The 71,626-nt window shown below is 41.5% G+C and overlaps 4 protein-coding genes, 2 long non-coding RNA genes and 1 pseudogene across 10 annotated transcripts; 6 read left to right on the forward strand and 1 right to left on the reverse strand.

Annotated features, from left to right (window-relative positions):
* Positions 1-3,745: 3,745 nt before the first annotated feature.
* Positions 3,746-4,669, forward strand: LOC111967017 (gastric inhibitory polypeptide). Its single transcript, XM_023991922.2, has 4 exons — positions 3,746-3,888; positions 4,005-4,142; positions 4,271-4,369; positions 4,485-4,669. The coding sequence occupies exons 1-4, from the start codon at positions 3,755-3,757 to the stop codon at positions 4,492-4,494; spliced, it is 381 nt and encodes a 126-aa protein (XP_023847690.2). The 5' UTR covers positions 3,746-3,754; the 3' UTR covers positions 4,495-4,669.
* A 6,121-nt stretch (positions 4,670-10,790) lies between these two features.
* Positions 10,791-22,344, forward strand: LOC111967662 (uncharacterized). 2 transcript variants are annotated; one of them, XR_011480329.1, is made up of 6 exons: positions 10,791-11,133; positions 11,274-11,324; positions 11,440-11,578; positions 11,936-12,008; positions 12,180-12,321; positions 21,943-22,344. It is a non-coding gene; the product is annotated as an uncharacterized lncRNA (long non-coding RNA). The 2 variants fall into 2 exon arrangements; XR_011480328.1 differs by having other exon boundaries at positions 10,792-11,324.
* Positions 22,345-22,373: 29 nt separating this feature from the next.
* On the reverse strand, positions 22,374-33,379 carry LOC111967661 (calcium-binding and coiled-coil domain-containing protein 2). 4 transcript variants are annotated; one of them, XM_023992882.3, is made up of 20 exons: positions 33,248-33,379; positions 32,587-32,762; positions 29,375-29,477; positions 28,249-28,409; positions 27,926-28,051; positions 27,699-27,821; positions 26,954-27,079; positions 26,738-26,860; positions 26,224-26,339; positions 25,981-26,050; positions 25,814-25,876; positions 25,584-25,706; positions 25,054-25,169; positions 24,851-24,920; positions 24,534-24,704; positions 24,261-24,449; positions 23,997-24,092; positions 23,713-23,884; positions 23,556-23,581; positions 22,374-23,124 (listed from the first exon to the last, which is right to left on the reverse strand). In XM_023992882.3, the coding sequence occupies exons 2-20, from the start codon at positions 32,752-32,754 to the stop codon at positions 22,960-22,962; spliced, it is 2,307 nt and encodes a 768-aa protein (XP_023848650.1). In that variant the 5' UTR covers positions 32,755-32,762; positions 33,248-33,379; the 3' UTR covers positions 22,374-22,959. The 4 variants fall into 4 exon arrangements, with proteins under 4 accessions (XP_023848650.1, XP_023848651.1, XP_023848652.1 ...); XM_023992883.2 differs by lacking the exons at positions 25,981-26,050; positions 26,224-26,339; XM_023992884.2 differs by lacking the exons at positions 25,814-25,876; positions 25,981-26,050; positions 26,224-26,339.
* A 7,221-nt stretch (positions 33,380-40,600) lies between these two features.
* LOC111968213 (tubulin polyglutamylase ttll6-like) lies at positions 40,601-44,728 on the forward strand (annotated as a pseudogene).
* A 9,298-nt stretch (positions 44,729-54,026) lies between these two features.
* On the forward strand, positions 54,027-56,503 carry LOC111967664 (homeobox protein Hox-B6b). Its single transcript, XM_023992888.2, has 2 exons — positions 54,027-55,118; positions 55,689-56,503. The coding sequence occupies exons 1-2, from the start codon at positions 54,692-54,694 to the stop codon at positions 55,940-55,942; spliced, it is 681 nt and encodes a 226-aa protein (XP_023848656.1). The 5' UTR covers positions 54,027-54,691; the 3' UTR covers positions 55,943-56,503.
* A 413-nt stretch (positions 56,504-56,916) lies between these two features.
* On the forward strand, positions 56,917-59,159 carry LOC111967663 (homeobox protein Hox-B5b-like). Its single transcript, XM_023992887.2, has 2 exons — positions 56,917-57,665; positions 58,190-59,159. The coding sequence occupies exons 1-2, from the start codon at positions 57,074-57,076 to the stop codon at positions 58,435-58,437; spliced, it is 840 nt and encodes a 279-aa protein (XP_023848655.1). The 5' UTR covers positions 56,917-57,073; the 3' UTR covers positions 58,438-59,159.
* Positions 59,160-66,170: 7,011 nt separating this feature from the next.
* Positions 66,171-68,336, forward strand: LOC111967063 (uncharacterized). The gene is made up of 4 exons (XR_002877731.2): positions 66,171-66,254; positions 66,920-66,963; positions 67,968-68,062; positions 68,223-68,336. It is a non-coding gene; the product is annotated as an uncharacterized lncRNA (long non-coding RNA).
* The last annotated feature ends 3,290 nt before the right edge of the window (positions 68,337-71,626 follow it).

Below are 71,626 nucleotides of genomic sequence, written 5' to 3' on the forward strand. Positions count from 1 at the left end.
ATCCTAACTAAACTACTGAAAGAGCTACTTCCTGTGCTTGCCCCTGCAATGTTGAACATAATAAATGTCTCCCTATCCTCCGGATGTGTACCAAACTCACTAAAAGTGGCAGTAATAAAGCCTCTTGAAAAAGCTAATTATCGGCCTATATCGAATCTCCCATTCCTCTCCAAAATGTTTGAAAAAGCTGTTGCGCAGCAACTCACTGCCTTCCCGAAGACAAATAATGTATACGAAACGCTTCAGTCTGGTTTTAGACCCTATCATAGCACTGAGATTGCACTTGTGAAAGTGGTAAATTGCCCTTTAATGGAGTCAGACCAAGGCTCTGTATCTGTCCTCGTGCTCCTACACCTTACTGCTGCTTTTGACACCATCGATCACCACATTCTTTTGGAGAGATTGGAAACACAGTTAATCTTGATGGTTGTACAGTCGTCTCAAATAAAACTGTGAAGGACCTCAGCGTTACTCTGGACCCTGATCTCTCTTTTGACAAACATATCAATAATATTTCAAAGACAGCTTTTTTCCATCTTCGTAACATTGAAAAAAATCTGAAACTTTTTGTCAAAAAATGATACAGAAAAACTAATCCATGCTTTTGTCACTTCTAGATTAGACTACTGCAATGCTCTACTCTCCGGATACCCAGATAAAGCACTAAATAAACTTCAGTTAGAGCTAAACACGGCTGCTAGAATCTTGACTAGAACCCCAAAATTGTATCATATTAGTGCTAGCCTCTCTACACTGGCTTCCTGTTAAGGCTAGGGCTGATTTCAAGGTTTTACTGCTGACCTACAAAGCATTACATGGGCTTGCTCCTACCTATCCCCCCCGATTTGGTCCTGCTGTACATACCTACACGTACGCTATGGTCACAAGACACAGGCCTCCTTATTGAAGCAGCGCCTCTTCAACCTCAGGAGGCTGAAGAAATTCGGCTTGTCGCCAAAAGCACTCACAAACTTCTACAGATGTACAATCGAGAGCATCCTGTCGGGCTGTATCACCGCCTGGTACGGCAACTGCTCCGCCCAGAACCGTAAGGCTCTCCAGAGGGTAGTGAGGTCTGCAGAACGGCATCACCAGGGCAAACTACCTGCCCTCCAGGACACCTACACCACCCGATGTCACAGGAAGGCCATAAAGATCATCAAGGACAACAACCACCCAAGCCACTGCCTGTTCACCCCGCTATCATCCAGAAGGCGAGGTCAGTACAGGTGCATCAAAGCAGGGACCGAGAGACTGAAAAACAGCTTCTATCTCAAGGCCATCAGACTGTTAAACAGCCACCACTAACATTTAGCGGCCGCTGCAACATACTGACTCAACTCCAGCCACTTTAAAAATGGGAATTGATGGAATTATGTAAAAATGTACCACTAGCCACTTTAAGCAATGCCACTTAATACAATGTTACATACCCTACATTACCCATCTCATATGTATATACTGTACTCTATTCATCTACTGCATCTTGCCATCTTTATGCAATACATGTACCACTAGCCACTTTAAACTATGCCACTTTATGTTTACATACCCTACAGTACTCATCTCATATGTATATACCGTTCTCCTATACCATCTACTGCATCTGCCATGCCGTTCTGTACCACCACTCATCCATATATCTTTATGTACATATTCTTTATCCCTTCACACTTGTGTGTGTGTGTAAGGTAGTAGCGTGGAATTGTTAGGTTAGATTACTGTTGGTTATTACTGCATTGTCGGAACTAGAAGCACAAGCATTTCGCTACACTCGCATTAACATCTGCTAACCATGTGTATGTGACTAATAAAATTTGATTTGATTTGATTTGTCCCTAAAATGTCTAAGCAAACAGCTGGAGGCAGGGCTTTCTCCTATAGAACTTAATTTTTATGGAATGGTCTGCCTATCCACGTGAGAGACGCAGACTCGGTCTCGACCATTAAGTCTTTACTGAAGACTCCTCTCTTCTATTACGGGGGCTGAGTCACTGGCTTACTGGTGCTCTTCCATGCCTTGAGTGGGTTGAGTCACTGGCGTGATCTTCCTGTCCGGTTTTGCGCCCCCTCGGGCTCGTGCTGTGGAGGAGATCTTCGTGGGATATACTCAGCCTTGTCTCAGGGTAGTAAGTTGGTGGTCTGTTGATATCCTGTGTGGGGTCTGTGCTTTGGCAAAGTGGGTGGGGTTATATCCTGCCTGGTTGGCCCTGTCCGGGGGTATCGTTGGATGGGCCACAGTGTCCACCGACCCTCCCCCGTCTCAGCCTCCAATATCTATGCTGCAATAGTCTATGTGCTGGGGAGCTAGGGTCAGTCTGTTATATCTGGTGTAATTTTCCTGTCTTGTTTGGTGTCCTGTGGGAATTTAAGTATGTCCCCTCTATATCTCTCTCTCTCCCTCTTTCCTCCCTTGCCTTAGGACCTGAGCCCTAGGACCATGCCTCAAGACTATATGGCCTGATGACTCCTGGCTGTCCCCAGTCCACCTGGTTGTGCTGCTGCTCCAGTTTCAACTGTTCTACCTGCGGCTATGGAATCCTGACCTGTTCACCGGACATGCTACCTTGTCCCAGACCTGCCGTTTTTGACTCTCTCTCTCGCTCTCTCTGCCACACCTGCTGTCTCGACCTTTGAATGCTTGGCTGTGAAAAGCCAACTGATATTTACTCCTGAGGTACTGACCTGTTGCACCCTCTACAACCACTGTGATTATTATTTGACACTGCTGGTCATCTATGAACTTTCAAACATATTGAAGAACAATCTGGCCTTAATGGCCATGTACTCTTATAATCTCCACCCAGCACAGCCAGAAGAGGACTGGCCACCCCTCAGAGCCTGGTTCCTCTCTAGTTTTCTTCCTAGGTTCCTGCCTTTCTAGGGAGTTTTTCCTAGCCACCATGCTTCTACATGTTTGGGGGTTTTAGGCTGGGTTTCTGTATAGCACTTTGTGACATCTGCTGATGTAAGAAGGGCTTTATAAATACATTTGATTGATTGATAGCATATTAAAACCATTACAACACCATCTGTTATATTTACGACAAATCATGTTTTTCCATCTCAAGGACCATTTTAGATTTAAATATAGCTGCATGCAACTCAAAATGTGTTACATCACTGAAAACATTAACCTTTTACTTAACTTCCATATCTTCTAGTTTGAGCATTAAGCTGTTCACTTCTCAATTGTTTCCCATCCAGCCTCATTCAGATTAGCCTAATAGCCCAGAAAGGTTTACACTGGTCATATCAAGGGTAGTTACCGCTCATCTAGAGAGCAATTTTAACCACCCTATTATCTTACTCAGCAGAGAAAAACCGACTTAATAGTTCTGAATTTATTAGAAAGCTTGCTTATCGGAAGTATGTGTATGTTATTGTCATTAATTGCCCTAATTTAGTGGAACCTAGGTGTTATTCTGGTCACGACACAAATCACCTCTGAGAAACTGTATAAAAGGACAAATGTCTTGTAGCAACTCACAAAAAGCTTGCATTTCTCAGTGAAGAATCTCCATTCTCAAGGCAAGATACTTTTCAAAATATACCCTGTTCCTGTTCAAACTATCAATTTCTACTCTATACATAAATGCTTGTTTCTAGCTTACTGTATGTGTAATACATGTTTACCTTAATAAGTAGCAGTTATTTAGAAATCAATCACAAACAAAAAATGTATATTCTGCATTGTAAGTGTAACACATTTTCCTCAATTCCAGATGTGTTTTTTTTCTCTTCCTGACTTTCTATGCCTCTCTCTTCTCTTCTTTCCTCTACCTTGTTTAGTTTTGTCACCATGAAGGTAGCATTGTTTGTACTGGTGCTCCTCTGCGTGGCTGGAATACTGCATGCTGAGGCCTCGGACCAGTCTGGAGAGAACAGGTAAGATTCCCATCCTACATTTGAGATGTCTGCTCATTTGATGTTGATGTGGTGTCCCCTGCATTATCTAATATCTCCATTCCTCTCTCATGTTTGTGTTTATGTCTGGTTGTCAGTCTCACAGAAAATGGACAGGGTTTGGGTAGAAGATATGCTGAGTCAACCATTGCCAGTGACATGAGCAAAATCATGGACTCCATGGTTCAGAAGAATTTTGTCAACTTCCTGCTCAACCAGAAGGAGAAAAAGAGCATGTAAGTAAAATTGACCATAGAGTTTGAAATGACTATAATTGCTACAGTTCAGATCTTGATATATTGTAGAAACTGAGAGCAAATTCAGTCACTAACAACGACTATAATAGAATCAAAAACTATCACAGGTCTAATGTCACTCCGGAGGAAGATCCAGGGGCTCGCTTGTACAACAATCTCCTGAAAAAGCTTGCACTGTGCATCCGCAGCAAGGGACACAGATCCATGTGAGTTCATTCTGTGAAGATATTAACTTCAAAATGAACTTCAATATGAATTGTTGCCAAATGATTTATTGTGTCATCTTATTATAAGATTTTCCAATTTGTTTCCTCACTACAGGACCCAGTGATGTTTTAAAGAATATCAGCAAATTACCAACATAGGCGAGAGAATGATGCAAAGAGAAGCCTCAAGTCAACCACCACATTATGACAATTTAGAGAAAAAATGATGCTTTCTATTTTGTTATGAATCCAGAATGTCTTACCTTTTTCATAAATCATTTCTAAGGGGAAATTAAATTATTGAACTATTAAACAAAGATTGGCCTCACTGGGTAGTCATTTCATCTAGCATTTGGCATGAGAAACATTTCACGAAAGTAACAAATGAAATGGCAAAAAATCGTACACAGTAAAATTTCACAAATGTCACACCTTAAAAAAAGGCTCCTACTGGTCATACTGAAAGAATATCACGGTCCTTTGCATTTCTTGTGAAGAAGAAGCTTCATAGACCACTAAATAGGCAACAACTAGAACCGAGTTTGCTACATGGCTTTATTATAATAATTTTTGTCCAACCGGGGTGTTAGAACAAAAATGGGCCTCCGCTCATTAGTCTCTTGCCGAGGCAGTAAGTGACAGTATTCAACTCTAGATGAATGGCAATGTCTCTCAACGGGCAGAGCGCACCTTTTCGGTTGGAAGAGAAGACGCGGGCAAATGAATGGAGGTAGGACGAAAGAAGATGGAAGAAAGTGGAACATATTATTAATAAATATGGAGTGGGGGATTGCACAAGCCTTCTGCAAGATCTGCTGAAGGAAAGAGAACGTGAAGACAGTGAGGGTGAATTAATTGTGGTGGCAGGTGCAGTGATGACCGCCGGGAAGGAGCTCAGTGTGGAGAGATAAGCGGTGTAGTGAGGAAGGTTGGCGCCAAGTGGAAAAAGGGGGATAATTGCTATAGTAGATCAGACATGGAACCTGACAAGAGTATGGATGTAGTATCTACATCGGGCCTCATCCCGAGGATGAAAATGATGATTCTGGCCCAGTGGGAGTGATATTTGTGGAGAATGGATCCTTGTATTTTAGCTGATCCATATGTGGTATCAGGTTGTGTGGAGAAAATGTTGGGGACTGTTGAGTTGGTGAGAATAACTCGGAGTGGAATAGCGATGATTTATTGTGTTTCTTCAGTCCAAAGAGAGCGGGCACTCCGGATCACACGATTGGGGACAAGAAATGTGACTTACTTTGCTCTCCGGAGCAGGGAGCCGTTGAAAGGAGTGATAGCGGGGTGGCGTTAAGTGTTGAGGATCAGTTGAAATTCAAGATTCCCGGTGTCTGTGACGCCCGCCGTTTGTTGCGGTGGAGAGAGTGGGGGAAACGGAGAAGACATTGACGCCCGCCGTTTGTTGCGGTGGAGAGAGTGGGGGAAACGGAGAAGACATTGTCTGTCCTGCTGAGTTTTGATGTAGTCTTTGCCCGACAAGGTCAAGTTAGGAAGTGTAAATTATCCCGTGAGAGCTTGTGTTCTGAAAATACTTACTTTATGGGCATGTTGTAGGAGGGGGATTCCAGTTGGATTAATTAACACTCCAAACAGCCTACCCGACCGCTCTGTGGTGTTCGCATGGTCCTAAAGCACACCACTACGGTGTTTAGTTTCACATTCCAATGATAAAAATGGGGGGGGGGGGGGGSAAAAATGCAATTTCAGAATGTGGGGGGAACACTTTTCCCCAGTGAAAGTTGCGCCCCTTGTGTTAGTTGTCGGGGTTCCCATGGGGCTGGAAATTGGACGTGTCCGGTGAGAGAAAAGAAGGTTGAGGTTGTCAGGGTTAGAGTAGTACAGAAAGTGTCATATGCCGAAGCAGTGAAGAGAGTGGTAGAGGAAGATGGTTACAGGGTGAGGGATACTGAGATGATTCCTGTGAGTAGGCAGAAACCAAGAGAGCATGATGGGAAGAATATGTGCTTCAGTAAGGTGGGCTTTTTAGCATTTATAGCCATGGTTGTCACTTGTACTGCAGAAATTGATTGGATATCACAGAAAATAGAGGTTGTGGTGGCAGCGACTGAGAAGTACTTGGGATTGGGAGGATTTACTGCAGAACAGTTGCAGTAGGTGTTGCGTGGTAGTGTTCTGTCCTCCCAGAGCCATTGGTCTGGAGTAGGATTGGATAGGGTTAAATAGTGGAATGGGGTGGTGTCTTTTTAATATATATTTATTTAGAAAGGGCTAATAGTAGGCAGGGCAATTTTTATTTTCCTTTTCCCCAATTTTGTATTACCTTATCAATAATTTTATGTAGGTAGGCCGTGAACGGCCTCACACACCAGTACAGTAGGTAGCGGTGTATCCACCTAAAAGTTGGATGTTATCCACCAACTAAATCCCAAAGAAGAAGAAGAAGAAGCCATGGATGCCCTGGTGACAGTTAGTACAGAGATAGCCAAGGCCCTGACAATAAAAGAGGAGTGTTGTGTATTTTGACATTGAGACAGCTTACGATACCATGTGGAGGGAAGGGTTGTTGATCAAGTTGAGTGCATTGGGGGACGTCTGTATAACTGGATCATGGACTTGTTCGATAGAGTCATACGGGTGAGGGTGGGGTCAGAATTGTCAATGCGGTTTGAAGTGGACAGTGGTACTCCACAGCGAAGTGTCATTACTCCTGTGCTGTTCACCTTGATGATATATTACATATTTAAGGAGGTGGGACAGGGAATGGGTGTGGCATTGTATGCTGATGATGGGGCTGTATGGAAGAGAGGTGGGAATGTGAAATATGTGATGAGGAAGATGCTAGATACTGTGGGAGTTGTGGACGATTGGTCTCTAACATGGGGGTTTAGGATGTGTGTGGCCATGTCCTGCTTTATGGTGTTTTCTAGGAGGAAGGTTAAATATGTTAGGCTGCAAATGTAGGGTCAGGATATAGATAGGGTGTCTGGATTTAAGTATTTAGGTATGTGGTTTGATAAGAGGCGTATGTGGAAGAGACATGTTGAGTATATTCTAATTAAGTGTAGGAAGGTGCTGAACCGCATGAAAGCAATGCGCAGGTTATGGTTGGGGGTTGGATAGACAAACACTGTTGTATATGTACCAGGCATTGATCATGTCATGTTTGGATTATGGGTGCTTTGTATATGGATCGGCAGCCAAAACAGTACTACAGCGGCTGGATAGGATACAGTCAAGGGCCCTGAAATTGTGTGTGGGTGCCTTCAGGACGACATCTGTTGAGGCTTTGCAGATGGATAGTGGGGAACTGCCACTAAGGATAAGGCAGGACAAACATCATTAGCATACTGGACGAGGTTGAAAGGGAGTTCAGAAGGACATCCTGCGGTCACGGCAACCTGGGAATGCTGGGAGCGAGGAGGGGATAAGCAGAGGGCATACGGTGGTAGAATATTGACTGGGGGAGAGAGATAGGGTTGGCAATTGCATTGGGGAATGTTCCTGCTTGGCTGTTTCGAAAACCAAGTGAAGATGTGGACATGATTGAGGGCAGGAGAGAATGGGGTGTAGACTTGAGATGGTGTATGGAGAGATGTATAGATAATTAGCTTTATTTGTTTTTGAGGATATAAACAGATGGTTCAAAGGATCCAGTCAGTGGAAGGGTGGGGGCTGGGATGTATATCCCATGTTTCAATGTTAGAGTATGTAAGTGGTTAACTGATTGTGTCAATGTATGCAGCAGAGTTGATGGCCATGATTATAGGTTTGAGGCTAATCTGAAAACAAGGCTCCCTAAATTTTATCAGCATATCGAATGCGCGACCCGGGCTGGCAAAACCCTGGATCATTGTTATTCTAACTACCGCAACGCATATAAAGCCCTCCCCGCCCTCCTTTCGGAAAATCTGACCACGACTCCATTTTGTTGCTCCCAGCCTATAGACAGAAACTAAAACAGGAAGCGCCCGTGATCAGGTCTGTTCAACGCTGGTCCGAACGCTGGTCAGGTCTGTTCATCATAGCGTCAGACAATAACATTGATGAATACGCTGATTCGGTGCGCGAGTTTATTAGCAAGTGCATAGGTGATGTTGTACCCACAGCGTCTATTAAAACATTCCCCAACCAGAAACCGTGGATTGATGGCAGCATTCGCGCAAAACTGAAAGCACGAACCACTGCTTTTAATCAGGGCAAGGTGACCGGAAACATGACCGAATACAAACCGTGTATCTATTCCCTCCGCAAGGCAATCAAACAAGCTAAGCGTCAGTATAGAGACAAAGTAGAGTCGCAATTCAACAGCTCAGACACAAGAGGTATGTGGCAGGGTCTACAGTCAATCACGGACTACAAAAGGAAAACCAGCCCCGTCACGGACCACGATGTCTTGCTCCCAGACAAACTAAACAACTTCTTTGCTCGCTTTGAGGACAACACAGTGCCACTGACACGGCCCGCTACCAAAACCTGCGGGATCTCCTTCACTACAGCCAACGTGAGTAAAACATTTAAATGTGTTAACCCTTGCAAGGCTGCCAGCCCAGACGGCATCCCCAGCCGCGTCCTCAGAGCATGCGCAGAACAGCTGGCTGGTGTGTTTACGGACATATTCAATCAATCCTTATCCCAGTCTGCTGTTCCCACATGCTTCAAGAGGGCCACCATTGTTCCTGTTCCCAAGAAAGCGAAGGTAACTGAGCTAAATGACTATTGCCCCGTAGCACTCACTTCCGTCATCATGAAGTGCTTTGAGAGACTAGTCAAGGACCATATCACCTCCACCCTACCTGACACCCTAGACCCACTCCAATTTGCTTACCGCCCTAATAGGCCCACAGACGACGCAATCGCAATCACACTGCACACTGCCCTAACCCATCTGGATAAGAGGAATACCTATGTAAGAATGCTGTTCATTGACTACAGCTCAGCCTTTAACACCATAGTACCCTCCAAACTCGTCATTAAGCTCGAGACCCAGGGTCTCGACCCCGCCCTTTTGCAACTGGGTCCTGGACTTCCTGACGGGCCGCCCCCAGGTGGTGAGGGTAGGTAACAACATCTCCACTCCGCTGATCCTCAACACTGGGGCCACACAAGGGTGCGTTCTCAGCCCTCTCCTGTACTCCCTGTTCACCCATGACTGCGTGGCCATGCACGCTTCCAACTCAATCATCAAGTTTGCAGACGACACAACAGTAGTGGGCTTGATTACCAACAACGACGAGACGGCCTACAGGGAGGAGGTGAGGGCCCTCGGAGTGTGATGTCAGGAAAATAACCTCACACTCAACGTCAACAAAACAAAGGAGATGATCGTYGACTTCAGGAGAGGGAGCACCCCCCTATCCACATCGATGGGACAGCAGTGGAGAAGGTGGAAAGTTTTAAGTTCCTCGGCGTACACATCACGGACAAACTGAATTGGTCCACCCACACAGACAGCGTGGTGAAGAAGGCGCAGCAGCGCCTCTTCAACCTCAGGAGGCTGAAGAAATTTGGCTTGTCACCAAAAACACTCACAAACTTTTACCATTGCACAATCGAGAGCATCCTGTCGGGCTGCATCACCGCCTGGTACGGCAACTGCTCCGCCCACAACCGTAAGGCTCTCCAGAGGGTAGTGAGGTCTGCACAATGCATCACCGGGGGCAAACTACCTGCCCTCCAGGACACCTACACTACCCGATGTCACAGGAAGGCCAAAAAGATCATCAAGGACAACAACCACCCGAGCCACTGCCTGTTCACCCCGCTATCACCCAGAAGGCGAGGTCAGTACAGGTGCATCAAAGCGGGGACCGAGAGACTGAAAAACAGCTTCTATCTCAAAGCCATCAGACTGTTAAACAGCCATCACTAACATTGAGTGGCTGCTGCCAACATACTGACTCATCTCTAGCCACTTTAATAATGAAAAAAATGATGTAATAAATGTACCACTAGGAAGTCAAGTCCTTGTTCTGGGCTAAAGGGCTCAATCTTAGGCAAAGGGAGTGGGATGCTGGTAGTAAGGGGAGGCAATTTTATAGCATGCATCAGTCAGTAAATGAAGAGGTGGGGAGTATGGGATGTGGGAGAGAGAAAGTTGTGTGGAGTAGACTACGGTTTGGGCACCCAGGTTTGAATGCCATGTTGTGGATGATAGGTAGACATGAAACAGGTCTGTGTGATGAGTGTTTAGTGGAGGAAACGGTGGAGCATGTGTTGATGTTTTGGGAATTGTATGACATAGATGGGGAGAGATTGTGTGAAAGGGTTGGGGTTTGGGTGGTGTAATTCGGGGGAGGGAAGTGTTGTCTAGGGCTCCATTTCTCCTTCTTAGAGGAACAGGACTAATTAAGAGAATTTCATGTAGTTAGACCGTGACTTCCCTCACACTCCAGTACAATAGGTGGCAGTGTATGCACCTTGAAAGTTGGATGCGTTTTGCAAACGCAATCCCAAAGAAGGAGAAATTACTTCCGGGTAAGGAAGCAAGTGTAGTCAGTTAGCTTTCAAATGTCACAAAGAGTGTGATATTAGTCGATTTCAGAGATGTGTGCATGGAAAGTATTATTTAATAGCTTCGGAATGCCGACACTCATCACATGGCTGCAATAGCCAAAAAAAGCATTTTGCGAACTAGCATGTTACTTTGACCGTTCAACTGGAAACTAGCTAGCATAACAGTAGTAGTGTCATCTTTTTGCTAGCTAACTTTAGTCCTTTTTTTGACACAAACAAGATGCATAGGAGAGGAGTAGGTGCGGGAGCTATCGCAAAAAAAGAAGCTTGCAGAGGTAATTTGTTTGCCGTCATGTCGTCTATAGATGAATGTGCCCATCTACAAAATGTAAATAATCAAGTCATGACATTGCAGTCATGTTCATTAGCAGCAAGAAATACAAACATCTTAGCCAAAACACTCTATTTTCTGTAGGTCAAGTATAAAGAGAGGGGAACAGTTCTAGCTGAGGATCAAATTGTTCAGGTATGCCCAATAAGTCGTGTGGGTGTGCAAGTGTGTACTTTGGAATGCTATTTAATCCATGTAGGTAATCAACTTGCTGCCATTGTAGAAAGATCTAACCATCATGGTCTTTCAGATGCCAAAACAGCTGAAGACCTTCAAATCTAACCTTGAGGAATTTGCCAGCAAGCACAAACAAGAGATCCGTAAGAGTTCCCAGTTCCGGGTTCAGTTCCAGGAGATGTGTGCCACCATTGGAGTCGACCCACTGGCCTGTGAGGATCACAACTGTGTTGTTTTTTTTGCTCTAGCAGCCCATTAGCTAAGGGTATTGAATGTTCCTTAGTAATTTTTTATGCATGCTCCATGAGTTTCATGCGTTGTATATAGTCAATGAATTGAAACGCAACCAGTTGAGGGTTTTCTGTGTCATTGACGGCTGGCAAAGGCTTTTGGTCAGAGATGCTTGGTGTGGGTGACTTCTATTACGAGCTGGGTGTGCAGATCATTGGAAGTATGTCTGGCCCTGAAACACATAAATGGAGGTGATGCTTCTTTGGAACATAGTCAAAGGCATAGCAAAGCACTGCATTTGTAATGTGCCTTTCATTTATGTTTTATCTCTGTTTTAGGACTTATTACTCTGGATGAGCTCCGTCACAGAGTGTTGAAGGGAAGGGGGAAATTTGCTCAGGATGTGAGCCAGTGAGTACCATAAGACAAATATTTGAAATGATACATTCAATTGTGTCTCCTAAGAAATGCAGAAAGTCAACATTTATGATCATATTTAATACAATAATGCACACAATTATTCATACACTTTTGTGCAATTTCGTTATGAAGTTGAAATTGTATCTCTATTCTCCACTCCAGAGATGACTTGGTGCGGGCCATAAAGAAGCTGAAAGCCATGGGGAACGGCTTTGGGATGATTCCTGTTGGAAGCTCTTACCTTGTGCAGTCAGTGCCAGCAGAGCTCAACATGGACCACACTGTGGTACTTCAGCTGGCTGAGGTAATCCTTAATTTAACCTCTTGAATCTGTATCGTGTGGCTACCTAATCAGAAGAAGGGCTACGTTTCAGTGAGTTAGATCAGAGAGTCTCTCAAGTGGGAGCGATAGCGTGTCTGTCATGTGCTGGTAAGTTTAGGAGGAGGCTGTGTTGTAGTCTTGGTCTTGTCTCTGTGTCGGATATATTTTTACTCGGTCTTGACTCTCTCTCGTACAATGAGGACTCGTAATTTCTTGCCAGAGACCAGCGGAGGGAGAAATTCCTAATTATCAGCTCCCATTGTCAGCCCATAAAACTGCTTCGCCAGGCCAAATATCCACACTCCTTTCATGACACATAAATATCTTATTTGCTCGTAACATTACTGTTCTTTACTATCGTTGAAAAATATCATTAAACTTTGTCAGAATTTCCTTGATTTGGTGGTAGAGAAGAGTGGGGGACATGGTGAGCGTCCAAATTTCACACAATCAGTAAGGGGAGACTTGGGGAAGTTGTAACATATTTCATCCTATTATCTATTATAGATCTGTCAGTGTTAGTGGCAGGTAGCCTAGTGATAAGAGCGTTGGGCCAGTAACCGAAAGGTCGCTGGTTCAGAATCTGCTGTTCTGCCCTTGACCAAGGCATTTAACCCCCAAAAACAGATGCTCCCCGGGAGCTGATGACATGGACGTCGGTTAAAGCAGACCCCTGCACCTCTGAGGGATTGGGTTAAATGAGGAAGACACATTTAGGTTGAATGTATTCAGTTATGCAACTGATTAGGTATCCCTTTTCTTTGTCTATTTGCCCTCGGCATGCATTTTTTCACCACTCAGTTTCTAAAGAATCCATATGTACTTCTGAAATATGAACACATTTTAACTCTTATTATGGTGGCGATTTGACACCTTTGGGTCTTGGTCTTGACTCGGTCTCGATTTGCTCTGGTTTATGTGGTCTCGAACACAACACTGGGAGGAGGATATTTTACAGAAGGAAATTGTTAGCTACACACTAATTAGGATTGACAAAGGACCATAGAACCATGGTTCTTGATTTTTTTGTTTTCGCTCCCCACCTATGGAGCCAGATACTTGCCATAAGGTTGAACGTACGTATTGTTAGAATTGTAAGAAAAGCCATGCGTAAAAGTGAACGTACATGTGAAATTTCATCTGTGAACATAAAAACACCATGTTACGATTACGGACTAACATTTTAGGCTTGAACAAATATTGTGTTGCAATTCTGACGTACAATAATAGCTTTCAGAGTTTTGGCAGTTTTATCTCGCCAACAAAAAAAACGTACACCAAACGGCCTGTGAGGAGTGCTACCCGAACAAGCATAACACATGTTTTCAAGTTAAAAGTCTCCATTCTCTATGACTCGTCAGTTGAGTTTACTTCACATTTAGGTAGCTAATGTAATGGATTTTTTTGCCAGAGCAAGTCTAGATAGCACTAGCTGTACTTTGCCTACAACAGTGAAGTTTCAGTCCGCTAGGTGTATCTCTACAGCATGGACATATCTCTGGGTGACGTGGACATCCTCATGCATGCACCTTATCAAAATATGACTAAGTTCCGGATGTTCTAGATGACCAATTCTCATAGCTTTTAGCCGTACCCTTATCTTACTCCTTTGTTCTTCTGGTGATGTAGAGGTGAATCCAGGCCCTGCAGTGCCTAGCTCTACTCCTATTCCCCAGGCGCTCTCTTTTGATGACTTCTGTAACCGTAATAGCCTTGGTTTCATGCATGTTAACAATAGAAGCCTCCTCCCTAAGTTTGTTTTATTCACTGCTTTAGCACACTCTGCCAACCCGGATGTTCTAGCCGTGTCTGAATCCTGGCTTAGGAAGACCACCAAAAATTCTGAAATCTCCATTCCTAACTACAACATTTTCAGACAAGATAAACGGCCAAAGGGGGCGGTGTTGCAATCTACTGCAAAGAAAGCCTGCAGAGTTCTGTCCTACTATTCAGGTCTGTACCCAAGCAATTTGAACTTCTACTTTTAAAAATCCACCTCTCTAAAAACAAGTCTCTCACAGTTGCCGCCTGCTATAGACCACCCTCTGCCCCCAGCTGTGCTCTGGACACCATATGTGAACTGATTGCCCCCCATCTATCTTCAGAGCTCGTGCTGCTAGGTGACCTAAACTGGAACATGCTTAACACCCCAGCCATCCTACAATCTAAGCTTGATGCCCTGAATATCACACAAATTATCAATGAACCTACCAGGTACCACCCCAAAGCCGTAAACACGGGCACCCTTATAGATATCATCCTAACCAACTTGCCCTCTAAATACACCTCTGCTGTTTTCAACCAAGATCTCAGCGATCACTGCCTCATTGCCTACATCCGTAATGGGTCAGCGGTCAAACGACCTCCACTCATCACTGTCAAACGCTCCCTGAAACACTTCAGCGAGCAGGCTTTTCTAATCGACCTGGCCGGGGTATCCTGGAAGGATATTGATCTCATCCCGTCAGTAGAGGATGCCTGGTTATTTTTTTTGAATGCCTTCCTCACCATCTTAAATAAGCATGCCCCATTCAAGAATTTTAGAATCAGGAACAGATATAGCCCTTGGTTCTCTCCAGACCTGACTGCCCTTAACCAACACAAAAACATCCTATGGCGTTCTGCATTAGCATCGAACAGCCCCCGTGATATGCAACTTTTCAGGGAAGCTAGAAACCAATATACACAGGCAACTAGAAAAGCCAAGGCTAGCTTCCTTCAACACAAACTCAAAAGAGTTCTGGGACACTGTAAAGTCCATGGAGAATAAGAACACCTCCTCCCAGCTGCACACTGCGCTGAGGACAGGAAACACTGTCACCACCGATAAATCCACTATAATTGAGAATTTCACTAAGCATTTTTCTACGGCTGGCTATGCTTTCCACCTGGCTACCCCTACCCCGGTCAACAGCACTGCACCCCCCACAGCAACTCGCCCAAGCCTTCCCCATTTCTCCTTCTCCCAAATCCAGTCAGCTGATGTTCTGAAAGAGCTGAAAAATCTGGACCCCTACAAATCAGCCGGGCTAGACAATCTGGACCCTTTCTTTCTAAAATTATCTGCCGAAATTTTTGCAACCCCTATTACTAGCCTGTTCAAACTCTCTTTCGTGTCGTCTGAGATTCCCAAAGATTGGAAAGCAGCTGCGGTCATCCCCCTCTTCAAAGGGGGGGGGGACACTCTTGACCCAAACTGCTACAGACCTATATCTATCCTTCCCTGCCGTTCTAAGGTCTTCGAAATCCAAGTCAACAAACAGATTACCGACCATTTCGAATCCCACCATACCTTCTCCGCTATGCAATCTCATTTCAGAGCTGGTCATGGGTGCACCTCAGCCACGCTCAAGGTCCTAAACGATATCCTAACCGCCATCGATAAGAAACAATACTGTGCAGCCGTATTCATTGACCGACTCTGTCAATCACCACATCCTCATCGGCAGACTCGATAGCCTTGGTTTCTCAAATGATTGCCTCGCCTGGTTCACCAACTACTTCTCTGATAGAGTTCAGTGTGTCAAATCGGAGGTCCTGTTGTCCGGGCCGCTGGCAGTCTCTATGGGGGTGCCACAGGGTTCAATTCTTGGACCGACTCTCTTCTCTGTATACATCAATGATGTCGCTCTTGCTGCTTGTGAGTCTCTGATCCACCTCTACGCAGACGTCACCATTCGGTATACTTCTGGCCCTTCTTTGGACACTGTGTTAACAACCCTCCAGACGAGCTTCAATGCCATACAACTCTCCTTCCGTGGCCTCCAATTGCTCTTAAATACAAGTAAAACTAAATGCATGCTTTTCAACCGATCGCTGCCTGCACCTGCCCGCCCGTCCAACATCACTACTCTGAACGGTTCTGACTTAGAATATGTGGACAACTACAAAATACCTAGGTGTCTGGTTAGACTGTAAACTCTCCTTCCATACTCACATCAAACATCTCCAATCCAAAGTTAAATCTAGAATTGGCTTCCTATATCGCAACAAAGCATCCTTCACTCATGCTGCCAAACATACCCTTGTAAAACTGACCATCCTACCGATCCTCGACTTCGGCGATGTCATTTACAAAATAGCCTCCAATACCCTACTCAATAAATTGGATGCAGTCTATCACAGTGCCATCCGTTTTGTCACCAAAGCCCCATATACTACCCACCACTGTGACCTGTACGCTCTCGTTGGCTGGCCCTCGCTTCATACTCGTCGCCAACCACTGGCTCCAGGTCATCTACAAGACCCTGCTAGGTAAAGTCCCCCCTTATCTCAGCTCGCTGGTCACCATAGCAGCACCCACCTGTAGCATGCGCTCCAGCAGGTATATCGCTCTGGTCACCCCCAAAACCAATTCTTCCTTTGGCCGCCTCTCCTTCCAGTTCTCTGCTGCCAATGACTGGAATGAACTACAAAAATCTCTGAAACTGGAAACGCTTATCTCCCTCACTAGCTTTAAGCACCAGCTGTCAGAGCAGCTCATAGATTACTGCACCTGTACATAGCCCATCTATAATTTAGCCCAAACAACTACCTCTCCCCCTACTGTGTTTATTTATTTATTTTGCTCCTTTGCAAACCATTATTTCTATCTCTACTTTGCACATTCGTCCACTGCAAATCTACCATTCCAGTGTTTTACTTGCTATATTGTATTTACTTCGCCACCATGGCCTTTTTTTTGCCTTTACCTCCCTTATCTCACCTCATTTGCTCACATTGTATATAGACTTATTTTTCTACTGTATTATTGACTGTATGTTTGTTTTACTCCATGTGTAACGCTGTGTTGTATGTGTCGAACTGCTTTGCTTTATCTTGGCCAGGTCGCAATTGTAAATGAGAACTTGTTCTCAACTTGCCTACCTGGTTAAATAAAGGTGAAAAAATTTATAAATGTGTGCCACGTTTTCATCGGTCTGTGCATTGAGTCTGGAGCAGGATACTTGTTATTTGGCCATTGGCCCAGTTGTACTGCAAGGACTTCTGATTGGTCAACCCCAGGCTAGGGTGTGGGGTTATAAGTGGCATCCTGCTTCTTTGTTCTGTGGAGAAAAGCTGAGGACAGGGGGAATGAACATCTACCATCTACAGTTGAAGTCAGAAGTTTACATACACTTAGTTTGGAGTCATTAAAACTAGTTTTTAAACCACTCCACACATTTCTTGTTAACAAACTATAGTTTTGGCAAGTCGGTTAGGACATCTACTTTGTGTACGACTCAAGTCCATTTTCCAACAATTGTTTACAGAAAGATTATTTCACTTATAATTCACTGTATCACAATTCCAGTGGGTCAGAAGTTTACATACACTAAGTTGACAGTGCCTTTAAACAGATTGGAAAATTCCAGAAATTATTTCATGGCTTTAGAAACTTCTGACAGGCTCATTGACATAATTTGAGTCAATTTGAGGTGTACCTGTGGATGTATTTCAAGGCCTATTTTCAAACTCAGTGCCTCTTTGCTTGACATCATGGGAAAATCAAAAGAAATCAGCCAACACCTCAGAAAAATAATTGTTGACCGTCACAAGTCTGGTTCATCCTTGGGAGCAATTTTCCAATGCCTGAAGCTACCATGTTCATCTGTATAAACAATAGTATGCAAGTATTAACACCATGGGACCACGCAGCCATCAGGAAGGAGACGCGTTCTGTCTCCTAGAGATGAACGTACTTTGGTGCGAAAAGTGCAAATCAATCCCAGAACAACAGCAAAGGCCATTGTGAAGATATAGATACAAAAGTATCCCAACTGTGAAGCACGGGGGTGGCAGCATCATGTTGTGGGGGTGGTTTGCTGCAGGAGGGACTGGTGCACTTCACAAAATAGATGGCATCATGAGGGGGGGAAAAATATGCGGATATATTGAAGCAACATCTCAAGACATCAGTCATGAAGTTAAAGCTTGGTCACAAATGGGTCTTCCAAATGGACAATGACATCAAGCATACTGCCAAGTTGTGGCAAAATGGCTTAAGGACAACAAAGTCAAGGGTATTGAAGTGGACATCACAAAGCCCTGACCTCAATCCTATAGAATATTTGTGTGCAGAACTGATCAAGCATGTGGAAACCTGACTCGGGTACACCAGCTCTGCCAGGAGGAACGGGGCCAAAATTCACCCAACTTATTGTGGGAAGCTTGTGGAAGGCTACCGGAACGTTTGTTAAACAATTTAAAGGCAATGCTACCAAATACTAATTGAGTGTATGTAAGCTTCTGACCCACTGGGAATGTGATGAAAGAAATGAAAGCTGAAATAAATCAAATCAAATTCAAATCAAATTGTATTTATTTGTCACATACACATGGTTAGCAGATGTTAATGCGAGTGTAGCGAAATGCTTGTGCTTTTAGTTCCGACAAGTGCAGTAATAACCAAACAAGTAGATCTAACCTAACAATTCCACAACTACTACCTTATACACACAAGTGTAAAGGGATAAAGAATATGTACAAAAGATATATGAATGAGTGAACGGCTTAGGCAAGATGCAGTAGATGGTATAGAGTACAGTATATACATATGAGATGAGTAATGTAGGTATATAAACATAAAGTGGCATAGTTTAAAGTGGCTAGTGATACATGTATCACATAAAGATGGCAAGATGCAGTAGATGATATGAGTACAATATATACATATGAGATGAGTAATGTAGGGTATGTAAACATTATATTAAGTGGCATTGTTTAAAGTGGCTAGTGATAAATTTTACATAATTTCCATCAATTCCCATTATTAAAGTGGCTGGAGTTGAGTCAGTATGTTGGCAGCGCCACTAAATGTTAGTGTGCTGTTTAACACTCTGATGGCCTTGAGATAAAAGCTGTTTTTCAGTCTCTCGGGCCCTGCTTTGATGCACCTGTACTGACCACGCCTTCTGGATGATAGCGGGTGAACAGGCAGTGGCTCGGGTGGTTGTTTTCCTTGATGATCTTTATGGCCTTCCTGTGACATCGGGTGGTGTAGGTGTCCTGGAGGGCAGGTAGTTTGCCCCCGGTGATGCTGTGCAGACCTCACTACCCTCTGGAGAGCCTTACGGTTGTGGCGGAGCAGTTGCCGTACCAGGCGGTTATACAGCCCGACAGGATGCTCTCGATTGTGCATCTGTAGAGTTTGTGAGTGCTTTTGGTGACAAGCCGAATTTCTTCAGCCTCCTGAGGTTGAAGAGGCGCTGCTGCGCCTTCTTCACAACGCTGTCTGTGTGGGTGGACCAATTCAGTTTGTCCGTGATGTGTACACCGAGGAACTTAGGCCGTCTCGTCGTTGTTGTAATCAAGCCTACCACTGTAGTGTCGTCCGCAAACTTGTGATTGAGTTGGAGGCGTGCATGGCAACGCAGTCGTGGGTGAACAGGGTGTACAGGAGAGGGCTGAGAACGCACCCTTGTGGGCCCAGTGTTGAGGATCAGCGGGGTGGAGATGTTGTTACCTACCCTCACCACCTGGGGCGGCCCGTCAGGACGTCCAGGACCCAGTTGCACAGGCGGGGTCGAGACCCAGGGTCTCGAGCTTGATGACGAGTTTGGAGGGTACTATGGTGTTAAATGCTGAGCTGTAGTCGATGAACAGCATTCTCACATAGGTATTCCTCTTGTCCAGATGGGTTAGGGCAGTGTCTAGTGTGGTTGCGATTGCGTCGTCTGTGGACCTATTGGGTCGGTAAGCAAATTGGAGTGGGTCTAGGGTGTCGGGGAGGTGGAGGTGATATGGTCCTTGACTAGTCTCTCAAAGCACTTCATGATGACGGAAGTGAGTGCTACGGGGCGGTAGTCATTTAGCCAGTTACCTTAGCTTTCTTTTGGAACAAGAACAATGGTGGCCCTCTTGAAGCATGTGGGAACAGCAGACTGGGATAAGGATTGATTGAATATGTCCTTAAACACACCAGCCAGCTGTTCTGCGCATGCTCTGAGGACGCGGCTGGGAATGCCGTCTGGGCCTGCAGCCTTGCGAGGGTTAACCCGTTTAAATGTTTTACTCACCTCGGCTGCAGTGAAGGAGAGCCCGCAGGTTTTGGTAGCGGGCCGTGTCAGTGGCACTGTATTGTCCTCAAAGCGAGCAAAAAAGTTATTTCGTCTGTCTGGGAGCAAGACATCCTGGTCCGTGACGGGGCTGGTTTTCTTTTTGTAATCCGTGATTGACTGTAGACCCTGCCACATACCTCTTGTGTCTGAGCTGTTGAATTGCGACTCTACTTTGTCTCTATACTGGCACTTAGCTTGTTTGATTGCCTTGCGGAGGGAATAGCTACATTGTTTGTATTCGGTCATGTTTCTGGTCACCTTGCCCTGGTTAAAAGCAGTGGTTCGCGCTTTCAGTTTCACGCGAATGCTGCCATCAATCCACGGTTTCTGGTTTGGGAATGTTTTAATCGTTGCTGTGGGTACGACATCGTCAATGCACTTTCTAATGAACTCGCTCACCGCTCGCTCACATCGCTCAAATCATTCTCTCTACTATTATTTTGACATTTCACATTCTTAAAATAGAGTGATGCTCCTAACTGACCTAAGACATGGAATTTTTACTAGGATTAAATGTCAGGAATTGTGAAAAACTGAGTTTAAATGTATTTGGCTAAGGTGTATGTAAACTTCCGACTTCAACTGTACCTCCCAGCATAACATCTATGATTTGTCCTTTTCAAATAAATCTATTTTTCTCCCCCTGATTCACTTTGGGGTATGTGTTATTGGAGAATGGCAACTACTAACACTCAGGACAGGTTATAGCCCAGCCTATATCAATATTTTGTTTTGTCTCATTTATTGATATGGATATAGCCTCTGTGTGATGGGGTTGAGCAACGCAAATGGCTATAACAAGCCTACATACCGAGTGGAATTCAGTAATACAACAGTCAAAATAAGGCCTATAGTCCGTGCTCTTAAAATCTGGGAAAACGTGTGATTCATTAGGTGACATGATCACCACAATACCGCCACGCAGCTATAAATATGTATTATGCAATTATATGGCAATTATATAACACAACAGCATAGCATATTTAGAGAGCGGAATAGGCATAGCCTAAATCATATTTGCATTCTATTTTGCAGCTCAGGCGGTTATTCTAGACAAGGTTCTTCTTTATATTTATCATTCTCACACAAGTAATTTGCTGAAGGCACAAGCCTATACCACATAATCTACTGGTATGTCATTATTGGATGCAGTTCTAAAAGAAGCTCTAGACTTTTATTTTGTAAATGAAGCCTGAAGCTGCAAAGCAACTAACATCTGGGCTAGAGTTGCTTGATTGACTAGCTACATTCAGTTCATGTCCTTTGCAGATGCCCACATTACTGACAAAAGTTTGTACGCATAAAAAAAAGATTGTAACCGAGTGAAGGGAGACGTAAAGTAAGAATTGAAAAGTGTAAATGTTCATTCATAGTCGTAACACAGGTTTTGTACGTTTACAGATCAATTGTAACGTTTACATTTCATGTTTCACACATGGCTTTTCTTACTATCTTAACAATTTATGTATGGATTTTCTTATGATCCTAATGATATGTACGTTCAACCTTTTGGCAAGTATCTGGCTCCATACCCACCATCCTAACACACTCCTTGTTGTTCTAGGAACCCCTGTTGAAAGAGGGCTTGGCATGGTTGGATTCCCAAGCTTCTGGAGAGCCACAGTATTGGCTGCCAGCCCTCTTCTCGGAGCTGACTTCCCTTGATGTCACACCTGAAGAGGCCAATCAGATGACGCCTTAAGGAAAAATTGCATTTTTGGGAAGTCGGGGGGACTTTTTGATGAACAATGTTCATCAAACAATGTGTGCATGTTGCAAATGTCCTGAATTGTAGTGGGGTGTATATAACTTCAAGGGTAGGTACACATCTTGTTTCCCATCAGTGATTGTGGCGATGAAAACTAGGTTAAATGTTATGTTTTCTGTGGCAGTTGTCAATCATGGATTTGTTATACAGTTTCATTCTATGCAATGACCTTTTATTAAAACAGAGTAATTCTTTGCATATTGCAGTTCATGATACAAAACAATGTGTACTTCCATGTCAACACAACTGTGAAGACAACTTTATTTGTTGCTTCCCACATGAATCCCATTTGAACCATTTCATTTTCAGATGGCATCATTTGACCATTTAATTGTTTGACTCTATTATGCAACACGTTATGTATACATATTTGCAGGAGGTTTAAGGGCAGAAAGTCAGTATAGTGTAATTACGCAAAGTAAACAGTTCAGCAGAGATTATAACGGAGTAAACATAGGAAACCATTAAATAGCAAAGCAATACATTCCTATCACCCAGCAATGGAGGCAAAATTCTACTCCAAGACCAAAATGAAGTGCCATCAAACAAATCTCTGATATAGTATGATACATTTCAGGCTAAATAAATTAGCTACGGATTTACCAGACATTTAATTCTTAACTTATTTGACCAGGTAAGAGGACATTTATCGTAATGAATATGTTATTTATATAATATCCTGGATTGGTTGTTAGCCCATATTTATTTGCCCTCCCCCCTTACTAAATAATTAGTAGAGTATTAGCTTTTTACATTTTTTGAATGAGTTGTCAACTCACAAACAACTCTCCGGGTTGTGAGGAAGTAGCATCTCTACACCTCATGGCTGTAGACGTGGTCTTCATATAAAGCCTGCTCCATTCCGTCACAGATGAGGGTGCAGAAGGGGCACGCTCTGTGGCTGTGTTCGTGCAGCTCCAGCTCGTCCTGGGTGATGCCAGGGAAGGACTCATGGCAGTGACGACACTCCAAGGACAACTATGGGACAGGTAACAGTTTAACTTTACGTCCGTCCCCTCGCCCCGACCCGGGCGCGAACCAGGGACCCTCTGCACACATCAACAACAGTCACCCACGAAGCATCGTTACCCATCGCTCCACAAAAGCCGCGGCCCTTGCAGAGCAAGGGGAACCACTACTTCAAGGTCTCAAGGCGAGTGACGTCACCGTTTGAAAGGCTATTAGCGCGCACCACCGCTAACTAGCTAGCCATTTCACATTGGTTACACAGGCACAGGTCTTAAGTGGTAATAATATTGTATCTAGACTGGATCGCGTTAACTGTACCGTAGGACAGAAATGATTGTGGATAGAGCAGTATGAAGTCAACCCTTCGATCCCAAATCACTTGTGTATGTTGTTGTAATCTGTATTAATACCATGTGTACCATAGGAATGACTTGACATACCTCTTCCTCCAGGTTTGTAGCCGTGCCTGCAAACAGAATCGTATGTCAGTCATAATTGAACGTGTTATTTTTTTCAAGGTGTGTCCGTGAGGCACAAGTGGTGTTCGTTTAGGAATATTTAGGTGAGGCTTCCCAATAGCTGGACAATTGGGATTACCTGGGGTTTCATATGGGTTCCCAAAGTGGAGAGAGTCAGCCTCTTGCTGCTGCTCCTTATTGGGGGTAGGGTCAGTTGAAGAGCCATAAGGGTTGGGATGCTGCATGGGCACTGGAGCAGCCTGGACGTCATCAAATACCTTGCGAAGTCTTTCAATATCTCTTTTGAGATCCTGCCAGACCGAATACATTGAAAAAACCTCAAGGTAGGCAAATGTCCCTAATTTTATTGTAAAGTAAATAATTCAATGACTAGTAAATAGTAGCACAATTCATAGAAATCACCTGATTCTCTCTGGACAACTCCTCTTTCTCTACTTTAGCGATCTCTGCCATGTTTTCTTTCTCCTCAATGATTTCGTTTAACTCTGAAAGTTGCATCTGAGAGGAGAAAACAGGCAACTTGTGATCAGCCAAGAGAACAAGGTTAGTGTGTTCTCTGTTCATTTCTTCTCACGGGTCAACTAACTTCATAGAACAAACAACATATTGGTTAGCAAAAATTGTCGCTGGATTGGAAAATTCAATAGTGTAAGATTCTCAAAGCACCTCTAGTTTGCTGCTCTCCTGTTTTGTCTGATCAGACGTCATGGCCGTGCTCTCCATGCACTCCTTGAGCTCCTCCAGTTCCCTTTCTGCTTGCTCTGCACGTTTGCGGGTATTGTTGGAAGCCTGCAACTCCTTGTGCAACTGTCTCTGAGCCTCCTCCAGCTGACCAAGAAGGGCTTGGTATTGCTCCTGTAGACACACAATACTACAGAATTACATTGCACAATGGTTTGTAGGGGGAAGGACATGGTTCTTTTAGAAACTTGCTCACACCTTCCAATCACTGTCCATCATCTGCAGTGGCTGCTGCTCCTGCTCTGACAGGCTTCTACGTAATGCCTTGTTCTCAGTCTTCAGGTCCTGTAGATCATGTGTGACACCACACACTCTGTGCAGCGCTGCAGAAAGCTTATCCTTTTCCTTCTCACTGCTCTGGAGATCCACCTGGAAAGGGTCATGAGATTATATTATTGTTTTTCTCCAATCAAAAGAATGCACTCTGACATTGAAATACTTGTTGGCCAATTCATTCAAAGAGTTTGCGTTACAGGTATTCATTCACATTTGATTACTTTGCGGAGTTTGCTGACCTGTAGAAGCTGAATATGATCCTTCAGTTTGTGGGACTCCTGCTCAGATTCTTTGAGTCTTGGGCTCAGCCTATTTACACAGACACAGGGGCATGTGGAACCACATAGTGTAAAAAAATATCCTAAAAGTGATGATATGACTGGAAAGGTATTGTACTAGATAGCTATGTCCCCATGAATTACTCGAGACAAGAATGACTCACTGTGCAATTTCCACACTTTGGACCTCAATCTTTCCTTTCAACTCCTCTCGCTCCTTCTTCAGCTGTTTGATCGTGATCAACGCTCGTTCATATTTCTCACAAATAGTTGTCAGAGACTGCAGTCATTTGTGAAAAGAAATGGGAAGTTACATACATGACAGGGAGACAGAGAAAGTGGGGGGGGGGGGAGAATAGAAGTATTATTGAAATAAATATATATTTATGGTATACATACAGCTGTCACATGTTTTGACACTATATTCATCAAATATGTTTCATGAATAGGGGTCAGAGACTGGAGCCATTCATGGAAAGAAACAGTTAGAAACAAGACAAGGAGACAGAAACAAGACAAGGAGACAGAGAGAAAGTGGAAAAAGTTGGTTGTTGCATTGAAAAGCATTGATGGTATTCAGCTGTATAGCCTATAGCTGTCAGATTGGATGTTTTTTTTACTACTACTGAGAATTAGCTGTAGTAGTACTGGTAGTTTGGTAGTTCAAAAGGGGAAAATGGTTTGCGACAGCTACCTCCTGTCCTCTCTGTGATTCATCCATTGATTTAGCATTCTGTGCCAGTTCTTCATGCTCTCTAGTATTCTGTTGCTGCCGCTCCAGTTTGCTCACTACCTGTAACAGTTCCTCTTTGGATTCCTACAGAAACAATATACAATTCATCACCCTTTCAACCTGATTTAGGGGCTAGAAAGAAGACATCTGTTGGAACAAACGACTTGGAAACAAGCCTTAAGGTGGTCAACCTCTTGCTGTTGCTCCTTTAGGGCAGAACACTTCTTCTCTTTCTTACTGCTCTGGAGATCCACCTGGAAGTGAAAATCTGTGATTGGATTGTCTGAGTTTCGCATTTTAAAACGCTGTGGGTTACAGGCATTTGTTCACATTATATTACTTTGCTGGTTGTGCAGACCTGTAAAAGCTGAATGTGAGCCTTCAGTCTGTGTGACTCCCGCTCAGATTCTTTGAGCCTTGGGCTCAGCCTGTATACACAGGAGCATAGGGAACCACATCAAGTGACACAATTGTCAAAACATTCCAAAACCAGATGATATCATGAGAGAATATTTGATTTTAAAATCACTGGAGCGGTGTTCTGTAGGGGAGACTATGTTGCCATGCATTGAATGGATTGCTCCAGACAAGAATGACTCACTGTGCGATCTCCACACTTTGGACCTCAACTTTTCCTCTTAACACCTCTCGTTCTTTCGTTAGCTGTTTGATCTTGATCAACGCTCTTTCATATTTCTCACAAATAGGGGTCAGAGACTGCAGCCATTCATGAAAAGAAATAGCAAGTTAGATACACGACCAGCAGACTGAAAATGAGGAAAACAAGTAGTAGCGTTGAGAAATATTGATTGTATACATACAGCTGTCACATGTTTTGACACTAAATTCCCCAAATATTTTTCATGAATGGGGGTCAGAGACTGCAGCCATTCATGGAAAGAAACAGTTAGAAACAAGACAAGGAGACAGAAACAAGACATGAATACAGAGAAAGTGGAAAAAGAGGTTGTTACAATGAAAAGCATTGATGTTTGTTTTAGATGCCTAGCCTACAGCTGTCAGATCAGATATTTTGTTACCACAGATACAAATTCACTCTATTAATAGAATAAGTATTAGTAATCACAAATGGAAAATTGGTTTGCAACAGTTACCTCCTGTCCTCTCTGTGATTCATCCAATGATTTGGCATTCTTTGCCAGTTCTTCATGCTCTCTAGTATTCTGTTGCTGCCGCTCCAGTTTGCTCACTAACTGTACCAGTTCCTTTTTGGATTCCTATAGACACAATATACAATTCATCACCCTCTCAACCTGATTTAGGGGCTAGAAGTACAACTGCTTGTGGAAAGAAAAGACATGCAAACAAACCTTGAGGTGATCAATCTCTTGCTGCTGCTCCTTTAGGGCACATGTCAGAGTCTCATTTTGCTCTTTCAGTTGCCCCAACTCCATGGTCAGCTCTTCTTTCTCCCTCTCACTTTTTCCCACCTGTTCCTAGATTCAGAGATGCTTAAATCATGTCCATAACCTCTTAATTTGTTTGGATAGTTCCATCTATCCATAAAGTATACACTGAGTGTACAAAACATTAGGAACACCTTTCTAATATTGAGTTGCACCCCCTTTTGCCCTCGGAATAGCCTCAATTAATCAAGGCATGGCCCATTCTTGATACACACGGGAAACTTGAGCGTGAAAAACCCAGCAGCGTTGCAGTTCTTGATACACTCAAACCGGGGCACCTGGCACCTACTATCATACCCCGTTCAAAGGCACATCTTTTGTCTTACCCATTCACCCTCTGAATGGCACACATACACAATCCATGTCTCAAGGCTTAAAAACACTCCTTTAACCTGTCTCCTCCCCTTCATTTCACACTGATTTGAAGTGGATTTAACAGGTGACATCAATAAGGGATCGTAGCTTTCACCTGAATTCACCTGGTCAATCTGTCATGGAAAGAGCAGGTGTTCCTAATGTTTTGTAAACTCAGTGTAGTTCCACCAAGACAAGTTATGTTCAAAAGCATTGACGTTTCAATATGTTGTTTCTTAGTTGTCAGATGGTTTGTGATCAGTGTGTTAAAGACACAAAATGGACCAAATATTACCTCCTGCCCTCTGTGTGAGTCATCCATTAGTTTAGTGTTCTGTGTCAGTTCTTCATGCTTTCTTGCATTCTCCCGCTTATTCTCCATGTTCCCATCTGCCTGGTATAGTTCCTCATTTGACAGCTGCAGAAATAATGTTACAATTCTGTTGCCTCAAATTTTTATTCTCACACATGACTAGGGGCTAGAAATGAGCCGCTGTTGGAACAAATAACTTGAAAACAAACCTTGAAGTGATCAATCTCTTGCTGTTGCTCTTTCAGAGCATTTCTCAGAGTCTCATTTTGTTCTTTCAGTTGCCCCAACTCCATGACCAGCTCTTCTTTCTCCCTCTCACGTTGCTCTACCTTTTCCTAGATTCAGAAATGCAAATCATGTACATACATAACCTCCTATGGATCATTTTAGCAAAATAAATTTGCGAGGAACATCCTCACCTTGACCCAGTCACTAAGCAAGCCAAACAGAGTGTGCTGCATTTGTAAGACAAGTATTTCAAGCATGGTCTTCAAAACACAATCAATGTTAGATATGGTGGATTGTGTTGTACCTGAGTTATGATAACCAAGAGGTCATTTTCAAGGCTGCAGTCTGTGCTTTGTTCCCCAGGGGTTTTAAAGCAGAAGGGGGTGCTGGCTCCTCTAACTTGGCCATTGCTATCAACATAGCAGAACTGATAGAATGCTGAGTCATCCTTTGGCAAGTAGTATGCTATCAGAATCACAATATCATTGTCAGTGTAATCCCCTGCATAATATTGATCACTTTAATATCAAATAATAATGTAAAGTTAACATTGGCCTACAGGTATCATAAAAATAAAAAAAAGTAACTTACACTGAACAAAAATATAAATGCAACATGTAAAGTGTTGGTCATAAGCTGAAATAAATGATCCCAGAAATGTTCCATGTGCACGAAAAGCTTGTTTCTCTAAAATGTTGTGCACAAATCTGTTTACATCCCTGTTAGTGAGCATTTCTGGGATGTCAACGTTGTGAACAGAGTGCCCCGTGGTGGTGGGATTATGGTATGGGCAGGCATAAACTACGGACAATAAACACAATTGCATTTTATCGATCGCAATTTCAATTGACAGAGATACCTTGACAAAATCCTGAGGCCCATTGTTGTGCCATTCATGTTTTAGCATGATAATCCCAGTTCTTCCTTGGCCTGCATACTCACCAGAAATGTCACCCATTTGAGCATATTTGGGATGCTCTGGATCGACGTGTATGACAGCGTGTTCCAGGCTCTGCCAATATCCAGCAACTTTGCACAGCCATTGAAGAGGAGAGGGTCAACATTCCACAGGGCAAAATCAACAGCCTGATCAACCCTATGCGAAGGAGATGTGTCGCGCTGTATTAGGCAAATGGTGGTCACACCAGATACTGACTGGTATTCTGATCCACGCCCCTACCTTCTTTTAATTTTTTCTTTCTTCTAAAGCTATCTGTGATCAACAGACGCATATCTGTATTCCCAGTCATGTGAAATCCATACATTAGGGCCTAATGCATTTCCTTATATGAACTGTAACTCAGTAAAATCTTCTAAATTGTTGCATGTTGCGTTTTATATTTTTGTTCAGTATAAATTGATCACAATAATTCATATCAAAGTTCATGTCAGTTGAAAAGTTTGAGGATAAAATCCACACATAGTCTTACCAGTAAAAAGCACTTGTTTTCTGACTGTCTCCAGTCCTATCAGTTCCAATGATGGTTCTACCCACACAAATGTGTGATAATCCTTTGTGGTGCTCCAGCCCACCTGCACAATGATACACCAGTTATAACATATTTATGACTGACAACATATAGAGAGACATTCCAGACTGGATATTTATTGTGTAGTATAGGTTATTTACTTTGTGGAAATACAATCCATATCATAATCTCAGATTGAACCGATCACACATGAACAATGTTCCCTCTTAACTGCGAGTGGGTGCGCAGCTCCCCGGGACTGCTGTGCAGAAGAAATATCAGCAGATGCAGAGAAGAACTTCACTCAACTTTCTAGAGTTTTCCCCCTTAGTTAACACTATCAACGTTTCCCTTTAACTGTGGGAATTGTGATCAAATCCACACAATATTAGCCACTTTCGATGCAACATACCAACACAAAACTAACTTTGCAAGGCTTAGTATACAAAACGAACTACGCATCGGAGTAGGATTCTATTGCATTGACACTCACGACTCAGCTGTACTCTACACAGACCGTTATGGCATAACCAAACAGAGCTGCAGTAGTACTATATGCAAATAGACCATTGCCATATATGGATCTGTGCCATTGACTTTGAACTGGACTATATTTACAGCATAAGCGGTCGTCAGTAGATGTGCTTGTTTTGAGATCAAAGCGAGAGCTTCATGTAGCCACGTCTGCACATTTGTACATATCCTTTGCTAGTTAGTTATTAGCCCAGTTATAGATCATTTACTGCAAATGGGGGAGTGATTTGCTCCCTAAAAGAACACGAAACATGTACATTTCTAAAAGAAGGTCTGGTAAAGAGCTTTTTTTGTCTTAAAGGGGCAGTGTTGTTTTTTGAGACAGGTGTGAATAAGATAAGTAGCCAATAGATAGAAGGTAGCATAATTTGTCTGATTCTCTGTAATAATGGTATGGGAATAATAATGCATTTTATTTTGTAAAGTGGTTTCCAGGGTTGGGAAGTAAAGGATTACATGTAAGGGATTACAAAAAAAGGTCACTGTAATCCGTTACAAGAAAACATATCGTAATCAGATTACAGATACTTTTGAAAAACTAGATTACTTCGAGGATTACTTTTAAATTCAGAAAGGATCCTTGTGAAAAACAATCTTTGACACTTCTCTGTTTTCTCAATGTCATTCAAATTAGCCTTGAAAAAAGGCGCAAGTTTAAGTTTGTTCCACCTGAGCGAGTCTGACCACAAGTCAGAGACCACTATGATGACACACCAAATGTGTTTGATGGATGGCAGGAAAAGCGCAGGAATAGGCTTTTGTAGGCTACAGTCCAAGCTATGTCTTCCAATGGTGCGACTGCTGTCAACATCCAAAGATTATCCAACTTGAATAAACGCTTGGAGGTAAGGATGACAGCAGTGGTGTAGTCTACGGCGATACGGATATCACTTATTATTGTTATCTACATAGCGCATTGATGTGAATCACACTGCTGCTCTCTCATTTATCTATTTGCGCCTTACGGATTGTGGTTGTTGTGGATGGCTGTTCACAAATCTAAATGTGTATTTGAACCCAATAATGGTTGAATTCAAGAAGTTTAAGCTGCATATCAATCATTGTTTTTGAAACCAGTAGACAGACAGTGAAACTGCGCTCTTACAACAGCTGCATAGTGCGGATCCCAGCCTATGGAATGAAAGTGGGGCTTTTATTGCTCAATCTAATTCATGCTGATAAAATAAATAAACCCATAGGCCTAATGGACACATGCTCAAGCTTGCATACTTTTGATAGACTTAAAGTGGCAATCTGTAGTTGCTACATCCATTTTTGGACTTACAAATATACATATAAATGTTGTATATATCTATATATCCATTGATTCTTAAAGAATATAACTTATAAATGCCTCATGAGTTTAGTTAAACTGTCACACTCCATGAGAACCCGAAATATAAGCTTGTTTTACTCTGTAAACACTGTACACGTAAACAAACACTGTATAGCCTCATAACATGGTTAAAACAATCCTTTTGATATTGTGGATGGCCAGTCCTTGCATCAATAGCTCTGTCTATTAATCTGAGAGTGGTTACCATTTACCCAGGTCTTCCCTCAGCTTTTTATCAAAAAAAAGAGGCGGGGCAATCCATTTTGTTATTGTTTCATTTGTGGATTTGCCCTTTAAACAGCTGCATATAATCAAGATATCAAAGTGTCACCAACAAAAAGGTAAACAATAGGCCTATTGCAAATGCAGCATATGGCATTCATTTTTCACATGTAAATAGCACTTTTCAGTAGTGCTCAAAGCATGCCATTCCATGAGTGCAGCATTCATTTTTCAACTCGAATCAATGAGCCCAGTCAGTCCTCCATGACAACAAAATCATAAACAGAGTAGAGCTGGCTAATAAGTCCTTTGTTTTGGGGTTATGCTCAGATAAAACAATTTGGCTAATCTATACTTCCATATTTCCAAATCCTATTCTTGAAGATCAAGGGGTATAACATTCATTGAAATGACTAATTCTGATAGACATTGGTTTTTAATGTAAATATATAATTTAATCGTATTATTATATGTAGTAGATAGCGATGGGTTATGTCATCTAAAAGTAACTGAATGTAATCAGATTACGTTACTGAGTTTAGGTCATCCAAAAGTTACGTTACCGATTACAATTTTGGACAGGTAACTAGTAACGGATTACATTTAGAAAGTAATCTACCCAACACTGCATCAAACAACACATTTTCAGTCACCTTGTCTGGAAGGACAAGTGGATAAACAGGGTAATGTCAAGCGCTGCATGTTTTGTTAAAAATTCATGGAATGTAGACCTACATTGAACACCACGCATTGACTGCTATTGTAGGCTGAATAATAGAACAGCTATTTCCATGTTAAAATGTTATGGGATGTATTTTCTCCTTAGTTTTTTTATGATAGGCCACTCTAGTAGGCCTACATTATGATCAAATAGCCACAGTAGCCTACTTGCCCACTGTCTGAAACTAATTTAAAGTGGGTACAGCCTCAGTGTTCACAGTAAGCACGTGCTGGAAATTACACAGATTTATCATAACATTCAAGTTTGCACTCAGCAGACATGAAATTTGCTCAATGCCAGGAAAAAATTAGCGGGAACATTGTTCATGAATATTCATGACAAATTGGTCTATAATCTCACCTTGAATATCCCCACCCAGTCTCTGGGATTCGGTTGGATTGCTGCTGTCAGAGTGTAGCAGCAAGTCAAGGCAACATTTGACACATATGAGTTGGGGATTTCCTGAAACACAACCTGGGAAAAGTTGGTTGACAATTCCATGTTGGCTGCAGTTTCGAAGCTCTCCATTCTGAGTTCTGAAATTGAGAATATAACAAAAAGAAAACACGTAGGCCAAACATGAGCAAAAAAAAAACGAACAGCAGGTTCAACTTGCATCAACCATTATTTATGTTGTCAACTGAACACTTATGTATCTTCTCTGGCAGCACACAGTGTCGATGGGTGGTTGTTTATTATAAGGCATAGAAATTGCAAACACTATTGCGTTGCTAAACTAAGTTTCACTTTCCTTTAAAATAGGTTGTGCAATGTTTATGCCTCCCACCAGACCATATTTAACACAGAATGATTTGATTTTATTGTCAAACATACACTTCTAGCCCAATAGATTATTCTAGATTGTTTTATTATGTTTGATCAAGCCATAATAAACCATACAATGCCACAAATAAAACACAGGAAAGAAAACTCATGTGAAAGGGAACGCAATTCTGTCATTATTACGATCACATGTGTTATGCAGTTTAGCAAAAAAATGTAACTAGATAGTTGAACTTACATGAAGTTTGGACTGCCACTGCCTGTTCAACTCAGCGGTGTCGCAACCATAGATTGTGTATATATAAAGGTCGCAACTCAGACGTCAACTCATAATACTGTTCCAGGTATTCATCTCAAGTGTGCACGAACGTCATCAACCGTAGGCCTCTTTGGGAAATGTAGTTTCTTCTTATTGGCCAATCAGAAGTGGATTTTGGAGTTTAAAAGGCCAGTCTACTGTCAGCTAGGGCTTATACTAACTTTCCCTTTTATCTCGACAATGGAACAAAAATATTCAAAGTGATCAGTTACCTAGATTACTAGCCTAATCATAATAAGATTTCACAATCTTGTTCGCTTGTATCAAATAGACCTGAAGAATAAAAAAATGTCACTAGACCCAAAACAATATGTCTGTAACAGTTACATTGTATTATGCTCTGTTACACATGAAAATGGAGGTTATTACAACAACCCGTTTTGATCTTTTTAGGATGCCTATTTTAAGATGGGGAGATTTCACAATATGAAATTGGAGATAGCCTCTTCCCTAATTTAAAATGCGATAGTGACCTGTCCCCGTTATTAAAGGGTTGGTCTTATGTTGTGACTGTGTGGATATTGCTGATGTCAATTAACGGCATGTCACTAGTCAATATAGCACTATCCAATTGGAAAGGGGTTCAGGTAGCCTTGTTGCTGGACTGTTTCTGTTTTCATCAATGACAATTCAGCTGAAGCAAAAAATAAACTGTCACCCAGGATAGATAACAGGATGGGGGATAATCAGGATCAACTTTCAAATCCCTGCACCAAATCCCAAATCCCTAGCACACTCAGATATGTGTATGTAGCATGCAGCCAACAGGCTTTTCCTCGGTTAATCCGTTGTTTTCTGGGGCAACGAACAACAGTGTTTCATATAGATGTGTTGGTTCAATTATGGAACAATCTCCTGTGTTTGCCCGAAGTCTTGGTCAAGCTGGTGTGATAGAAGGTGCAAGGATGCTTCCTTCTATTGGCAAACAATAGCAGATGAAAAAAGGGCCATAGAGGATGACAACCGATGGACATTTAAAAGGCATACACTGGGTAGAATTTTGCTATAGCAGAAGCAGATACCATGCCATAACAGAATCACTGGCGACACATTGGTGCTGCTATTCCGGTAACACTAGCCCACTGCTCTCCTTCTGCTTCCCTGGTTCCCTTGGTTCAGTGGACAAAATGAGATTTCCTGCTGGGCGCTGTATCAGATACTGTAGGTGTGACTCGTGTGTAGCCTAGTTGGACAGACAGCAGCTCCCCAATGTATTAACCAGCTTAAAACACACTGCGTAACCATAACCTTTCTGATGCTAGCCAGGATAGTGTAGTATTAGACACAGGATGGTGCATTGAAATGCTCTTTGCACCTGTTGCAGGCCGGTGATGGCTTTTGGATTTCTCTCACTGCTCTGAACCATATTGGATTTATGGAAGGATTTATTCTCATGGTGGTTTATTGATTTTGAGGTTGATGTATTTTATTTATTTATTTAACCTTTATTTAACCAGGATAAGCCCATTGAGACCCAGAGTCTCCTTTTCAAGGGAGACCTGGCTAAGAAGACAGAAACAATCAATACATTACAGAACTAAAACATAAGACAATACAATGATATTCAACATGATCCAGCCTAAAATAGGCATTTTACACTCCTCTGTAATGGTCTCCCATCAAAAATGTGAATTAATTCAGTGGCACTAACATATCTAGATGAAGCATGTATTGTAGACTATTCCATACCTCTGGTGCACAAGACGAGAAGGCAGTCTTGCCTAATACTGTAAATGTCCTGGAGACTTTAAGTAGCAACCACCTAGCAGACCGGGTATGGTAACTGCTGGTGGTGAAGGAGACCAGATTAAAGAGGGAGTTTACCCAAAAGGGCATTGTAGATGAACACATAGAAATGTAGCTTTCTGCGCATATAAAGTGAGGTCCAACCCACCATTTGGTATAAGGTGCAATGGTGGGTGAGTGACTTGGCATTCGTAATAAAGCGCAAGGATGCATGAATAACAGAGTCCAGTGTCTATAAGACAGAGGAGGCTGCATGCATATACAACAAGTCACCATAATCAATTACAGAGAGAAAAGTGGCCTGAACAAACTTCTTTCTAGCCATAAGCGGGAAGCAAGCCTTATTACGAAAACAAAAACCTAATTTCAATCTAAGCTTCCTCACAAGATTATCCATATGAACTTTTAAGGGCAACTTGTCATCCAACCATATACCTAGGTATTTGTAGGATAACACTATTTCAATGGAATAAGCCACCAGATGTGACAATGCTAACCTTCTCTGGCTGAGTGCTCTTGTATAAGTCATGAATTTAGTTTTTTGTACATTCAAGACCAGTTTGAGACCATAAATGGAGGCCTGCAGTGACTGAAAAGCAGTCTGGAGCTCTTCAACAGCCTGAACTAGAAAAGGAGCACATTAATAAAGTTGCACCTACAGCTGAAGTTGGAAGTTTACATACACCTTAGCCAAATACATTTGAACTCAGTTTTTCACAATTCCTGACATTTAATCCTAGTAAAAATTCCCTGTCTTAGGTCAGTTAGGATCACCACTTTATTGTAAGAATGTGAAATGTCAGAATAATAGTAGAGAATGATTTATTTCAGCTTTTATTTTTTTCATCACATTCCCAGTGGGTCAGAAGTTTACATACACTCAATTAGTATTTGGTAGCGTTGCCGTTAAATTGTTTAACAAACGTTTCGGGTAGCCTTCCACAAGCTTCCCACAATAAGTTGGGTGAATTTTGACCCATTCTTCCTGACAGAGCTGGTGTAACTGAGTCAGGTTTGTAGGCCTCCTTGCTCGCACATGCATTTTCAGTTCTGTCCACAAATTTTCTAAAGGATTGAGGTCAGGGCTTTGTGATGTCCACTCCAATACCTTGACTTTGTTGTCCTTAAGCCATTTTGCCACAACTTTGGAAGTATGCTTGGGGCCATTGTCCATTTGGAAGACCCATTTGCGACCAAGCTTTAACTTCCTGACTGATGTCTTGAGATGTTGCTTCAATATATCTACATACTTTCCCTTCCTCATGATAACATCTATTTTGTGAAGTGCACCAGTCCCTCCTGCAACAAAGCAACCCACAACATGATGCTGCCACCCCCGTGCTTCACGGTTGGGATGGTGTTCTTCGGCTTGCAAGCCTCCCCCTTTTTCCTTCAAACATAACGTTGGTCATTATGGCCAAACAGTTCTATTTTTGTTTCATCAGACCAGTGGGCATTTCTCCAAAAAGTACGATCTTTGTCCCCATGTGCAGTTGCAAACCGTAGTCTGGCTTTTTTATGGCGGTTTTGGAGCAGTGGCTTCTTTCTTGCTGAGCGGCCTTTCAGGTTATGTCGACATAGGACTCGTTTTACTGTGGATATAGATACAGTTGAAGTCGGAAGTTTACATACACTTAGGTTGGAGTCATTAAAACTAGTTTTTCAACCACTCCACAAATTTCTTGTTAACAAACTATAGTTTTGGCAAGTCGGTTAGGACATCTACTTTGTGCATGACACAAGTCAATTTTCCAACAATTGTTTCCAGACAGATTATTTTACTGTATCACAATTCCAGTGGATCAGAAGTTTACATACACTAAGTTGACTGCCTTTAAACAGCTTGGAAAATTCCTGAAAATGATGTCATGGCATTAGAAGCTTCTGATAGGCTAATTGACATCATTTGAGTCAATTGGAGGTGTACCTGTTGATGTATTTCAAGGCCTACCTTCAAACTCAGTGCCTCTTTGCTTGACATCATGGGAAAATCAAAAGAAATCAGCCAACACCTCAGAAAAAGAATTGTAGACCTCCACAAGTCTGGTTCATCCTTGGTAGCAATTTCCAAATGCCTGAAGGTACCACGTTCATCTGTACAAACAATAGTACGCAAGTATAAACACAATGGGACCACACAGCCGTCATACCACTCAGGAAGGAGACGCGTTCTGTCTCCTGGAGATGAACATACTTTGGTGCGAAAAGTGCAAATCCGACTTCCGCCCGTGGTCGGTCCCTCTCCTTGTTCGGGCGGCGTTCGGCGGTCGACGTCACCGGTCTTCTAGCCATCGCTGATCCATCTTTCATTTTCCATTGGTTTTGTCTTTATTTTCTACACACCTGGTTTTCATTATCCAATTACATGTTCATGTATTTAACCCTCTGTTTCCCCCATGTTTGTTGTGCGTGATTATTTCTATGTTCAGTTCGGTTATGATGGTTGGTTTTTCGACAGGTGTTGTGGTCACCCGTGCGTAATATTTACTGTTGGTTATTGGTCAAGTGTATTTGTTTACCTTGTGCCTTTTTTGTTGTTGAGTAAAGTAGGTTGCTCACTCATTTTGCTCTCCTGTGCCTGACCTCATGCACCAGCTACACTCACCTTCTGACAAAATCAATCCCAGAACAACATCAAAGGACCTTGTGAAGATGCTGGAGGAAAGATCAGAAGATTCTATTTTCCAAGCTGTTTAAAGGTACAGTCAACTTAGTGTATGTAAACTTCTGGCACACTGGAATTGTGATACATTGAAATAATCTGTCTGTAAACAATTATTGGAAAAATTACTTGTCATGCACAAGGTAGATGTCTTAAACTGACTTGCCAAAACTATAATTTGATAACAAGAAATTTGTGGAGTGGTTGAAAAACGAGTTTTAATGACTCCAACCTAAGTGTATGTAAACTTCAACTGTATATACAGACTGTCATCAGCATATAGGTGCAACTTTGCTGGTTGCATCCCATTAACCAAATCATTAATAAAAAATGAGAACAACACGGTAGCTAAAATGGAACCCTGGGACACACCTCTATTAATCTCAAGAAAGCTAGACTTGTGATTGTCAGCACATGCACTTTGTGTTCTGTCAGAAAGATAGTTCCTAAACCAATTTACTGCCCCTTCACTTAGACCAGTGATACTGAGTCTAGCTAGCAACAATTCATGGTCGACTGAATCAAATGCCTTTGATAAATCAACAAACAGAGCAGCACAATATTGCTTTTTATCAAGTGCATGTATTTTTATCAAGTGCATGTATTTTTATCAAGTGCATGTATTTTTATCAAGTGCAAGTATCCGGGTGAAGTTTCTTTCTGACCCATTTTATTTGATCAGAACCTTGTTGGCCTGTGCTGCTTCATTCAAAGATAGTCTGTACACCCTGGTGGGTAGGCTAAATGCCACCTGTTTCCTGTTTTGAAAATGTTTCAAAATAGTCTGCCCGAGGAGAGTTTTGAAGAATTGTGATTAAATAATGCAATATTTTACTTGCATTAATGCTGTTTGCTCAGCAACCTGAACCTCCGTATGATCCTGCAGTAGTGTTTGAGTCTCAGTGAACTGGACGTCAGTGTCAACCTCGCCTCCTAGATGGAGCAAACTGACCTAAATCCTTTTTCAAAACTCTCCTCGGGCAGATGTGTCACAACTACTTGAATCTAGCAAACCTGATTCAAGTAGTCAAGAGTTTGATGATTATAATTAATGTGTACGTTAGCCATTATGACAACCTGAACCTTCTTGCCGTCCAAGTGAGAGGATAAACACAAGTACACCACAGAGTACATTTAATATCTGCACAAGTACAATGTAATTACTGGGTGTACACAGAAATTAGCTAATTAAAATCAAATGTTATTTGTCACATACACATGGTTAGCAGATGTTAATGCGAGTGTAGCGAAATGCTTGTGCTTCTAGTTCCGACAATGCAGTAATATCCAACAAGTAATCTAACCTAACAATTTCACAACAATTACCTTATACACACAAGTGTAAAGGCATGAATAAGAATATGTACATAAAAAAATATATGAATGAGTGATGGTATAGAACGGTATAGGCAAATTGCAGTAGATGGTATAGAGTACAGTATATACATATGAGATGAGTAATGTAGGGTATGTAAACATATAAAAGTGGCATTGTTTAAAGTGGCTAGTGATACATTACATCAAGATGGCAAGATGCAGTAGATGGTATAGAGTACAGTATATACATATGAGATGAGTAATGTAGGGTATGTAAACATTATATGAAGTGGCATTGTTTAAAGTGGCTAGTGATGCATTTATTACATCAATTTTTCCATTTATTAAAGTGGCTGGAGTTGAGTCAGTATGTTGGCAGCAGCCACTCAATGTTAGTGATGGCTGTTTAACAGTCTGATGGCCTTGAGATAGAAGCTGTTTTTCAGTCTCTCGGTACCTGCTTTGATGCACCTGTACTGACTTCGCCTTCTGGATGATAGCGGGGTGAACAGGCAGTGGCTCGGGTGGTTGTTGTCCTTAATGTCGGTGACATCGGGTGGTGTAGGTGTCCTGGAGGGCAGGTAGTTTGCCCCCGGTGATGCGTTGTGCAGACCTCACTACCCTCTGGAGAGCCTTTGTAATTTTGTAATTATTGTGTACCTACAAAGTACGTTACCCATTCCGATAATCTAATCGTCAGCTTCTGAAAGTGCCATCCAAGTGAGAAAATAAACACACTAATACATGGCAGAGTACATATCTGTAATATCTGCATAAATACAAGGTTGTTGCTAGTTCTTACACAGGATTTAGCTATTTACGTGTTACTCATTACCAAGTGAAAATACCTACAAATAAAAGACGAGCTTCTACTTTTGTCAACTTTATTGCGATTTGTAAAAAGACCTTACATTTCTTATAAAATAATAAGGATTTTTATTGTTAGATTAATAATTTGATTAACAAAGATATATATTGGCCTACTCAATAACATAAAAATAACAACTCTAGTGGGGACTCAAATCTGTAGCCTATAGTATGGTGAGTAGCCTAGATACAGTAGCTAGCTAATTTAGAAAAGCTGTAGAAAGGTCAATGGGGTGTGTGATTGGACAAAAGCCCAGCCTATTTGTATAGGAAATTCAGTGCAGAAGAGCAAGAGCAGGGGGTGCGTATTCATTAAGTCACAACTGTGGCAAAACGTTTCTTAAACGGAAGCAAACGGAAGGAAACGGGGAAGGACCTACCTGAATTTGTCCAAGAGAAACTCTCGTTTTTGTTTGCAAAACCAAACGTTTGGACTTATGATTACACCCCAGGACGTCGGAATGTTTTCAAACAACGTTGACACCATGTGCCTGCCACAATAACGCCTCGATCCCACCGACAGTGTCATTGCGCAAAAAGGGTACGCAGCATCATCTGGATATGTGTGCAAGAAAAGTTCAACATTCACCTTCTGCTACCATTTCTGTCAAGCCGTCTTCGCATACAGTTTGATGCATACATTCGATAAATCCAACGTTTGCACCACACACTGCATCGCAATGCTGCAAGGCAAACTCAGCGTTCCATTAAAAATGAATGTACTTCTGGTGTACCAAAATGCAATGACTCTATTGGTGTGATCGAAGTGTAACACATAATGGTTGCGTTCCCCTGCTCAGACGTTGCATGCATCAACCAATCATTGTGTGGCCATGTCATCGACAGTGTCATCGACTGACGGATGGCTCATTTGGTTAGCTGATACCTAAAATCATAGAGATCCTATTCAGAGGACTGGACTCTCTTCTGGACAGACTGCTCTGTCTCCCTGGACAGAGTTATGGACATGAAGCGTTACTAGGTACTCTACCTCTTCCAAGTCCACCTCCCTCTCCTCATAGCGCTCTGAATATGTGCCTCTGCAGCTGTTGAGTTGTCACATTCAACGCTATGTGTTTGCTGTAACCTTACAGAAGATCAACCACTTTCCCAGGATGAGTGAGATTTGTAGAAAGGATCTTCTGGCTCAAAACATGAACCGCAGGCTGAAGCTCTTCCCCAGATACTACAATATCTTTCCCTGAACATGGTGCCTACCGGCAGAGTGAGTTCTCATTGTCACTGTGCTTAGTCTCATCATTCAAAACACGTATTGAATCAGCAGTGTAATCAATGGAGAATTATTATTATTATTTTTTGTATCTGCAGTTATAGGGACTTCCAAGCTTACACTAGGGCCAAAAAACACAAGACATACGTAAGGCAGACTCCGGTTGCCAAGGGAGAGGCATCGTCATCACCAAGTTCCGCAACGACATACGGCCCGGAGAACACATGATCTACCAGTTGTTCGTCTCCCGGGTGAGACTCACTGACACACACCTCCCTTCTCAGAGAGGGAACCTTCTAGACTTTTGTATGTATTGTATAATATTCTGCAGAATCGATTCAACTCATAGCTCAACTGAGGTTGCAGGAGGACAGGTGCAATAAAAGTGATACCTTATTATGTGACAGTATTTAATGGGACCAATCAGAGAGTAGGTTTATGACTGTCTTTATGAAGGACCAATCAGAGAGCAAGGTTATGATGATGTAATTTTGAGGGGACCAATCAGAGAGCAGGGTTATGACGATGTCATTAGGAATAGACAAATCGGAGAGCAGGGTTATGAGGATGTCATTATGAAGGGAACAATCAGAGAGCAGGGTTATGATGATGTCATTATGAAGGGACCAATCAGAGAGCCGGGTTATGTCAATGTTATTATGAAGGGTCTAATCAGAAAGCAGGGTTATGATGATGTCATTAGATATATCATAATGCCAACTGTGCTCTCCCCCAGCCATTCATTATTGACGGCTTCAAGTTTGAGCTGCGTATCTATGTACTGGTGACCTCCTGTGACCCCTTCCGCATCTTCCTGTACAACGATGGGCTGGCTCGCTTCTGCACTACCCAATACAATGAGCCCAGCAATGGCAAAGTGGTGAGGTGGACAAGATGGCTACTCAGTTAACACTTCTAATGCCAACTGTTACACAGCATTACACACTTCTCATTTGCCTATCTTGCTCTGTTTGGCAGTGTTGTTTGTACAGTTGATGCTTTGAAGCACTAGATAATAATTTAACATGAGGAATCTCATCAGTAACTTTACTGATCCCTGACTCTCCCTCACTGACTATCTTTCTATTTCTACAAGGATGATGTTTGCATGCATCTGACCAGCTATGCCATCAACAAGCCCAGTGAGAACTTTGTCCGTGATGACGACACTGGCAGCAAAAGTTAAGCAGGTGTTCCTTTACTTCAAATACCTCTCGAATTGAACTTTACCTTCATTTCTTTGTATAATTCATCTCATTGGGAATTCCCATCCACAAGTGACTGCTAAGCCAATGCTTCCATCTCAGTTCCCTTCTCCCTGTCGTTCCAGGAAGCTGTCCACCTTGAACACGCACCTGGAGGCCATGTGTTACGACACAGAGAAGATGTGGCTGGACATTGAGGACGTGATTATTAAGACGCTCGTTTCTGCCCACCCCGTCCTCAAACACAACTACCACACCTGTTCCCCTAACCACGCTGCTGGCAGTGCCTGCTTTGAGATCCTGGGCTTTGATGTGCTGCTAGACCATCAACAGGCCCTGGGTGCTAGAGGTGATGCCCTCTTCTTGGGTTAGGAGGACGTATTGATATGGGTCCTATATCCCTAAAGCGTCTTTTGAGCTAAGAAATGTGTTATGCTAAGGCATTTTGCTAGCATATTATTTTAAAGCTAGAAAGCAAACAAGGTATATTCATCATGCTCAATTAGGTTAATGTGTGTGTGTGTGTGCAGGTGAACCACCCCCCCCCAGTTTCCCCACTGATTTGCCCGGGATTAGAAGGATGGCCTGCTGTATGACACCCTGGTCCTTCTAAACCTGGCTGCCCGTGACCGCCATAAGATCGCTGAGGAGGATAAGCGCAGGGTGAAGGAGAGGCTGCTGCAGAACTGGTCCAGAGAGGCCCGGTACAGTCAGAACAACGTGATGGGTAGGAAGAGCATTTGGAACTTTGTATTTGTGGAATTTCAATGTGCTTGTATGATCAGTTTGACCATGTAACAACAAGCTATGATGGGTCATATTATGAATTATCATGGTTATAGACATGTAACAAACAAAGTGATTTGGACCAAACTCAATCCGGTATGTATTTTTTTTGATGCATTCAATTCATTCATTCAGTTGTGGTCAGTGGAGGTCATTTTTGTGTTGTGAGGAGATGTGTCAGTCCCAGGCAGCCAGTGTGGAGCAAGTCCAGATGGACGAGGTCAAACACCCAGGTGGCTTCCGCGGGATCTATTCCCGCGAGGGTGGAGAGAAGTACTTCAAACACAGCAGCGCCCTGTTTCAAGAGACTGCCACCTCCAAGACCAGGGAGGAGTGTGCCACATAGACATCCCATGTTGAGGCAGGCAAACACTTTCACACACAGACACACACACACACACTCACATACAGGCTTGTAGACAATACCATGAAAATACTCAAACAGAAAATACAAAATCTTAGTTTATATTCACTTTTTTCGTTGTTTCATGTACAATTTATTTCTGTGTGTGACTGTGTGCTTAGGCAGCAGCTGCAGGTGCTACGTCTAAAGCAAGAGCAGAAGGAGAGGGAGCAAAATGGGAACTGTAGATGAGACTTGGGGTCCTGTATCATTGCTAGATCCGTGACATGTTACCTATGGTTTTCTATGTATTATTACCTACAGAAGCCTAGCTGTCCTCAATCATAGAGGGAAGTCAGTCTCATGGCATCATTGGGAGTGGCAATCTTACTTGTAGTTGCAGGGCCTTTCAGCGGCCACAGGAGGGAGCCAAACTTCTTTCCCACTGAACAACTTACATACATGTCCAACTACCACACCATAAGATGGCCATTTAACACATCTACGTTAACATCTCATTAAATACTGAAAAATGATTATACATTGTGATGAAATGTTTCCTTACTATATGGTGTGAATTGTGTCTCTCCAGCTCTTGACCTTGCTCCCCCTGCTTCCTGCAACTTACTTACTCCCCCTGCTTACTGCCCTACAGTGCAGCACCTCTCTGAGGAGGCGGAGAGGGTGATAGAACTGCTCCAACGGGACCAAGTCTATCAGCTGCTGCAGGGGGGGACACCCCAATCCTGACGCCATTAGAGATAGAGATGGTCTGCCAGGTGCCAGGGGACCTGAGGAGGACCAACAGTACCCAGCGTATTCCATGGACAAGTGAGCTCAACCACTGAGCATCCATGCTGCAGCTCTTGTCCTCACTTTATTGCATCATTACCATACCGCCACTGATCTCAAATTGTAGATTGTACTTATGGATAATCATGTTTATTATTTTGAGGGCATAGTATTGATTTTCTCTACCTTTCTCTCTCTCTCTCTGTCAGTGGTGCTCGTCAGTGCGGTATGAGCTCATCCCATGCAGAGTCCAGGGCCTGGGCCACAGTGTCAAATCTCTCCCAGCTCATGCCTGGATGGCTCCACTGCACCCCCCATGTCCTCTGGCCCCAAGGCTCTCCAGAGCCTGTTTGTCACTTCCACCCCAGCCCCACTGATCCAGCGGCCTGACATCCCCCAACTCATCCACAACCCCTCCCGTAAAGTCCCCCAACACGGACAAAGGCGTTAGGGAGCAGGGATGTCACTGGTCCTTCCATAGTGCCAAAAACCACGAGCGAGGGAGAGCAAACGAGCTTTCCTGGCAAACTTTGCATAAGTTGTTCCCCAAATACTCTCCATATACTGTATACATTTCTTCATTTTTTTTTTACATCCTCAAAATGAAATTAATTTCTATGTTAGGACTGAGCTTCTGATAATTGATTGAGGTGAAATGGTGAGAAGAGAAATGGAGTGAGGCCTTATTGTGAAAATATGGAAGCAATGGTGCATATTGTGACTTAGGTATTGCTGGTACTTGGTAGAAAGATGTCATTTAATGTCTATGCAAACACTGTGGCTTTTACAGAATGGAATTTAAGTGAATACTATCTGTGTCTTATCAAATACCTTGGGTTGTTAAATATCACCATAACCACTGAGACAATGGTGAAAACTCTTCAAAATATTATTTCAGGAAATCTGGACATTTTACTCAGTTATGTGAAATCTGAAAGGAAGAGATGGGTGTGACCAGGTAGTCCTATAGCAAATGTGTGCGACTTTGCTACTAGGCTTTGTTATCATATTAGTTTTTGTTTATAATTCTGCAATGGTAACCATAATCGTTCATTTGTGCTAAGTCTTAGAAGAAAAAAACGCTCGGGGCACTGAAATTACCACGAAGCGGGACTAACAAATACTCCTCAGATTTCACTGATTTTAATTGTAGATTAACCCATAGTATTTTCACATGGCTATTTGGGATGTGGTGTACATTTGTTTGTTGCGCATTATTTTATTTGAGTTGGTGAGAAATATGTTATGCATTCATCTTTGCTCATGTTTATATGAGGATATTTGTTAAATTCAGGATGATATTGATAATAGTACTAGGCTTATTATCAATATGCTCCATATGATTAGTCAAACAGTTTAGCAAATAATAAGTGAGAAATCGTAGACGTTTTTATTGTAACACCCCAGTTTTGCACCATTTTAGGCTATCAAATTATAAGTGAAATCATTGGAAATGCAAACGATAGGCTATTTGAATGAAAATTAAAGCTTCTCTCCTCTCTTTAACAAGGCTCCCTAGTGGCGCAGCGATCTAAGGCTAGGCATCTCACTGCTAGAGGCGTCACTCCAGACGCTGGTTCGATCCCGGGCTGTTTCACGTGATCGGGAGTCGTCCGGGTTAGGGGAGGGTTTGGCAGGTGTAGGCCGTCATTGTAAGTTAAATGAAGGGAAAATAAAAAAATAATCGCACTGTTTGATTTGTTTAAAATGTAGCTCATAAACATTGTACTAGGCTACTGTACATAATTGGAAATTCGATATGTCGATTGGTTTAATTTTACCTCAGTGAGGATTTGGAAAGAAGGCTATTTAGAAGAGATGATTTAACGATATATTTATTGTTCAATTGGAATATAGAATACGCTGAATTTCTACTCGCGTGATATACAGGATCTCTCAAGATCTAGGACTTGTGACTATTGGATAGTTGGCATAACAAAAGTTTAAATTACAGTTTAGTTATAGCCTACTTTTATATAACGTGCAACAAACACCCTTTATCGCAACATTTCACATCTCAATAAAAGCACATACATTTTATTGTAACCATGTGCAAAAAATACTACTCAGCCCCATTTCTTTCATTCTATTTTTACCAATGACCTGCATTAAACAAAGCCTGTGTGTCCATGTACGCTGATGAGTCAACCCTATATGCGTTAGCAACCACAACTATATATATTTTTTTAGTTTTAAATGTAACCTTTATTTAATTAGGCAAGTCATTTAAGAACAAATTCTTATTTACAATGGCGGCCTACCCCGGGCAAACCCAGACGTAGCTCGGCCAATTGTGCGTGCCCTATGGGACTCCCAATCACAGCCAGTTTGGGACTGTAGTGACGCCTACTGATATGCAGTGCCTTAGCCCGCTGCACCACTCTGGAGCCCAAACCAATGAAGTCACTGAAACCCTTAACAAAGAGTTACAGTCAGTTTTGGAATGGGTGGTCAGTAACAAACTGCCTGAATATCTCTAAAACTAAGTATTTGGTACAAATCATTCCCTAAGTTCTAGACCTCAGCTGAATCTGGTGTAGCTGTTGAAGATGTTGAGGAGACTAAATGACTTGGTGTTACCTTAGATTGTAAACTGGTCAAAACGTATCGCTTCAATGGTTGTAAATATGAGGAGAGGTCTGTCCGTGATAAAGAGATGCTCTGCTTTTCTGACCCCAAACTCCACAAAGCAAGTCATGCAGGCTCTAGTTTGATCTTATTTTGATTATTGTCCAGTCATGTGGTCAAGTGCTGCAAAGAAGAACCTAGTTAAGCTGCAGCTGGCCCAGAACAGAGCGGAAAATGTTGCTCTTCATTGTAATGAGAGGGCTAATAAATCTAATTTTATTGGTCACATACACATGATTAGCAGATGTTATTGCGGGTGTAGAGAAATTGACTACGGGAAGAGGAGGACTGAGCACGCCCCCATTCTCATCAACGGGGCTGTAGTGGAGCAGGTTGAGAGCTTCAAGGTCCTTGGCGTCCACATCACCAACAAACTAACATGGTCTAAGCACGCCAAGACAGTCGTGAAGAGGGCACAATTAAACCTATTACCCCTCAGGAGACTGAAAAGATTTGGCATGGGTCCTCAGATCCTCAAAAGGTTTTACAGCTGCACCATCGAGAGGATCAGCGGAGTGGAGGTGATGTTTCCTACCTTCACCACCTGGGGGCGGCCCGTCAGGAAGCTCAGGACACGGTGTTCAGACCCAGGGCCTCGAGCTTAATGATGAGCTTGGAGGGTACCATGGTGTTGAATGCTGAACTGTAGTCAATAAACAGCCTTCTTACATAGGTATTCCTCTTGTCCAGATGGGATAGGGCATTGTGCAGAGTGATGGCGATTGCATCGTCTGTGGATCTATTGGGGCGATAAGCAAATTGAAGTTGGTCTAGGGTGGCAGGTAAGGTAGCGGTGATACAATCCTTGACTAGTCTCTCAAAGCACTTCATGATGACAGGGGTGAGTGTTACTGGGCGATAGTCATTATGTTCAGTTACCTTTGCTTTCTTGGGTACAGGAACAATGGTGGCCATCTTGAAGCATGTGGGGACAGCAGACTGGGATAAGGAGAGATTGAACAAGCCCGTAAACACACCAGCCAGCTGGTCTGAGACGCTTGCTAGGGAGACAGCCTTGTCTGGGCAGACAGCCTTGCGAGGGTTAACACGTTTTAAATATTTTACTCACGAAAGCTACGGAGAAGGAGAGCCCACAGTCCTTGGTAGCGGGCCACGTCGGTGGCACTGTGTTATCCTCAAAGCAATACTATGAATGTCAGTTTCTCTTGGCTTAGAGTTGAGGAAAGACTGACTACATCACTTCTTGTTTAATAGGAAACATTAATGTGTTGGAAATTCCAAATTGTTTGCATTGTCAATTTACACACAGCACTGACACACACACACACACACCTCACCAGGCATGCCACCAGCGGTCTTTTCACAGTCCCGAGGTCCAGAACAAACTCAAGGAAAAGTACAATATTATACAGAGCCATGAGTGCATGGAACTCCCATCTGATATAGCGCAAGTGAACAGCAAACCTGGTTTACATTTTTTTTTTAAGCAACACCTCATGGAACAATGCCTCTCCCCCATGTGACCTACTTGTTGTGTGTATGTACTGACATGTATGTGTAACTAAATAGATGCACACACAGGCACACTACATGTTAATGTTTTTAAATGTATGTAAATTGTAAAGTATTTTGTCTGTAATGTCTTTTTCGTTATGGGACCCCAGTAAGACTAGCTGTCGCCATTGGCATCCTAATAAAAAATAAAAAATATATATGATTTGTGATCAGCAATGTCAAATCAAATCAAATTTTATTTGTCACATGCGCCGAATACAACCTTATAGTGAAATGCTTACTTACAAGCCCTTAACCAACAATGCAGTTTTAAGAAAATACCAACAACAAAAAAAGTAAGAGATAATAATAACGAATAACTAAAGAGCAGCAGTAAATAACAATAGCGGGTCTATATATACAGGGGTACCGGTACAGAGTCGATGTGCGGGGCTACATTGGTAATCGAGGTAATATGTACATGTACACTACCGTTCAAAAGTTTGGGGTCCCTTAGAAATGTCCTTGTTTTCCATGAAAACATACATGAAATGAGTTGCAAAATGAATAGGAAATATAGTCAAGACGTTGACAAGGTTATAAATAATGATTTTTAATTGAAATAATAATTGTGTCCTTCAAACTTTGCTTTTGTCAAAGAATCCTCCATTTGCAGCAATTCCACCTTGCAGATCTTTGGCATTCTAGTTGTCAATTTTTTGAGGTATTCTGAAGAGATTTCACCCCATGCTTCCTGAAGCACCTCCCACAAGTTGGATTGGCTTGCTGGGCACTTCTTTACGTACCATACGGTCAAGCTGCTCCCACAACAGCTCAATAGGGTTGAGATCCGGTGACTGTGCTGGCCAATCCATTATAGACAGAATATCAGCTGACTGCTTCTTCCCTAAATAGTTCTTGCACAGTTTGAAGCTGTGCTTTGGGTCATTGTCCTGTTGTAGGAGGACATTTGCTCCAGTTAAGCGCCATCCACAGGGTATGGCATGGCGTTGCAAAATGGAGTGATCCCTTTTACCCTGTACAAATCTCCCACTTTACCACCACCAAAGCACCGCCACACCTTCACATTGCCTCCACCATGCTTGACAGATGGCGTCAAGCACTCCTCCAGCATCTTTTCATTTTTTCTGCGTCTCACGAATGTTCTTCTTTGTGATCCGAACACCTACAAGTTAGATCCGTCTGTCCATAACACTTTTTTCCAATCTTCCTCTGTCCAGTGTCTGTGTTCTTTTGCCCATCTTAATATTTTATTTTTATTGGCCAGTCTGAGATATGGCCTTTTCTTTGCAACTCTGCCTAGAAGGCCAGCATCCCGGAGTTGCCTCTTCACTTTTGACGTTGAGACTGGTGTTTTGCGGGAACTATTTAATGAAGCTGCCAGTTGAGGACTTGTGAAGCGACTGTTTCTCAAACTAGACACTAATGTACTTGTCCTCTTGCTCAGTTGTGCGCCGGGGCCTCCCACTCCTCTTTCTATTCTGGTTAGAGACAGTTTGCGCAAGAATAGAACAAGAATAGACTGACGAGTTTCAGAAGAAAGTTCTTTGCTTCTGGCCGTTTTGAGTCTGTAATCGAACCCACAAATGCTGATGCTCCAGATACTCAACTAGTCTAAATAAGGCCAGTTCTATTGCTTCTTTAATCAGAACAAACATTTTCAGCTGTGCTAACATAATTGCGAAGGGTTTTCTAATGATCAATTAGCCTTTTAAAATGATAAACTTGGATTAGCTAACACAAGAGTGGTGGTTGCTGATAATGGGCCTCTGTACGCCTATGTAGATATTCCATAAAAAATCTGCCGTTTCCAGCTACAATAGTAATTTACAAAATTAACAATGTCTACACTGTATTTCGGATCAATTTTATGTTATTTTAATGGATATTTTTTTTTGCTTTTCTTTCATAAACAAGGACATTTCTAAATGGCCCCAAACTTTTGAACGGTAGTGTAGGTAGAGTTATTAAAGTGACTATGCATAGATAATAACAGAGAGAAGCAGCGTAGAAAGGGGGGGTGGGGGCTATGCAAATAGTCTGGGTAGCTATTTGATTAGATGTTCAGGAGTCTTATGGCTTGGGGGTAGAAGCTGTTTAGAAGCCTCTTGGACCTAGACTTGGCGCTCCGGTACCGCTTGCCGTGCGGTAGCAGAGAGAACAGTCTATGACTAGGGTGGCTGGAGTCTCTGACAATTTTTAGGGCCTTCCTCTGACACCGCCTGGTATAGAGCCCCTGGATGGCAGGAAGCTTGGCCCCGTGATGTACTGGGCCATATGCAGTACCCTCTGATGCATTTATGCTAATTGGGCTATTTTATATTCATTGGCCTAGTGTAAAAAAAAAAGTGTCTACTGAAGGTTAATGTAAAAAAGTCTGAAAGTGTGGATTAATTAGGGAGTTAATGCCAGGAAAGAGGGACACACACACTATTTAAATTCATTTTATCCACATTCATGACCCAACAAAGCCCAAAGGTGTGCAGTTAATGAAAACTGTAATGTATTGAAATGCTTTATGTTAGTTTACCTATTGTTGATAGATTGTTAGCATGTTTTAGCTGCAATAAAAACGGGCAAACGTAGGACTAGAATCTACTTGTCACATTAATTCGAGGAAGAATCATTTCAAACTGCACTATTAGACAACATCAAATTCAAAAGATCAGAAGATAGCCTACATAATATACATCATATTTAAGAATTTCCTAGAAAATAATGATAATGATAGAAAACGTATTTTCATTTATAATCGTGGAGGTTAATTGGGTTATTTCGATAAAAAAAAATACTTACCTTTACGATAATTGAATTGAACTAAATAACTGTCAGTTTTCTAGAATAACCTATGTTCGGTTTGGGTACCCCATTTTCGGGAGATTAGGCCGATATCTCTCTGTGCAACCTTTTGCAGAGGGATTAGGTTGCATTTGGAGGGGAGGTGGGGGGGGGTTGTGGTTTTATTGCATCTATAAATGTCGGAAATCCTTTTTGTCAACGAAATGATATTGAACAGGGCACCATGCAAACAGTTGCTGGGGATAGGCCTAGCCAAGATAAATAAAGGTTAAATAAAAATAATTAAAAAAGAGAAATGTTCCATTCATTTGATATTTACTTTTCACTTCATATACCTGATGTTTTCATACAGGGATATCTTTGGTATATATCTCTATTTTAACAAACAACTATTTTATATGTGAGCAAAATCTAAAAATGGGTGGCTCAATAGGCTTTAACGGAGGGAAATATAACACATTTTGCTTGCGTTTGCTTGAAAATGTGTGCTAACGCTATGAAGGTAGGCATACATAAGGGAGTCATAAAGACTGCACGGTTGATTATGTTGATATATAGTTTAACTAAATTAATAACTAAATGTAGGCTAATGCAAATGTAGACTAGGCCTAGCCAACTATTATTAGCCGCTTACATGAGCTACCTAAACTTTTAAACCTTTTATCAATCCTTTAAGTAAACGTATAGTAGGCTGCTTACCCTATAATACAATGTAAATAGTTATCAAACATGTTATAGATTAGCCTATATGCTATAGTGTGGAACTACAATTGGGGAAACGTTTCCATATTTTTGCTTTTTGAATTGAATTGATAAGGCATGATCATCAAATTCTCTAAATATGATACCAACCTGAAATATTATTGGTCTAGCCATTTCGCTTTATAGACAATGTAGCTTCCAAAAATTGCTTAAGATGCATACCCGTCTTTGAAAGAAAAAGATGGCGATGAAGAAAAAAATGCCTTCTACTGGAAAATGCTATAAATTTGAGTCTCTTTATGAAAATGTATAACTTTGTGATGGAATTTTACGACTGCCTGGGTTCTGGGATTGGCTGAGGTTGGTCATGTGGACTCTGGACAGGGAACTTTTTTCCCATGAGGTTGTATTGCAGCTGTCTGTTTTCTACGGCTCATTCAGTAACACCTTCGTTTTCTTGGCTTTTTGTCTTTGCTATGGTTTAATTGTGTCAAAGAAATGTGTCCAGTGACTGTGCAGCTCCATCAACTGAGAGATGGAGTCAATGAGGAATCTCTCATCCAATGCTAGACTATGCTAATGTGGCCATCTCTGAATTGTACCGTCAAAGAAGACTCAATATACGCCAGGACAATGGAATATTTATTTTATTTTCAACAGAGGGACTCGTTTAGTTATTGTTATTTACCGTATGCTTTATACCAAAGGAACAACAATTGAATATCTAAAAAGAACCAAGATAATCGCATCCGGAATACCCACAAGCGAAATGATGGATTATAAACAAAGGTAGGTCGTCAAGTCTCAATAATTTCCTATACCACCACAATCATACTAGAGTAGGCCATTAGAGGTTCAAATTGGATTCGATAACAAACAGTTACACAAACATTGGTAGACCTCAAAATGGCTACAGTGTCTTCAGTGTCTTTAAAGTATAGCATTGTTTCCATTTGCAAAACCTGGTTGCTATACTGATAATGTGTTAGTGGCAAAATGGCAGCAGCATCTTTGGCGGGTGACGAAGGTTTCAGATAAATAGGTAGGCCTATATGATACCTCTTGGAAGCTGCCACAAGTATTCTGCGTTTCGACCGGCAGTCCAATTCATATTAATTCTTGCCGCGTTCATATGCTAGTCGGAACTAGGAAACTCTGAAATGTCTGCATTAATTCAGCTTTATGCTGAATTTTCTTCACCTCGTCTCATTTATTGCTCTTTGACGCCATCTAGGGGCGATAATAGGCCTACATTTGGTGGCGGTGGCACCTCCAAAAAGGCTTCTTACCCGAAGAAATCCATAAACTTTTGAGTTAAGGGTGTATTCGTTCTCAATTACTGCATTTCCATGATTTACCAAGGTCAATAAATGCATTCAGTAACACACACACACATATACACTCAATTAACATATTGGCACATATTCTTTCTTTTTTTTCTTTCGTTTTTTATAATCAAATTAAACAAAAGCAAGCTGATATGCATTTTGCACAGAAGCTATTGAAGTTGAAAAGCTGTCATTCTGCATACAGCGATGTCGTAGGATACTAAGCTAAAATGTTTGATTAGTTGTTGAAACAAAGGCCTAATGCTGTTGATGGAAAATTGAATGAGTACACATATAAACTATTAACTTGGCTCAGCAAAGGCCTGCTTTTCTTGACGTTGATTTCAGAAATGGCTTTTGCATTTGGCTACTTGTGATAGGTAATACGAAATGATTTTGAATGAGAAATTTCAAATTTGTAATTTTCAAAAAGGAAAATATAATTTATTGGAAAAAGGAAATGCGTCATTGTTGTAAAGAAGGTAGCTTTGTTTATTTTTTTTATTGACCGTTTTAGTCATCCAAAAAATAACGATAATAGCGTAACAATAATACATATTCAATTAAATAATATAGGCCTACTGATAATATACTTGGTCTTGATCCGTTGGAAAATCATTTTGCCTCTGTGTGAGCATCTGTGCGTTGATTTGTAAGTGTAGACGTCTTGGTCGTGTTTTACTCTTCATCCGCCCAGTATGGGAACACCTAGAAAGCATAACGAACACGTTAATTTATACGTGAAGGAATGATGAAACATAAATGTTATCCAACAGTTTAAAATAACAGCTGCATGAAAGTAGAGATTCATTCAGCTGCAACAATGTAATCCCACTGGGCACACATACACTGGTTGAATCAAGCGTTGTTTCCACGTGTATTCAATGAAATTACGTTCAACCAATGTAGAATAGACGTTGAATTGACGTCTGTGCCCAGTTGGATATGGCCACTTTTCATTGTGCAACTAGGCTACTTCTTAGTAATCAGTACTTTACATGTGTGGGTAATTGAAAGTGACAACCAGAGAACAACAGCATAATTCGTCTCAAGTAGGCCTACATTTGATTATTTGTTTTAAAGGTGGTGGGGGAGATGGGGAGGGGAGAAAAAGAGCGGTGCTGTCAGAATTATATAATTTATTTACATAATTTGTTTGCATCGAAATTAAGAACAAAAACGAAATACTTCAATTTTGAATGATCGAGGTTGCTCATTTGATATGTGCCTGGGCGCTACGTTTCCAGTCACTGGTGACCCCTGTTCGCAACATGAGCCTCCCAGGAGGGCAATATTGCAACCGCAGACGTTCGCTATTGGCCAGACGTTGATCAGATGGTACAGTTCCCTTCTGCCCTATTCAGTGGCATCACGCAAGCCCCCTTCAGCTAGAACCAAATCTCCGATAAAGTAATGGCAAACCCACTTGGACTATAAAACATTACAAATCATATTCCTCGGAGCATACCGTTGTTCATCCAATGAGTTCCTATTTTGTCAACTCAACTTTTCCTGTTTCTCGGCCGGGAGGACAGGAGTCTCTCCTGGGTCAGATACCATTATATTCCTCCGGATATACTGACCCTTTAAGACACTTTTCTAACGCTACATATGGAGCTGCCAATATGCAAGAGAAGGCTTACCCAACATCATATTACCAGCAAACCTCTGGTGTCTACGGTCGCCCCAGCACCAGCGCTCCCTGCGACTACCCAGCTGGAACTTTTTACAAGGACAGTGACCGTTCGTGCGCTTTCGCAAGTCGAGAGGAGCAGCCGCTCGTATTAACTCAGGATCAGCGCAGGTCAGAGTGCCTCGAGCAAAATGTAAACATAACCACTGCTGTGGACGACAAGTCTTCTTCTCTGCTTTATCCGTGGATGCAAAGGATGAATTCTTTCGCCGCCGGTGAGTGAAACTTTTTTATTTGTAAATATTGTTTTAAACTTCTGACCTGTTTACAATCAGCATGTTGCCTATCAATCATGTGACTACCGTAACAGCGTTGCCTGTCCACAATATGCATTCAGATTTGAGTCCATAAGTAACTATTTCTTATGCAATTAAGACGGGGCAAAATCATTTCAATTTTGAAAAGAGGAATAATTCTACAAGACATTGTGTGAACACATGATTTGGATATGTATTGGATTCAATAGCCCAGGACGTGATTCACGTGAAAAATATCTGAACAGATAGATAAACTCGTTTTGTATTGGAAACAAAATGTTGCTAAGCTATGTCAAAATACAGTAGGCTATCATGTGAATCAAAAATCATTAGTATAGGCTAATGGCGGGCAAATGTAATACATCCAATAACAATAGTAGTCTATGATAATAGTTATTAATAGGGATTATAACAGTATAGCTTATAAAAGTGATAATAGTGTAAAGGTTATAATCAATATTTTAGCCTGTCTATCCCTTTGTTTCTTACATAATGGCTGACTGTTATTAGCGTTCCTTTTTTTTGCAGGGGCCTTTGGTAGCAGTGGGCGCAGGGGCCGTCAGACCTATACTCGATACCAGACACTTGAGCTCGAGAAAGAATTTCATTTCAATAGGTATTTGACCAGGCGTCGTCGAATCGAGATTTCGCATGCTCTATGTCTCACTGAACGCCAGATAAAGATTTGGTTCCAGAATCGCAGAATGAAGTGGAAAAAGGAGAACAAAGTAATGAATCCTTCGAAACCCAGCGACGAAGAAGAGGAAAACAAGACAGATTAAAAGACACTGAATAAATAAGCTACACAAGCCATAACTGTTGTAACATGAATTGAGAGCTGTTGAATTATTGTTGTTGTTTTTCAGAAAATAGCTGCATAGGCCTACACATTTTTGTGAAATATGTCAATAGGCCTAGACTAATATATTTGCACGATTAAATAGCGTATGTAGGTTAGAAACAGGTTAAAACTACTGTATGCAAGCCTATTCTTATTTGATCGTATTTGTTTTTAGTTTTGTAAATATTGTTGCAGTAAATATTGTTTGACTAGGTCTGTGCAACAACAGACCTAGTCAAAATGACACGATAATTCAATAGTTTGCTTCAAAAAATGTCCTTAATATCGATACAAGCTTTGTAATAGCCTAGTGTGTGTTGTATATTGTTCGTTTTTGACTTTTACATCGCTTTGTCATGTTCAACTGAATAATGTTTTGACAAGTTATTTATTGTGCACTTGCACATCTGGATGCCATGTGCAGTGTAAGCATATGTTTTGTCATCTTTTATAAATACAAATAAAGCATTGTTTAGTGGTGTGAATATTTAATAGAAAGATTTATTGCTGTACAGGCTGGTTTCATAATTATTGTATTATTATTATTATTATTTCCTGTAAATATTGACCTAGTTGAGCAAGCCCAACCTTTAGTCTCTCTCTTTTAACGATCAAATTGCTAATGTATTACTATAACAGATTACTGGGATACATGTCTGAAATACCTGTTGGTAAAATAGTTTAGCCTACTTTTATGTCCGAGAATGTTCTAATAAATAAAAAAATCCTGCATAGCGTCCTCACTGACAGTTATCTCCACTGCCAGTAGATGACGCTGTCTGCCTACTTGGATCTCAGGGCGCAATGGGGAGGCACCATTGACTTGAGCATAACGACCATAATTTCGTCATCATTTGTAACCATAGAGCATGAATTACCTCTTGAAGTCATCAGTGAGAATTTACGACTGGTCAACAAAGGCACGTGATTCCCGAGCGCTCTCCCATATTTGGCCGCATACCTGGCAAAGTTCAGTAGGCTTCATTGCTATAATTCATGATTACATCATAAATCGTGAAGCAGAGGATTATAGCGACAAAGATCTACAAATCGAGTCTTTAAAAACAACCAAATGAGCTCTTACTTTGTTAACTCGTTTTCAGGGCGCTATCCGAATGGCTCCGACTATCAGTTATTAAATTATGGGACTAACGGCGCTGTGAACGGTACGTTTAGGGATTCTGGCACCATGAACTCCGGGTCTTTCGGCTGCAACTACAATGGCATGGACCTAACRGTAAATCGCACCAACACTGGTAGCCACTTCGGGGCTGTTGGGGATGATACCCGTGGTTTCCCGTCCACGGGCACGGACGCCCGGTACAGACAGCCGACCTGCTCGCTCTCGTCTCCACATCCACACCCCCTGCCTTGCGCCACCCCCGAGTCTTTGGAAATAAAAAGCCCCTCTCCTCCATCTGACCGGACCACGACCTCGGGCGGCAATAATAATCTCAACAAAGGCAACAACAGTCATTTCACAGAGATAGAGGATACCGCCGTTGTCTCTGAGTCCGAGGAAGGCGCACACACAAGCAGTTCCAGCAGCACGGCTGCCCGGGGGCAACAACCACAGCAGGAGTCCAACGCAACCTCCACGACGTCAAACGATTGCCAAACGCCACAAATATTCCCTTGGATGCGGAAACTGCACATTAACCACGGTACATCTTCTACTGTGTTTTGTGGTGGTCTTGCTTTGTAGTGGATTGCATGCTTGCTGTTGTGTTTTCCTATAATCTAAATTTGTAGCATCATAAATCTGTCAAGTGTTGCATGAACTCGGTAAGGTCACTAAAGATGGTATATGGCAACGGATGGGGTAGCAGTTTTATGATCATTGTTTTTTTGACGGGGTCCAGTGCAAGATAACACATAATAATTGGTAACCTATGCAGGAGATTTGAATTGAAAACAGTATGAATTAAGAAAACTACTGTTCAAATATTGAATTTAAATGTTGGTCAATTGGTGGGTATTTATATTTATGGCTGGAAGCAAGTTCTATTTCTGGTTCTGTAGCTACAATACGTGCATGGCACTCGCCCGCTTGCAGCCTATTCCACACCCATAAATGCTCCATATTTTGCCTGTTCTGTTGATTAAACATGTTTATTTTTGTAATGTTTGAAATTATATTTCCCCTATGTGTTGTCCACTTCTAATATGGATTTTTCATACAATTTAGAAATGGCTGGACCAGATGGGAAAAGGGCCCGAACAGCGTACACCCGCTACCAGACGCTAGAACTGGAGAAAGAATTTCACTTCAATAGATACCTAACCCGGAGGAGGAGAATAGAGATAGCCCACACTTTGTGCCTCACGGAACGACAAATAAAAATATGGTTCCAGAATCGAAGGATGAAATGGAAGAAGGACAATAAACTGAAAAGCATGAGTCTGGTTACAGGAGGCAGCGCGTTCCACAACTGAGCTCGAACTGCAAGTGATGATAAGGGGGAATCCGGAGTGTAAACTAAAGCGCAGCACCTTTCGGCATGTTGTGATTTTAGACGGAAAGATGTTCTGTGGTCTTAAACAGGCGTTTAGTTTTCCATTGTGTTATGGTAGCCTGTAGAACTTATCTTTGGAAATAGGGAAAAAAGAAAAAAAGACTAATTGTCGAAGGGTTTAAAGCCATGTGCTCTGTTTTATCTCTTGGAGGTTGTCATGTTTCACGCGAGCTCTTATATTGTGTAAACCGTCTAACAGGTGTAACGTGTACAGTAGACTATGTTTCCACACCATATGCTGCTCTTCATTGAATGTAAACCTGTAGATGATCATTCAAAGCGCTTTAGTGTACGTTTTAATGCTGTATTTATGCTTGATTATCGTGGCCAGAGCCTTATGTTTTCAAGGAGGTTTAAAAATACAAGTAAATATGTTATGTAGACTATACCAAATGCACAAATATATCAATTGTAATTGTTTAGAACTAAGTACTTATTATGTTGCATACTAATGTGAATGTAGGCTATTCAACATTTCAATGTGATCCATTAGTAGTGGACAAGGAGAGAGTGGTATTCTGTGGATTAGCCTATAAGGCAACAGTATGGTAAACATTTTGCCAATTAAGCTTTTTGTATTTGTATGTGAATCTATAGAGCTGGAAATAAAGTTTCTCCATCGCTTGATATATTTGAAGCAAAGTATTGCAATTAATTAATCTCTTCATTAAACATATTACAAAATAAGACATTAGCCCCACAAATGTTGAATGCAATATTGAACATATTCTATCGACACAAATGGGCTTTAGCCTAACACTCGTGAACGTAAACCATTCATGCCATTTTGTACTACTTGTGTCAACAATTTAGACCTAGCCTACTTCACCTTGCCACGTTCAAACAAATTCACTTCATAAAAAACATTTTCTATAGCTTTTGTGCTGTTTTAAATTAGTATATTATATAATAACACATTAACAAAAATAATTTCCATAGACGTTTCTATGCATATTATCGTTTTGAGATTACTTTTTGGGTCTAGGTTTATACGTGGATTACATTTGAGTCAGGTTTGTTGTTGATTTAATGTGGCAAGTATTTGCATTGTTTTAGTCCAACCTATATTGCCACTTATAAAGTGCCCGACATCATTTCAAGGCTATTGGAGTCATTACTTTTGCAAGCTGGCCTTCTTTACCAGAAAAACAAACGCTTACCCTTTTAAACTTACCCTCTAACGATTTCTTTGGGTTGAGTTGCTCTTCTGTTTGCTTGTATTTAAATATTCGTTTCCCCATCAAATGTCCCAAGATGTTGGCTGTTTTACAGGTGCATGGCTCGAAGTTAGTAAATGTCTCCGTACCATAGAACATATAACCCCTTTACTGACTTTGAAAGGTCACGTGGGGTCCATAAAGTTCGTTCTATGGTTTTGGGGAGTAGGCAATGTACTATATAATTCACATTCTTTAAGGAAAGTGACGGTTTAACTGCTGCGAGGGGATTAGAAAGGTGTGTGGACTGTATAGCACTAGTCTTGGGATTGAAAGTTCATATCAGAAATGCAGTGATAAAGTCAAATAAGTCTTCCACCTTATAGGATTATAATGAAAAAAAATGATTTATGTTATTCATGTTAGAATTAGCCTCAAAATACATTATTTTAAGAATCTATGGATTATAATCGAATTATTGGCTACCTAAACTCCAGCAAATAAGAATGAATGAATTGATTTTGTGCTGCGTAAAGTTAGAAAAACTGGGGGAAATTCTGTGGCTTTATGAACAGGGCACTAAGTAATTACATTTCTACATTGACTTAATTGAACCCCGTGCAGTCAGTGTAGAGGTTCTGATATGAGAAGGAAAATTAAAGTTAACAATTGCTTTGATGGAAAGGCAATGTAGGCTTTACTATACTGCATATGGCTCAGACTGAATTCAGAAAATTCGGAAAAAATCTTGATGTGAAATTCAAGTCTGTATACTAAAATTGGACCGTCTTGATAAAAGCATATAGCCTAAGGTATAGACAGGAACTTGAGCAGGGGTTTTGTGTCGATCTCCAAGATAAGCCGTTGAACGTGCGTCCAAAGAGAGGATAGGTGAATCCGCTGATAACTTTGGGGATCAGACGTCAGACGATTCGAACAAGTTATGCTGGATATATGGAGATCTAACAATATAAATGTTAGGCTTTATGATTCTATAAACGCATCACACACTCACCCTGATTGTATAGGCTTGGAATTACGTACGACTTGTGTACTTGTAAACTATTTTACATTGTAATTAGGCCTACGCGTTGCTATAGGTGCTTTCTCGCCTTTGCTATATAATGCATCATGTCCTTTCAAAGTTTGATATTTTTCCCATTGCGTACCTGACCAAATTGTATAAATTCAACCATGCAATCGCAGTTTTGCGTAGTGATATCCTATCAAATCTAGGCCAATATGAAAACACTGTTTTCGACGTCTTTCGTAAAAAGATGTAATCTAATAATCGAAAATTCAACTAAATGCAATATTCCAGAAGATGTCGGAAACTTTTTTTGCTTAAATAATTAAGCAATATGTTATTAAAAATAAAGATGCTAAAGCACACACGCCAATGTTTTCCATTGGGTTGAAACAGTTCCACTATATATAACTGTTAAATAGCCATTTAACCAGGGTAATGAGTATTGAATATTGATAGAGGTAATCTGTGCACGTATCTCATTAATAATTCATAGACCTGGGATCATAGCGAGGTCACTAGACGAGAGCCACAGTCCACAGATGCAAAGCCGAGGCTCTAACCTACAATACCAATAGGCCTGTTTCTCAGACACCATCCTCGAAATACATAGGCCTACACGAGACAAGTCTGAATAATTTTTTCATATGTGCTTTTGGAAGCGTAAATCCTAGCCTATGGAATTGTACCTTATGTATTCTGTATGGATTCATGCATATATAATTAATGTTTTGTGTTGAATTGGCTGTTTCGTTTTTTACATTTCTAGGCCTACTTATTATTTAAATAAAATACAATTGCATCGATATTATTAAACATGTATTAGTCTGTAGGGCGATTTTTTATGTGTGTGAAAATGATGTAGTTAGGAATCAAGTTTCATATTGAAAACGCATTGGGAGATCAAAATATGTGTTCTTTCTCTGAAAACATGTCTTGCAGAAAATGCAATCGAACAAATATTTGTATATGCATGGATAGATGGCATAATAATCTTGCCTCACAAAGTGACCTCAAAGTAAATCTTAAAACATGCGATTTGAGCAGAGAGGCCTATGCGTTTTCAGTGACGTGTTGTAACGCCACCTGCACACCAGCAGAGCGCGCTTCAGACCGGGTTCACTGTTATGGCTCGCAATCTATCTCGGCCAATGAACATGTTATAGCCTACAAACAAAACAATAGGCTACTGTGTGTCCAATGGATCACATTTATGACGTTTAGATTACTCAAATATTGTTTAAAAGTTTGTAAATTAAGTGTAAAAAGGTCTGATTATACGACAATGGACTATATTTCCAATGTGGGGCGATACAATTACATTTTCTCGAGTAACATGTAAAAACCTTCTGGATCAAAAAACATTTATTTTAATTCGGAATTCTGTTTTAATTCATGCACGGTGTAGGCCTATGCCCACTGTTTGCTATTTAACTCTAGTAAATCACTATACATTTCATTGCTCTCTCTAGGCTCAGAATTCCTATATCTCTTAGGCCTACATTATTCAATATCATCGAACAAATCAGAAATTGTTAATGTGCGAGGCCTTGAGGAAGGGGTGAAACGCAGGTCACAACGTCTAACAAATATTAAAATGCCATGGGATTCGTGAGGCGCGCGGATCATCAAAGGCTTCATGTCAAAAAACGAGATTAATCAGAAATCTCTTGTGTCCACCTCTTAGGGGGCAGGATTTTCACGATGAAAGAGCACCAGTAGGCCAACTACATGCTTTTTGAATAGGAGAGACAAGTGGTGTTTGCATGGGAAGGCAGGACCAAACAAAAATTAGGACCCAGTGGCCATATGATGTGAACCTTTTCTGGTTGAAATCTGGTCGACGTTTTATACCAGATCACAACTAGATTAAAACGTATTTTTCATTACATCTTTTTGACGTCATGAAAAATAGGCCTACATCTTATTTTCGTTGATATCTGGTTTTTAGTTGTAATCTGATTGAACTACTGACCAGTTATCTAAATGCTACTCAAATAGACACCAATCTATATAAACATGTGCATGTGTTTGTGGGCCATGCACGCATTGGAGATAGCCTAAGACACTAGAGCCATTACAATTATTACAATTGGAGTAATGTTCTTTTTCAGCAGGGTTCGCATGATTCAGTTTAAGCACAGTTGGAAAACAACAGCTGGCAGAGCGCACCAACGTGGGTTAGGGTCCACTGCACCCAGTCAACACGCTGGACTCGGGTCTATTCCGTTAGAGACTCGACATGGACTTGGATTCAAGGGGCTTCATGCAGGCGAACTCTTCCCGAGTCCGGCAGAATCATATTACTCTGGGTTCCGGCTAATGGTAGGCTACTCTCGGGCCGTGTACACTTCAGTTTATCCTGCCCGATTAACTTTTTCAGTAGTTGGGCCATTTTAGGTTTTTATTGGGCAGGTGATGAAATACCAATTTTACAAAACATTTTTTTTTATAGATTTCACCTCAGAGTCATCGAATTTATCAAAACCAAAAACGTGTGACAGTCTCTGCGGTCCTATAGCTATCAGAGATGGTCCTTAATTTAGCGAATCTCCGATACTATAAACGCTTTTGATTTTACTACAGTCTATGTGGCAGTTTTTCGTCGTTGCAGTCCACCCAATTCAAAAGTGCAAATTCACTTCCATAACATTTGTTCTAGTCTACCAGCAAGAAAGATAAACATGCACAACAATACAAGATACCCTTACAAAAATTCACTGCCGTTAAAATGCAGTAACACTGCAGTACAATTAAATCATGATTGTTTAATTAATGCTACCTGGTAGGTTGCTGTGTGTGTTGGTTTCTAATGGTAATCTTTTGTCTGTCTTAGCTAATTGCACTACTAACTGTAGTTCCACTGAATGCAATTTTGATGTTCTATTATAACTAACTAAATTCGTTATCAGAATGTAACAAATAACACATAGGCCTATGCCTTTTATTTAAATATCCTACTACAATCCACCAGGACAAACCCCTTTTTGTATCGCATTTATTTCCATCAGTAATTAGTAAAAAAAAAATATTCACCTGAATTTGACACTGATAATATGATATATTTTCTCTTAATAAAGATTTTAAGCAACATAATGTGTGTACTAATTTATTTTTAATTTCAGTAGCTAAATAAGGAGGTAGACATATCTACGGAAGTTCAGAGGACATATTAAGAAAAAAACGATTCCCTCGTTATGTCAAGATCACAACTTATTTATCTCATGATCACTACATAACAAAAGTTGTTTTGTGTAGATCACAAGATCATTTTCTCATGATCAAGACATAACAAAAGTTTTTTTGTCGAGATCATGAGATAAACTCTATAAATAGGAGTGTTAATATTGTTGATAGATTGATAGTATGGCTGAGGAGGCAGAACCTACAGTGGATCAGCACATACGTTTTTATTGATTGCTACACTAAGGGATGGTACATTTCATGCTAACATCATGCTTTTATTTGTGTTTGGAGCTAGAATGTTAGCAAGCTAAATTACCCCTGCCTCGAGCTAAGAGCTCGTGGGGGAGCTAAGCCCCCCGTGGGGCATTTAAGCCCTGAACAATACCTGACAGGCAGCGCGTCTCCCAGGCTGTGTGCCCCCCCAAGACCACAGTCAGTCGCATGCAAGCAACAACGCAGCTAACTTGGCTAGTCTTGTGAGCTAGCGACCTAGCTAGTTAACTAGGTAGTCTTGTTGGGTGTTAGCTTGCATAACTGATATGTATATAATTGTAAGGGACACCATGTTTTATGGATATTATTTACATTTACAGAGTAGGTGAGCTCCATTCCTGACAGGCTGATCAGATTCAATTTCAGCCTCAGAGCTTGATCAGATTCAGGATTATCAACCTGTTTCATATGTAAAGCTCCTTGCAGGCATTTTAGCAGTCAGTGCATTATGTATATGATCAAAAGTGAGTGTGCTCTATTGCTGGCAGTCTGATTAGATTCAATAGCAGCCTCAGAGGCTGATAAGTCAGGATGCCGCCTTGTATGCTGTTTGCAAGGAGCCTTACATATCAAACAGCCTACAAGGCAGCATCCTGATTTATCAGCCCCTGAGGCTGCTATTGAATCTGATCACCCTGCCAGGAAGAGCTCACCAACTCTGGATGATATGCATCAGCCTATAAAGCGCTGATAGCTAATCTGCCTGCAAGGAGCCTTACCTAGAAACAGCCTATATAACAGCATCCTGACTAATCAGTCTCTGAGGCTGAAATTGAATCTGATTAGCCTGTCAGGAATGGAGCTCACCCACTGTCAATTTGAATATTATCCACAAAACATGAAGTGTCCCTTGTAATTATACTCATATCAGATATGCAAGCTAACAACCAGCATAGATAACAAGCTAGCTACCTAGCTAGCTCACAAGCCAAGTTCGCTGCGTTGTTTCTTGCATGTGATTGGCTGTGGTCTTGGGGCTGCACAAAGCCTGGGAGACCGTCAGGCATGTTCAGGGCTTAAATGACCCACGAGTTCATTGTGATCAATGCAGCCACAGGGCTCCTTGATGAGGTGGTTATCGTGTATCTGAACAACTGAATGGTTGATGTGTGGTATTTTTGCTTATCTCGTTGATCTCGACAAAACTTATAGTGATCATGAGTTAAATAAGTTGTGATCTCGACATAATGATGGAATAGTTTTTTTATTCTTATGTCCTCTCCTGACTTCGGTACATATCAGTTCAAGCTAAAACTTGGATTGAAATCTGTGCCTTGCGCGCAGCAATAGATATATTTTACTTTTGTAAGTAAACCGGCAGTTAGTTCGGGAGAAGAACGTCAAGGAAATATTTGCTAATTAGCTAACATTAGCCAGCTAACTTGTGTTAGCTGGCTTATTTTAGCTAGCTAACATTAGCTCTCTGGCTATTCCTCCATAGACATGGTAAGTTTTAATTTTTACCTTTTCTAGCTAGCTAGCTAGCTAACATTTTGACATTTTTATATCTGTTTAGTTAATGACAGTAAATGTGTGTATGTGTATGTGTTCTCTCTGTCTGTGTGTGTGTGTGTGTGTGTGTGTGTGTGTGTGAGAGAGAGAGAAAGAAACAGAGAGATGATCACAATAACTTTAGAAAACTTTGTCATGTCAACGTTGTCATGCAAGCTGTGAGCATGTGTGTGGGTGTTCTGTGTGAGAAAGGGGTGGGGGGGAAGAGAGATGGTCACAATAACTTATGGAAAAGATTGTCATCATGTCAACATTGTGTCATGCTAACTGTGTGTGTGAGTCAGAGAGTGTGTGTGAGAGAGACATTGTAAACTAGCCTAATCCTTGAAACATGTACCCCCAATATGAATGGGAAGTTTTTCTTGATTCATCAGGGACCCTTGTGTTTTTGTGTGTTTTGTATTTGACAATACATTTTGCATATCCCTGCTCCCCCTCAACACTCATTCTAACGTTACACCTCAACTGCCTTTTTCAATTCTTGATTCTCTTTTTGCAGGAATTTTATAGCTTGGATGGAAGAATGGAGGACGGAACAAAGGGAAGGAGTACAGAAGTTGTCCAGCCTGCTGATTAAGAAATGTAAATAGACAGCAAAACATAGGCTCTCTCTCTCCATTTGTCTTCCTGACTGACAGATTGCTGAGGGGCATCATAGTCAATGTACTTGCGAGGCTAATTTAGTCAAGACCATAGCTAATGGTTAATTAATCAATGTTCGTCTCGGTCTTTACAGTTCCTGAAACGTCAATTACCTGATGCGAGGGGAGAATCTCAATTGCATACTCCTGGCGTCCTCTCTGCTCGCTTCACTCTCAAAACCCATTGGAGGAGAAGATCAGAAGGGAGGGACCGCTGGCTTTCTTATCGAATGGGGTTTGAGAAGGAGGCAAGGAGAGAGGAGAGACAACGTGAAGAGTATGCCATTGAGATTCTCCCATGGCCTCTACAGCACTGCTTGGCCACACACTCAGTTACCTATTCTGCCACATCACAGGGAAAGGAGAGAGCAGAATCACTCCTACTTAAATCCATAGTCATTGACAGTAAGTTGTGAAAATGTTTTTGATACGCTGATCTTCAATGTGTATTGATTCCTACTAAACAGCTTGCTGATTATTAAAGTTCTCTACATCAGGTCTCACTGAGATTGGATTCCCCAAGAGAATTAGCTATTCAGCTGCCCTTCTAATAATATATATTTTTAAAGCAAATAAAATCCTATTTTAATTTGCCTTCTTTTTCAGGTGCTGAAACCTTGTGTCCTGATTCAACAGACACACCGACCTTGGTGAGTCTTGTAAAGTTCCTCCCATTTCTCTTGCTTATTCTTCCTGTCGCTCACTCAAACTCACACACGTGCGCAGTTGGAGAAGTAGAGATTTGTCTATTACATTGATTTCTAACAGGGTTTGTTGCAGGAATGATCAGATGGACACAACTTTTTAAAAAGGAGAATATTTAATTGTCTCTTTACACTCTATCTGGGACAATGTCCTTATCAAGGTGAGACCCAAATGCAGACACAGGAGGCAGCTGGTTGGAGTCTTACAATGTTTATTCATCCAAAGGGACAGGCAAAGGTCAAAACCAGATCAGAGTCCAGGAGGTACAGAGTGGCAGACAGGCTCATGGTCAGGCAGGCACAAAGTCCAGAAACAGGCAAGGGTCAAAACCGGGAGGACTAGAAAAAGGAGAATGCAAAAATCAGGAGAACGGGAAAACCACTGGTTTACTTGGAACATACAAGTGGCTTCGTAAGAAGCATTTCAAGGTCCTGGAGTGGCCTAGCCAGTCTCCAGATCTCAACCCCATAGAAAATCTTTGGAGGGAGTTGAAAGTCCTTGTTGCCCAGCAACAGCCCCAAAACATCACTGCTCTAGAGGAGATCTGCATGGAGGAATGGGCCAAAATACCAGCAACAGTGTGTGAAAACCTTGTGAAGACTTACAGAAAACGTTTGACCTCTGTCATTGCCAACAAAGGGTATATAACAAASTATTGAGATAKACTTTTGTTATTGACCAAATACTTATTTTCCACCATAATTTGCAAATAAATTCATAAAAAATCCTACAATGTGATTTTCTGGATTTTTTTTTCTCATTTTGTCTGTCATAGTTGAAGTGTACCTATGATGAAAATTACAGGCTTCTCTCATCTTTTTAAGTGGGAGAACTTGCACAATTGGTGGCTGACTAAATACTTTTTTGTATATTATGAAGGATCAAAAGAAATGTACCCATTTTTTATCCAACTACTATCTAATTTTGATATCCTCCTAAAATGTTTCAGAGTGATGACCAATGATTTAATGTGCCACTTCAATATGAAGGGACAGAGGAGCAAACATGCCTTTGCTACCACTCCTGGGTGATCCATTGTAGTTGGTAAGTAAATGTGAGCAGTTGAGACATTTGACATAGAAACATTGACATTTTTTGTAGATTCTTTTAAAGATATTTTACTGTGCGTTTCTGTTCTGTCCTGTCCTGCATGCCCACATTATGCCAATCGTTATTTTATTTTCTTCTCTTTTCATACTTACAGTAAGTGTCATGAAAATCCAGAAAACTCAGAAGGTTGATGTGTTTGCGGGGACTCTGGAAAGACAAAACATTTACCCTGACCGCCGTGGTGGAGGAGGACGCAAAGTATGTATATGAGCAAGTTGCTATTTTTTGAAGACATCTCTAAGCTATAACTGCCACACACTTTTACAAGTACCAAATCAAATCAAAGTTTATTGCTCGCGTACACAGATTTGCAGATGTTATCGAAGGTGCAGCAAAATGCTTGTGGGCTCCCGAGTGGCGCAGCGGTCTAAGGCACTGCATCTCAGTGCAAGAGGTGTCACTACAGTCCCTGGTTTGATTCCAGGCTGTATCACATCCTGCTGTGATTGGGAGTCCCATAGGGTGGCTCACAATTGGCACCAGCGTCATCTGGGTTTGGCCGGGGTAGGCTGTCATTGTAAATAAGAATTGGTTCTTAACTGACTTGCCTAGTTAAATAAAGGTTAAACAAAAAAAATATATAATTCTAGTTCCAACAGTGCAGTAATAACTAGCAATAATAATATAAAAACAATACACACATAATCCATAATAATAAAAAAAAAAGTTATATAGGATGAGTGTTCAATGACTATATACATAGGGCAGCAGTCTCGAAGGTGCAGGGTAGAGTATCGGGTTGTAGCCGGCTAGAACAGTGACTAAGGTTCAGGACAGGTTATACATGTCCCAGTCTGTCATCTCAACATGTTTCAAGCTGACCACCATTGTCCCTGTTACCAAGAGCTCCAAAATAACCTGCCCAAATGACTATCGCCCTGTAACACTCACATCTGTAATTATGAAGTGCTTTGAAAGGCTGGTCATGACACACATACAGTACACACCATCATCCCAGATGTCCTACACCCACTCCAATTTGAATATTGCCTAAAAAGATAACACCATCTCAATTGCACTTCACACTGCCCTCTCCCACATGGACAAAATGGAAATAACTATACTGAACAAAAATATAAACGCAACAATTTCAACAATTTTACTGAGTTACAGTTCATATAAGGATATCAGTTAATTGAAATAAATTCATTAGCCCCTAATCTATGGATTTCACATGACTGGGCAGGGGCGAAGCCATGGGTGGGCCTGGGAGAGCATAGGCCCACCCACTTGGGAGCCAGGCCCACCCACCGGGGAGCCAGGCCCAGCCAATCAGAATGAGTTTTTCTCCACAAAAGGGCTTTATTAAAGACAGAAATACTCCTCAGTTTCATCAGCGGTCTGGGTGGCTGGTCTCATATGATCCTGCAGATGAAGAAGCCGGATGTGGATGTACTGGGCTGGCGTGGTTACACATTGTTTGCGGTTGTGAGGCCGGTTGGACAATTGCGCGCTCCCTCAAAACTTGAGACATCTGTGGCAATGTGTTGTGTGACAAAACTGCAGATTTTAGTGTTCTTTTATTGTCCCCAGCACAAGGTGCAGCTGTCTAATGATCATGCAGTTTAATCAGCTTTTTGATATGCCACACCTCTCAGGTGGATGGATTATCTTGGCAAAAAAGAAATACTCACTAAGAGGGATGTAAACACATTTGTTCAGAAAATGTAAGAGAAATAAGCTTTTTGTGCATATTTAACATTTCTTAACATTGGTATATCTTTTTTTTTTTTTTTATAAATAATTGACAGTAACCCTCCAAAAAGTCATTCAGAAATATTTTTAATTTCCCTATGTAGCAGGAAGCTAAGTATTTGTTTCTTGGGCTTCAAGAATGTGTCTGATCAAAGTGCCTCAGGCCTTGAAAAATATATAATTGAACTGATTGAAAGTAAGGGGATATCGGTGAACAAATAACGTGGTCGAGGCCACAACTGTGCCAGTGCAATGAGGGGAGTTTTCTGAGGTGTTCAAAAGTGCATATCAGACCGACAGCCTAATGCTTCTTAGGTAGTTTAGAAAACCTCTCTCTGCAGAAGCGACAGTTACAGGGATGTGTAACGGTCGTCTGTTGAAGAAGGTGTGGACCAAAGCGCAGCGTGGTAAGTGTTCATGCTTTTTATTGAAACTGAACTAATAACAAAATAACAAAGATAATAACCGAAACAGTCCTGTCAGGTGCAAAACACTAAACAGAAAATAACTACCCACAAAAAACATGTGGGAAAAAGCTACCTAAGTATGGTTCTCAATCAGAGACAACGATAGACAGCTGCCTCTGATTGAGAACCACACCCTGCCAAACACAAAGAAATACAAAGCATAGAAAATTAACATAGAATGCCCACCCAAATCACACCCTGACCAAAACAAAATAGAGACATAAAAAGCTCTCTACGGTCAGGGCGTGACAGGATGGTTAAAAACAGCTTGATTGTCATAGCAACATCAAGGAAACTGGGCAGAAGGGAGTGGTGCTTCAAATACAGCAGTTCTGCAAAAATCTTTAATTGAGCCTCTTGCATTCTCCTTAATAATAAACTAATATTAACTCTATAGGAAGCTCTGGGACAGGTTATCTGGATTCTAGACAGCCAATAAATTGACAGATGCAAACAGATTATCATTTTTAGCGGACACCCAGTTCTTGAGGGCACAAAAATATAACCGGTTTGCGCTTTTGTCCATACTGGTGAACTGGCTTTTGAGTTGTGTGGTTGCAATATCAACAGTCACTTGTCTCTGGTATATCTTGGCATGCATCATTCAAGACTAAGTTTAAATTGTGTACAGTGCAATGGACATATAATGTACAATGTCTCAGGAAAGACTGTCTGGGTTGTCAATACTCAGTATAGAAAACAGTAGGCCCGCAACCTGGACATATAGGCAGTGAAATCATTTGCACACAAACATTCCGGACCCTGACTTTGAGGAGTTCCAGAGAAAGGGGGTGTCCGGAGAAACTGCGTTACGCCAGTGCTATGGGGAGATAGTCATTTAGTTAAGTTATCTTCGCCTTCTTGAGGACAGGAACAATGGTGGACATCTTGAAGCAAGTGGGGACAACAGACTGGGATATGGAGAGATTTAATATGTCCGTAAACACTCGGCTTTGGATGCCGTCTGTGTCACGGCCGTCAAAAGGAGGAGACCAAGGCGCAGCGTGGTATGCGTACATTCTTCTTTATTCTAAGAATGAACACTGAACAAAACTAACAAAATAACAAAACGTGAAGCTATACAAATGAGTGCTGAACAGGCAACTACACAGAGACAAGAACCCACAAATACCCAAGGGAAAATGGCTACCTAAATATGGTCCCCAATCAGAGACAACAATAAACAGCTGCCTCTGATTGGGAACCATAATCAGGCCACCATAGACTTAAAAATACCTAGACTTACTAAAACCCCTAGACTTACAAAACCCCTAGACAATACAAAACTAGCATACCCACCCTAGTCACACCCTGACCTAACCAAAAATAAAGAAAA

This window comes from Salvelinus sp. IW2-2015, linkage group LG8 (genome assembly GCF_002910315.2).
Source record: "Salvelinus sp. IW2-2015 linkage group LG8, ASM291031v2, whole genome shotgun sequence".
Taxonomy (NCBI): domain Eukaryota; kingdom Metazoa; phylum Chordata; class Actinopteri; order Salmoniformes; family Salmonidae; genus Salvelinus; species Salvelinus sp. IW2-2015.

Bases quoted from the DNA above. Each gene is read 5' to 3' on its own strand.
- LOC111967017 (XM_023991922.2), top strand. From the start codon at position 3,755: ATGCCTCTCTCTTCTCTTCTTTCCTCTACCTTGTTTAGTTTTGTCACC. The intron at 3,889-4,004 runs GTAAGATTCCCA...TCTGGTTGTCAG, and splicing joins GACCAGTCTGGAGAGAACAG to TCTCACAGAAAATGGACAGG. The intron at 4,143-4,270 runs GTAAGTAAAATT...AAACTATCACAG, and splicing joins CAGAAGGAGAAAAAGAGCAT to GTCTAATGTCACTCCGGAGG.
- LOC111967661 (XM_023992882.3), bottom strand. From the start codon at position 32,754: ATGGAGAGCTTCGAAACTGCAGCCAACATGGAATTGTCAACCAACTTT. The intron at 27,080-27,698 runs GTAATATTTGGT...CTCTGAATCTAG, and splicing joins ACTCACACAGAGGGCAGGAG to GAACAGGTGGGAAAAAGTGA. The intron at 26,861-26,953 runs GTTTGTTTGCAT...TTGTGTCTATAG, and splicing joins AAGAGATTGATCACCTCAAG to GAATCCAAAAAGGAACTGGT.
- LOC111967664 (XM_023992888.2), top strand. From the start codon at position 54,692: ATGAGTTCCTATTTTGTCAACTCAACTTTTCCTGTTTCTCGGCCGGGA. The intron at 55,119-55,688 runs GTGAGTGAAACT...TTTTTTTTGCAG, and splicing joins GATGAATTCTTTCGCCGCCG to GGGCCTTTGGTAGCAGTGGG.